This window comes from Triticum aestivum, chromosome 3B, assembly GCF_018294505.1.
Source record: "Triticum aestivum cultivar Chinese Spring chromosome 3B, IWGSC CS RefSeq v2.1, whole genome shotgun sequence".
Taxonomy (NCBI): Eukaryota; Viridiplantae; Streptophyta; class Magnoliopsida; order Poales; family Poaceae; genus Triticum; species Triticum aestivum.
Window position 1 is genome coordinate 30,720,455 of NC_057801.1, and position 72,089 is coordinate 30,792,543.

A 72,089-nucleotide genomic window follows, 5' to 3' on the forward strand; every position below is an offset into this window, starting at 1 on the left:
GTTGTCAGCTTGTCCGGTAGCGGATGAGTAGATTCAAGGCGCAGGGCGCGAAAGCCGGGCAGAGGCTTTTCATCAGCCGGAGAAGTGTCCTGACAGTAGAACCATGTCTGGTTCCAAGATTTGGGGTGACTCGGTAGCTCAGCATAAGGGAAAAGACAGTCTCTCCGTCGTTGGATTGAGATACCGCCAAGCTCAAGGCTGGGCCCGTTGGCACGTTCATTTTGCCGGTTCATATAAAAAAGTTCCCTGAACAAAAGCAGACTTGGCTCCTCTCCCAGGTACACCTCACAGAAGACTTGAAAATTGAAAATATTTGACACGGAATTGGGTCAGATGTCAAAGAAGTTCAAAACCTCTCTGAAGAATTTTGAGCCGGGAGGAGCAAATCCACGGCTCATATGATCAGTAAAAATTATTACTTCCCCTGCTTTGGGGTGAGGTTTTTCTTCAGACGGGTCAGGGGCACGGTATGACATGGCGTCCTTTTTTGGCAGATGCCCAGATTTTACAAACTCAGCTAGTTTACTATTGGTCACTGTGGCTGGAACCCAATTGCAAGTTACGGGGGCCTTGGTAGCCTTAGGAGCCATCACATCAATTGGCCTATGGGAAAACAAGAAGATCCGGTTCAATTTTAACCCGGGAGGAAAATCTTGATTAAAGTGGCGGCTTAATGAGGGGCCTAATGACATAAGGATGACTGTGCAACAATATTTAAGCCGCTACAAGTATCAAAGTACAAATTCAAAAAAAATTCCGGGTCATGAGAAGCGATTAAGGTTCTGTGTCATATATTTAATCCGGACGCCTCGACGGTTGTGTTTCAGGGGGTTCACCAGAAGAGGTGTTCCGGGTGATAAAAACAAGTTTCACAGATAACAGTTATTATTCTGGATCAAGATATTGCTCTGAAAGGGAAATTTTCTAGACCTAAAATAGGGCAGGGAAGTTCATGCGTTCGAAGAGGATTTCTGAATAAGGGAAATGAGATCTATTTTCATGCAAGATCAACACAGACAAGCACCGCAGTAGTTCTACGTGGTTCTGACGATCTAAACAGAGCATTGGAAGGAACTAGCGAGGGTTTGGTGTCAGACCGTGATGAACACCGACGAACTCAGCAACGACCTAATGCAGATATGAGAAAGGGATGCGAAGAACTAATAGATGCAGATGCGCCGCGGAGGGTCGCCGTCGATCTCTGGTCAGAATCAGGTCGATGTAGTGGCCTGAGTCGGTGAAGACGAGAGGTTCGACGATGGCGGCGGCAGAGCTCGGGAGGAGGCGAGAAGAAGAAGATGACTGAGGGGAAAGACCTAGGTCGCTCTACTTATAAGGAAAGACTGACCGAGAGGGCGCGAAAAACGAGGAGATAACATTCATTATCCAGCGGCTCTGGCGCCTCGATTCTCGGGATGATCAATAAAGACAAAGATCCGTTGAAGATGTGACGGCATAAAAAATAAAGCTTTAATGAAGATGATGTCACAGAGATTTAACCCGGAGTTAGATGATGACGTCACGGCATGTTAAAATCCTTTGTGCAAGATAAAAGACTGCAGGGCGGTTCATAAGGTATTTTAAGATTGACATGAACCAGTTCAAATCAATCTGGGGCCTAATGTTGGGGATATAACTATTTGTGTAAACCGCCCAGGAGGGGCCGGGTTACGCAAAGAGGACTCACCAGAGAGAAGCCCAAGACAAAGTATGAAGATGGCGGTTCATAGAGAGCTTAAGGCTCGCAGGCGACTTAAGGCCCGTTGTAGTAACCCGGTGTAGTAATATTACTTGTATCATAAGGTAGACTTAACTAGTCACCGAGCCTGACATTGTTTATGAGCCGGCCGGGACTCTGTAAGCCGCAGGGCGTCGACCCGTGTATATAAGGGGACGACCCGCTGGCGGCTTAGGGCAAGAAACAACTCATCGAGAGCCAGGCATTGCATATCTCGCTCCCTGGTCATCGAAACATCAATACCAACCCAACTAGTCGTAGGCCTTACCTTCACCGTAAGGGGCCAAACTAGTATAAACCCTCTCGTGTCCTTTGTCCCGTTTAACCCCTTCAAGCTTCCTAGTTGCGATGGCTCCACAACTAAGTCCTTCCACGAGGACATCTGACGTGACAATTCCACGACACTCTGGATGAACAGGAACCCGTGGTGTGGAGGGCTGGATGAATAGTAGACGGTGGAGGGGTGGCCGTGGAGGGGTGGTTGAACAGGACCCCGTGGTGTGGAGGGCTGGATGAACAGTAGACGGTGGAGGGGTGCCCGTGGAGGGGTGGTTGAACAGTAGCCAGTGGAGTAGCGCGCGGTGGAGGCTGGATGAACAGGAGCCCATGGAGGCTGGAGGAGGTCGACGGTAGCCCGTGGAGGCTGGAGGAGGTCGACGGTGGAGATGAACAGTATCCCGTGGAGTCCCGTTTTGCGGTACGCCACACCCCTCCCCCCCCCCGTTTCGACCGTAGTGCTCCAACACAAGTCCGTTTCGTCCGTTTTGCGGTACGCCACACCCCTCCCAATGAACAGGACCCCCTTTTCGACCGTAGCGCTCCAACACAAGTCCGTTTCATCCGTTTTGCGATATGCCACACCCCTCCCGATCAATAGGACCCCCGTTTCGACCGTAGGAGGTCCGTTTCCTCCGTTTTGCGATACGCCAGGCCCCTCCCGATCAACAGGACCCCGTTTCGAACGTGGCCGGTCGAACACAAGGCCGTTTCCTCCGTTGTGCGGTACGCCAGGCCTCGTTTCCATCGCCTGTTCCGTCCAAGCCCTCCCGATGAACACAACCACGCATTCTGTTCCGACCCAGCCGGTTGGCTCCCCATGAACACGACGAGGATGATGTTTCTCCGTTCCGACCCAGCCATGTACGTATGCGCGAGTAGGCGTTCGAGACCCTGCCCGTATGTACGTACGTGGCCGTATTTTCTTTCTTGCACCCTCGCCGTTGTACGTACGTGTACATGCTACATGCGCGCCTCTACTAAGACACGTGCGTGCCTCTACATCTACGACACGTGCGCGCCTCTACATCGACCAGTATGTACGTAGATGTTCGCGACCAGAATGACAACGCTACGTACGCTTCGACTAGGTGGGTCCCGACTGTCAGGCACTTCCTTGCGTGCGAAGATGTAACTGGTGGGTCCCAGCAGTCAGGGGGGCGAATCATTTTTTTGCCCGGACGCACTTCCTTGCATGCGAAGATGTAGCTGGTGGGTCCTAGCAGTCAGGGGGGCGAATCTTTTTTTTTGCCCGGACGCACTTCCTTGCGTGCGAAGGTGTCACTAGTGGGTCCCAACGGCCAGGGGGTGAATCGTTTTGTTTCTTTGCCCAGACGCACTTCCTTGCGTGTGAAGATGTAGCTGGTGGGTCCCAGTAGTCAGGGGAAATGTTTTTTTCATGAAATACAGTGGCCCGTCCGGTGGGTCCCAGCTGTCAGGTGGAGGAATCATTATTTTCCTCGTAATAAGGAGGCACTTCCTTGCTGCGGCCATGGACCCAGCTGTCAGCCTCTCCACGTACAGTCCACGTCCGATGGAAGTCATTCCTTGACCACGTTGACCATGCTGCGCCGAGAGCACCAGGGCGGTGGATGACGGTGAGGCCTAGGAAGGGGGCGACGGGGAGCCGGGGAAGACGCGGCAGTGGAAGCCCGCGCGGAGAGGAGTACGAGGGTTCACTGGTTCGGCTGCGGTGTGAGGCTGCCGTCGCTGCAGGGCCTGGCCAGTGGTGGGAATAGTAGGGGGCGGTGAGGCCTCCACGGCAGCATAGCCGGCCACGGGAGGCAGGAGCATGCAGCACGACCGACGCTGCTTTGGGCGGCTGGAGCAAGAAGACCAGAGGTTGAAGAAGCACTACGGCCATTGGATGGACATCGTACGGTCACTAGAGCTAGAATCGTTCATATTGACTAAAGTTGACAAAGGCCCACGTCCCAGTCAACTTAGTAGGCCCGCAAGTCAGTCTCCCACCATGGTGGGTCCCAGCTAGCAAGGGGAGTATTCATTTTTTTGTGCGTAATAAGGAGGCACTTCCGGTGGGTCCGAGCTGACAGCGCGGGGAACGTTTTTTTCGCGAAATACGCTGGCCCATCCGGTGGGTCCCAACAGTCAGGGGGAAACGTTTTTTTCGCGAAATAAGGTGGCCCGTCCGGTGGGTCCCTGCTGTCAGGTGGAGGAATAATTATTTTGCGCATAATAAGGAGGCACTTCCTTGCGGCCGCCTGGACCCAGCTGTCAGCCTCTCCACGTACAGTACTCTTCCGATGGAAGTAGGTCATTGACCACGCCGCGCCGAGAGCACCAGGGCGGTGGTCTGGACGACGGCGAGGCCTAGGAAGGGGACGACACGGAGCCGGGGAAGACGCAGCAGCGGTAGCCCGCGCGGAGAGGAGTACGAGGGTTCACTGGTTCGGCTGCGGCGTGCGGCTGCCGTCGCCGCAGAATAACAGGGGGTGTGGGTGAGTAGAGGGATACCCTGGGCCAGTGCTGGGAGTAGTAGGGGGCGGTGAGGCCTCCGCGGCATCACAGCCGGCCACGAGAGGCAAGAGCATGCGGCACGACCGGCGTTGCTTTGGGCGGCTGGAGCAAGAAGACCAGAGGTTGAAGAAGCACTATGGTCGTTGGATGGACATCGTACGGTCACTCGAGCTAGAATCGTTCATATTGACTAAGTTGACAAAGCCCTCCGTCCCCGTCAACTTAGTTGGCCCACAAGTCATCCTCCCACTATGGTGGGTTCCATCTAGCAGGGTGGGTATTCATTTTTTTGTGCATAATAAGGAGGCACTTCCTTGCGTGCAAAGATATAGCCGGTGGGTCCGACATGTCAGCGGGGGAACATTTTTTCGCGAAATACAGAGGCCCTTCCGGTGGGTCCCAGCTGTCAGGTGGAGGAATCATTATTTTGCGCGTACAGTCCACGGCCGATGGATGTCATTCGTTGACCACGTTGACCAGGCCGCGCCGAGAGCACCATGGCGGTGGACGACGGCGAGGCCTAGGAAGGGAACGACACGGAGCCGGGGAAGACTCGACAATAGTTTCCCCCGCGGTGGGGAGTACGAGGGTTTACTTGTCCGGCTGCCGTCGCCGGAAAATAACAGGAGGTGTGGGTGAGTAGAGGAATGGCCTGGCCAGCAATGAAGTAGGGTGGGGCGGTGCGGCCTGTGCGGCAGCACAGCCGGCCACGGGAGGCGGGAGCAGGCAGTCCCACCGGAGCTGGTTTGGGCGGCTAGAGCAAGAAGATCAGATATTGAAGAAGCAGCACGGCCGTTGGATTAACATCCAATGGTCACTGCTGCTAGAATCGTTTGTGGACTAAGTTGACAAAGCCAAAGTACACGTCAACCTAGTAGACCCACAAGTCAGCCTCCAAATATGTCCAAACAGCATACAACCCAAAATTTCTAGCCGGATTCAAATTAATTTTAAATCTAAATATACCTTAATTTAAATTCAATGAAATTTTACCCGCACAAAAACAATGAAATTTTAAATATCAAAATCCCAAAGAAAACAATATTTGGGAACTAATTGCCTGTTTGCTGTATTTTTTCATTTTACAGCCCATTTATTATTACTTATAGCCCATTTGTTATTACTTATAGCCCATTTTCTGGGCAAAATGCATCCCTCCCCGTCTTGAAAGATTTCCGGCCCAGCAGGGCGTAGAAAAGCAAGTAGGCCTATGTCGGTTATTCTGCAAAAAACAAAATAGCTGGCTAGCCATTTTTCAGAAAAGGAAAAAAACAAACTGGGCTGGTCATGTGCTAAACATATGAAATAAAAGCCTGGGCTAGACAGGCCACGGGTCCCGCACAACCCAGTTGATACCCTTCTCTGTCTCGAAAAAACAAAATTACTGCGCGCGCTGCTGGGTCCCTATTGTCATCCTCACCATGTACAGTCATCTCCTTATTCCTCTCGGTTGTTGACCATGTTGACAACACCAGAGGGCGGCGCCGCGGCGAGCGCGGAGGATGACTGTGAGGCCTCGGACGAGAACGAACAGGAGCCGGGGAAGATCACAGCCACCCGTGGGAGGCGGGAGCAGGCAGTCCCGCCGGCGCTGGTTTGGCTTTGGCGGCTCGAGGAAGAAGAGACTGAAGAAACGCGACAGACGTTGAATGTCAATCGAACGGTCAAGGTTGGCACAATCGTTGTTTGACTAAGCGGACACCAAGTAGCATACTTTTTTATATATAGGAAGAAAAATGCGACGAAAATGCGTTCGTCTGCCGTCCTCCTCGCAGGGAATGTTCGCCACATAAGTGACTAGCACCCTTGGTTTTCAACCGAAAGGTCTTGGGTTCGAGTCCGAGGAACTCTCAATTTTGTCCTCCTTCCTTCCTCGCAAAAAAAAGGGAAAGAAAATCAAAGACTTGGGAAGGCATACAAAACAAGCTAGTGTACCAGTAAAGAGACGTTGCCGAGTTTTAGAAAAAAGAAAGACGTGCTCCTGTAGCTGGTTCGAATCCAAACCTAGACTATGACTATATATGGTGCTATGCTACTCTGCAAGTGATGAAACTGATATATCCAACATTCGCTTCTCCTCTTCTCTACTTACTCTGTCTAGCATCAGAAGCTCTGGCCGCAGCAACCATGTCCGCTGGCTGCTCGTCCACCTGCTCTTCAGCAGGCAACAACCAGATATGCGCCAAGTCGCCACCCGTACCATCGCCTGTGGGTCTCATCACACCCCCACCGGCACTCGCACCGCAGCCGATTGCTCATCGCAACCCGCTGCTGTTGGTGTGGTGCCACTGCTGCAAATCACGCAAAGTCATCCGTCGCGTCTCAACCACAATCCGCAACCGTGGCCGAGTCTTCTACAAATGCCCGAATCATGGGGTAATAATATGTTTAAGTGTTGTTCTGCTGCTTTCAGTTGCTGATTTTTTTAATAGTTTGGTTGATGATCTTCCAATTTGATTCGTGCAGAAAAGGGAAGATTCGTGTGATTTGTATTTCTGGGAAGTTGCTGATGTGGGGGAATGCAACTACGCTTATTATTTGGTTAGCCGAGGAATCCCAATACCAGCAGGTTGGTGTGTTGGACAAGTAACTGAAGGAACGACAGAATAGGAAGATGTAGAGCAGAAGGTTAAAGACGCAGTTCCTCTGATCATGGCCAAGGAAAAGCTTCTGAACGGCCTTGACATCAATGAGGAGATGAAAAAGCTTGTGAAGATAATGGGCAAAATCGATGTGCTCTGTAGGATGATTATCTCTTTATTTGCAGTGTATGTAGCACTCGTGATGTATTCAGTGTCTACGACATGAGCACTTTGCTGAAACTAGTAATGAATGAAACCTGTGTAGCAGGCTGGGCGTAGTGTTGTGAACATCTAATGATTTCTATTAACGGAAATCAGGGGGTATCCCCTTTTGCTCATATAAATAAATAGATAGCAGAGGCCCTGTCGGGTCAGCTTTGTTCTCATTCGAAGATGTCGAGCAAATTGCAGTCCAACAACAAACTATGTCATCAAATTCAAGTTTCACAGCCAAATATGAGTACAACTAAACAACAATGTCATCATGTTTTAGTTGTCATACAATCACCAAACACAAATCAGCATACATAACAAGTGATGTTCTCACAGCAAAATACTAAACAACATGTTCATCAGGTTTCAGTTGTCATAGCAAACACAATTTCACATAGTAGATAAAAAAACGTCTTCTAATAGGCAAATACGACAAAAGCAATGTAATCATCGTCCGCAGCAGCAGTGTCAACATCTTCACCATGTGTATCAGTCTGAATCATAATTCCCCATGGTGTCATCTTCTTCTTCGTCCTCAACGTCCTCGAACGTTGGCTTCTTCTTGATCAACTCTTGTATGTCCACAGCACGACAGGCAATCTTTTCGCCGGCGTCATTGACGTGATGGTTCTCAAAGATATTAGGAACATCTGTGTTATCTTGTACATTAGGAGCAGTGTAAGCATCATCTTGTTGTGCAACTTCATTAAAGGAATTCCTCTGCTCAAACCTTTGCAATACTCTCCAGTCATCGCTACGTGCAAATGTGTCTTCCAAGAAAAATATATGTGTTGCTTGATTTGCCAAAATAAAAGGCACGTTGGTCTGGTACGCCGCCATGACATTGATGGATTTGAAATAATCATCAGCTCTGGGTTTTGCGATCCTGGAAAACAGGTTATACCAACAACATCACAACAGAACCACACACCGATGATCCTCGAAACTGGAGATATACTGCAACTGAACAATGCCTGTTATGTTAGCATACATTTCAGTTGTCTCTTTGTCATACGTATACGTGCTCATGATGGCACTGTTTTGTGTCTTCCTGCCTTCGTCTCATGCAAGGGTGTTGTAGCGCACATCTCCAACAACGCAAGATTCATAATGTCTTACCCGAGTATCAGGACCCATTGCTAGTGAGTAAAGGGCATCATCAACTGCCTGCCCATCCTCCCGCATCTTCTTAACCTATGGTTAGAAAATAGACAAGTTGATCATCTTATGTACTCAATATATTAAAAAAACTGACATTGCACTTCAAAAGCTTACATGGTTCTTGAACCATTTCGCAAATCCTGCCATAACCAGTTTGTCAATGTTTCTTGGATTTTGCGGCAGTAACTCCTCTTTGTACATGCTGCACAACATAGTGATCGCGTCAAACATCTAAATATATAAGAATATGCTGCAAGTTTAGTAGATTATGATGTATAAGCTGCAGTACTGCACTTACTTGATATAAGGTAGTATCTCAGGACAGTTATTCAACACATACCAAACCATTTTGTCCAAATCTTTAGGTTTGTCCTCTTGTCGACTCTTCCCTGTAACTCAAACAGAATAATTGAAAACATTGAGCCCAGGATTGTCTTCACCCACCTCTTTGCTAAGCTGATCAGCTGTTTAAATGTATTTTGAGCAGAATGTCAACGCTTCTGTAGCAATGTAGGCCTCTGCAATGGAACCCTCGGGTCTAGCTCTGTTCCTAACATAGCCCTTGAAAGTGCCTATCCGCCTTTCAATAGGGTACATCCAGCCATACTGTACTGGACCTCTAAGTAGTGCCTCATCAGGTAGATGAACAGCCAAATGCACCATCACATCAAAGAAGGCTGGAGGATATATCTTCTCAAGGTCGCAGAGGATAGTTGGTATCTTGTCTCTAAGACGCTCCAAAGCATCTATCCTGATATTTCTACTGCAGAGTTCCTTGAAGAATTGTCCCAACTCTGCAACTGCTCTGTATAAGTCAGGGCGGCCCAATCCTCTAAGGATAACAGGTAAAACCCTTTGAAGTAGGACATGGCAGTCATGAGTTTTCAACCATTGTACCTTGTTTCCATCTGCACTAACTCTCCTTTCAGGGTTGGAAGCAAATCCATGTGGGAATCTCACACGTGACAGGACCTCGCAGAATTCTTTTCTTTTTACCTTGTCCAAGACGTACACAGCTGGTGCCATATCCCGTGGTTTACCTTCATCTTGCACCTGCAAATCCTTTATGATACCCAGGTGTGTCAAATCAATCCTAGATTTTAAGGTATCTTTTGTCTTGCCTTCAATGTTAAGAAGTGTGCTGATAATGTTGTCACATATATTTTTCTCGATGTGCATCAAATCAAGATTATGCCGCAGATCCAAATCTTTCCAATACTCCAAGTCCCACAAAGTGGACCTATGGGTAAACAATAATCTCTCTTCTACCGTGCCACGCTTCCTTTTCCCGCTACCATTACCAGGATGGTTTCCTGGTGTAATATGCCTGACCTTCTCTAATTCCACTTGCAACTCATCGGCGGTGAGCCTCTTTGGCGCATCAGGTTTTCATGCTTTGCATTGAACACATGTCTTCAGTATTTTCTAGGATGCGGCTTGTCCTTGGCAAGGAAACGACGGTGTCCAATGTAACAGATCTTGCTAAGTATTGCGTATGACAGCGGATTCCTGTCACAGCGAACACATGCATTGTAACCATGTGCCGTTCGCCCTGACATAGTGCCCAAAGCTGGATAATCATGGATGCACCAAATTACAACAGCACGCAGAAAGAAATCAGCTGGTGGGATGCTATATAGGTCTCGAGTGAGAACACCCTTCCATAGCTGTTGAAGTTCCTCTACAAGAGGCTCCATGAACAAATCAAAATCCTTCCCAGGACTTTTTGGACCTGGGATGAGCAAGGCCATCATGTAGTTTGATTCTTTGGTGCAGACATTTGGAGGCATGTTGTAAGGGATAACAAGCAATGGCCACATGCTATATGTGGCGCTCTGGTGGTCAAATGGGTTAAATCCATCTGAAGCTAAGCCAAGTCTAATGTTTCTCGGGTCAGCAGCAAACTCTTTGTGTTTATCATTGAAGCTTTTCCACTCACTACCATGAGATGGATGGCTCATTACATTCTGATCTCTGTACTCCTGGTTCCTAGAATGCCACAGTACATCCTCTCTTGTTTCAGCATCATGAAACAACCTCTGCAATCTTGGTGTAATTGGAAAATGTCTCAGAACATTATGAGGAACCCTCTTCACAGCATCGCCATCTTTCCATCTTGATGATTTGCATTTCGGGCATTCACTTAAGTTGGCATAATCCTTCCGGAACAGAACACAATTATTCTTACAAACATGGATCATATCATATCCAATTCCAACTGCATGAAGGATATTCTTCATTTTTACTGTAGGTGTGTGGCAGCTAAGACGCATCTGGGAAAGATTTGCGGAAAGCAGCCAACATCGCATCGAATGATTTGTTGGTCACCCGCTCAAATGTCTTCACCTGAAGAAAGGTGACCATAGCTGAGAATACTGACAGCTTATTTCCTGGGGTGACAACAACTTTGCATTGTTCCAACATGCGGGCCCACCATTTTTCTTCTGCAGGTGAAAGTTCACGGAATGCACAAGCATTTCGTAGCATTGTTTCAATGTTGGTCAAACTCACTGGCTCCGCCACCACCACCACCTCCTCCTCCTCTTCCACCTGAGCATCAGGCAGATCAATATGGTGATCTGCTGCTTCCACATAGTCAATAACATTGACGTTCACAGCTTCACCATGATGAACCCACCTAGTATATGTGACCGACATCCCATACAAGTGTAGATGATTTTGCACAGTTGACTGGGGTCTTGTAACTGAATTCATACAACTGCTACACGGGCAGAGCACATCTGATTTCGAACCACCGTACTCAGCTTTGATAAAGTTCATGAAGTTTTCAACCCCCTCGACATATGCAGCGGAGAATCTTCGAGAAGAAGTTATTCAAGTCATGTCCATCTGTTAGACATACAAATTAGTTCTTCTACTAGATATTACAGGAAAAACATATATGCTTTTTTATGAAGTCCAGAAAAAAAAATATCTAGGTCGATTTCTAAAGCTATGGCAAGATATTTGGACGAGTAGATCTAAGTAACGAAATATATGTAAAGCTAATTTAGCAAACAGATTTGAGTGCTAAATTATGGCAGGTTGTTTCAGCGGTCAATGAGCCCGAGCACACAGCCATCGAACTATCGAAGGCCATCGCAGCAACAAAGATCGAGTATAAAACGGTGTAGAGCTATTTCACCTAATAGATTGGATACTAGACCATGGCAATCTATGTCACAATAAATATATGGCAGGATATTTTAGCAACTACTCGGCCTTGGCATGCCTTCTCAGCTAAGCAGATTGAGTGCAGAACAGGGCAAGGAAGCTTCTTAAGCAGAGCATATTGACAGTAAACTACTTCGGCAAACAGTGAGATTAACAACATCTATCAACTAACATTCAACGCTACACCGACATGAACAGGGCCTCAGTCTAGAATGCGCGTACCGTGGGAGAAGCTGACCGCCGTGCGTCTCCACACGAACGTCGCCAGCGGTGGCGGCGCTGACCGCCGTGCGCCTCCACAAGAACGTAGCCAGAGGTGGCGGCGCGGGTAGAGGACGGCAGTCTACGAGAGCGTACTGTGGGAGCGAGAGGACCACCGTGCGTCCCCTCAACGAACCGCGGCGCCGACGTATCGGCGCGGCAGGGAGGGCAGCTTTGGCGGAGCGAATGGAGTGGAGGGGGGACGAGGGGGAGGGGGGGTTTGGGGAATATTTGGCCGAAGGGCGGTTGAATCGAATTTGGGGGGAATTTTTGTGTGGGGGGGGGGGGGGGAGGATTTTCGTGCGGTGGGCCGAGGGAGTTTGGCGCATGGTCGGTTTTACCAAGTGCAGTCCCACGTGTCAGTGAAGAGGCAAGCCGAAGCGCGTTCCGTTTGCGTGAGCCGTGTGCAGGACCGAACGTGTGTGGGGTGCAATGCGACCGCGACAGGAGTGCTGTGAGTGTACCGCCTTTTTTCCTTTTAAACTAGGTGCTTCGCCCCCTCAAAAAAAATGTTGCTTCGCGTGATCCATCAATACTACTACTAGTAATCTGGTAATCCCGACTAAAACGGCGCGGCCGGGTCTTTTCCCGCGCGATATGCTGGGAGGTTGGCTTAGTTGGGTTTTTTAGATTTGTCTCGGTTTAAAGACCCGTGAAGTGAAGGTGCGGTCTCCGGCAAGGAAGAGTAGAACACGGGATACAAACCGGCCAGTTGGCACACCATGCCCTGTCGCCTCCCATTCCCTACTCATCCTCGAAGGAGTCCCCGACCTCGGCGGTGCCGGACGTTGGACGGCGGAAAGTAGGACGCGTGGCTGACGGTGCTCCCGTCATCGGCCGCCAGCGTGGACACCGCTTGTGCGGTCACGTCCGCGTCCGGCTACGCCACTATTGCGTCGCGAGAGGCGACTTGAGTGAGGGCGGCGACCTCGAGCTTCATCCCCGAAGACAAGCTCTCCCGCAGAGCGTTCGCACTTGCGGTCATGGCGGGTGTGGTGTCAGGTAGGAGGACGATGCGCTATGGTGTGGAGGTTAGCTGGGCGTTGCCGCTTTAAGTAGCGCATTCCGGTGAGGCCAAGCGTCCGGGTGCGTCATTAAGTCGCAGGAGTTGGTTCCTCGGGCACCGAGCCTCTTAACGACGACATACGAACGGACGACATGAATGCGGGCAGCTGGCGCCGGCTGGGAACGCACCGCGCGACGGCGCGAGGGACGAGGGCTTTGGTGTGCCAGGGTAGTAAGCTACGGTCGTGGCAATGTTGGAGATGCCCTTTGCTCAAATGCGATTCCCGCATGTCATTGAAAAAGCAAGACGACCCGGCATGGTCTCAGGTCCAGAGGATGCAGTTGGCCGCGCTACACCACTCCGCGGACGCGTCGCGGCGCCCCGTGCTTGGATTGTGGCCAAAGTGCACCTTACCAAAATTTTGGTCATGACCCAAAGATTGGTCTTTGTTTGGATGGTTGCCATTTCTTTGGCATGCCAATGAACTCTAGCCAACTCTAGTTCATTTTTCTTGCCAATGTCGGCCAAATCATGGGCAACCAATACCTCAACCAAAATTTTGGCTACCCAATGCTTTGATGTGACAACCTTGGGCACAAACCAAACATACCGTTGGTCGTGCCACAGCACAAACGCCACCCTCGGCACACTGAAACCGACCGTGTCTATCGACAATATGAGCGTGTCGCTCACCGCGGTCGCCGTGTCCAGAGGCGGTGCTGGAGCTGCGCCCCGTTGTTGGCCCCAAAGACCCACATGAACGGTTGTCGGTGGCGAGGAGGTCGTGGGCCAGCTCCTCCATTGGACTAGTCTGCGCTACGTCGTCCCGACGGGTGTGGCCCACATGTCAGTTTCCCTGTTTTCCCGGCCATATTCGAGCGTCAGTGCTCCGCGTTGCACATTAGGCCTTTCACTATGTAGGCCAAGCGAGACAACTTATTGTTTATTTGAGTCGTTCAAGTGCAATCATGTGGCGTTTGCTTATTTCTCATTCCTCTCCAACCCTCTTCTCCATCGATCATGCCGCCCTCCAGTCGAGTCCATCCTCCCGCATGCCTCATTTGAACATTCCGCCGAGTATCATTCGCATGTACCCATCCTAGTCCTCTTTCAATAGATCTCCGAACCCCGAGATGAAATCGAGAGGGAACGAGTGGGGGCACGTGATACCTAAGGCGGATTCAAAATTTTGAACCGGTGATCATAGCATCCGCAAATCATATATAAAGAGTATTCAATGTTCGTTTCGTTTTTGAACGTACAATATACTCCCTCCTATCTTTTCTACCTTACATATAAGTTTTATGTGTAGTCAAAGTATCTCTACTATGATAAAAAAGGTATTAACATTCAACAATGCCCAATCAATATTGTTAGATTCGTGCGTACTCCTAGATTTGTACTCGAGATGGTTTCCAATTTGACTATTGACAAGATTAATAGTACTCCTTTCACATAGGTGAGTAAGTCATCTTAGGCTATGCACCGTGACCAAGGAGGAGGGGAAAACGAGAGACATTAATGCTTATTTGCTAATTAATAGTATTGCATGTAATGAACTAACCACTGCATGTCATGTTTGATAGTCTCAGGTCATTAAAAGCATGCACACCCTCATCTCCTATTGGTTCATATGTCAAGAAACAAGAAACGAGGTAGAAGTTAATGCACCGCGCCTACGTGTTTTGGGATTATTTGGTTTTCGTAAGATGACTTACACACCTAGACGGAGGGAGTGCATGAGATGTATAATGTGAAAATTATATCATTGGAAACTCCTTTCACATACGAAATTGACCATATGCTTTGTGTAAGTTGCATGTCATATATTATTACTCTAACATTTGGTCAAAGTTAGCCTCGAAAAACACATTAGACCCTGTATTCTTTGTGTAAGTTGCATGTCATATATTATTACTCTAACATTTGTGTAAGTTGCATGTCATATATTATTACTCTAACATTTGGTCAATGTAGTATAGTGGAAGTGGATCCTCTGACGTAGGTATCCCTGCCTTACCCTCCCTTTTGGTCACTTACTGGCGGACCCCATGCTTGCTAGGCCCCACATGTCAACTACTCAATGGGTTCGGCCACGTCAGGGGATCCTCATCCGTAGTATACTCCCTCTGTTTTTATTTACTCCGCATAAAACGGAGGGAGTAGTGGTATAATAAATGACGCGGACGGGGGAAGGGGAGGGACGTCGGTTTGCTCTCAACTGCAGTCCCACAAGCGAGCAAAAACGCAAGACGAAGCGCGTTCCATTCGGTGAGCGACATGGAGGGTCCAGCGTGCCGGGCTGCAACGCGAATGCGACAAGAGCGATGTACAGTCAAAACCGATTGACCGGTCGTCATTGGAACCACTATTCACACCAGAACCTTCACTGCTCGGCCTATGCCAGCCACTGCCCTAAAACCACACCAAATCTCCAGCCCATTCCCCCACCTTTCGATCCCCTAGCCCGCATCAAGCGTCCCCTAGTTCGCCGGAAAGCCATGGTGCGCTGCAAGATCACTTACTACAAGATGCTGACGCTGGAGAGCCGCGCAGAAATCGCGGCGGCGGTCGGCGCCACAGACCTCCGTTCCCAAGCTCGCTTTGCGGCGGGCCAATCCCCGAGTTCTCTGGAGCCAAGCTAAGAGGAGGAGGAAGCCGATCCAATGTTCACTGCGGAGGTCGCGGCGCAGAAGGCCCCGATGGGTATGAGACGATGGACGTCGACTTCGTGCCGGCGTCCGAGTCCGCCATGGTGCAGGCAGACCAGCGGTTCAACATGGCGATACTAAAGGAGGACCGGGAGGCAGAGGCTCAGCTCGACGCGGAGCGCGTGCATGCCGATGCCATCGAGGCTCTCCTGCAGGCGGAACCGGATGTCGTGGATGTGAACCGGGCGGTGGAGGCTCAACTTGAGGCGGAGCACGCGGATGCCGCTGCCATCGAGGCCCTCCTGCAGGTGGAACCGGACGTCCTAGACATGAACCGGGCGGCATAGGCTCGACTCGACGCAGAGGGCGCGGATACCGCTCTCATCGACACCCTCCTACGGGCGGAACCGGAAGTCCTGGACTTGAACCAGGCGGCAGAGGCTCGACTCGACGCGGAGCGCGCGGATGCCGCTCTCATCGACGCCCTCCTGCAGGCGAAACCGGAAGTCCTGGACTTGAACCGGGCAGCGGAGGCTCGACTCGACGCGGAGCGCGCGGATGCCGCTGCCATCGAGGCCCTCCTGTAGACGGAACCGGATGTCCTCGACTTGAACTGGGCTGTGCTCTCATCCGTGTAGAGCGCCCGCACGCTCCGCTTGAACGAGTAGCTGGAGGTCGAGGACAACCACAGTGCGGAGACACACGTCGGCAGCGACAGCTGGTTCGCGCCGGCAGCCAAAGACGACGAGGCCGTCTCTTTCCGCGAGCAGTGATAGTTTTTCTTTATGTTGTTGTTTTTATTATTATGGATCTTTTGCTGTGCAAAAACATACTATTTGTTATGCAAGTCGCCTGAGTTTACCATTTCAGGCGGTTGGATGAATATCCTACGTCTCCTAACCCTTCTTTCCTTCTTCCTCACCTCTTCTTCTTCCCCAACAGACCACCGCACGGGCCGTACGGATACTCCGGTTGGATAAACATACTCTATGAACGAAAATTATGTGTCAGCGATAGGATGGCTGAGTTTGGTTTATTCACATGCGACAGCACGTGTCAGTGAGGGTGCGTTCCCTTGGTTGGGTTTGTAGCGTGCAGGAGCAAAGTGTGAGGGTGCGGTGCGACCGCAGCGTGCAGGAGCGACCGTGTGAGGGTGCGGTGCGACCGCGACAGCCGTGCGCAAGTGTACCTCCTTCTCATTTTGAAAACTTTAGGCAACCTTGGCAAAAATGTGTGGCGAAGTTTGGCAATGCAAGGCCTAGACCCAAACAGGATAAGTACGTACTACCTCTGTCCGGGTTTATTGGTCCCCATTGTATTTCGTGCCAAATTTTGACCATAGATTAAACTAAGAAAATGTTCACGCATGTCACCAAACATTATATTTTTCAAAACTATGTTCAAATACGAATCCAATGAGATAATTTTTCTTGACATGCATTAACATTTTGTTAGTTAAATCTTTAGTCAAAATTTGGCACAAACTATAAAAGGGACCTATAAACCAGGTAAACCAGGGCGGAGGTAGTACGTACTAGGAGTACTAGTGTTAAAAAAGAAAGGCGGGGTTTTCCTTCGATACAAATCCTCGTTTCACGTATCAATTAATGCGTATTTTTTTTCTCGAAAGACCAAAGAGCTAACCATCTCACTCCTCATCGCTTGATTAATGCAGCGCCATGCAAACGAACCTTCTCACTTCCGCATGCATGCAGGGGATATTAATGTCCTTGATTGGTAACCCCATCAATTTTGCCTTGATTAGTGTTAGTGGCCCTTTGCAAATTGTAATTTTGATATACTGGCCTTGTGTACAAAAAAATGGAGGTAGTAACTATATTTGAATTCCTTGCCCATTGCGGTGACGTCGACGACTTTTTTTTGTGGTTTGACGAAGTGCGTTCGACGGAGAACACCATTGAGGGAGACCACGGTAAGTCGTTCGCAAGTGTCACCTGCAAACCGAGACAACCGCCTTATTTGCATCCAGGAAGTCCTTTACTACTACCTCCGTCCTGGTTTATAGTTCCCCTTTGTAGTTTGTGTCAAATTTTGACCAAAGATTTAACTAACAAAATGTTAATGCATGTCAAGAAAAATTATCTCATTGGATTCGTATTTGAACATAGTTTTCAAAAATATAATGTTTGGTGACATGCGTAAACATTTTGTTAGTTTAATCTATGGTCAAAATTTGGCACGGAATATAATGGGGACCAATAAACCCGGACGGAGGTAGTAGTACTACTACTAGGAGTACTAGTGCGGTGAGATGGTTTCTCGAAGAAGACGATGGAGAAGCGGAGTCATCGAAGAGTGAAATGAAAGTTGCTTCGTCCATGCTTTGTGATTTGACGCCTCACTGCTTTGTGATTTGTGATAGAAGGGGCAGGGGAGTAGACTCTGTGCTCTATACTGTACTACTCCTACATGCGTCCAAGCATGGGAGAAAGAGGAGAGACGTTGCATTTTTCTATTCCTTCAATCAATCAATCAGGGAGCTTTGGTTCCATCTTTTTGGCTTTGGCAACGCCGTCCACAATAGTTTCCACGATGCCAAAAGCTATTTTCACATTTGGCTACACATTGTGGATGCCCTTAACCGTACCACTTGGTTTGCTCCTGTGTGCTATCTATACAAATCTCAATTATATTGATCTAAAAAATTATAGAATCAAATATTAGTAAAAAGGAGGTGATTTTGCCGCGCGGATGGCGGGGGAGGTTTCTTATTTTCGGAGGACGTTGTCCTGGCGGTTTGCTAACATGCGGTCCCATGTGGCAGTGCTTTACCAAGTTGATCCGCGTCCCACATGAGGCAGAAGCAACACATGGTTAAGTTGAAGAAGATGAGGGAGAATCGACCAAGCTGATCCGCGTCCCACATGAGGCAGAACAACGACAGAAGCAACACGTGGTTAAGTTGAAGAAGATGAGGGAGAAGCAGATTCGGCAACGAGTGAAATGATGGTTGCTTCGTCCCTCCAACTTCTTTTTTAGCATTATTACTTCGTCCCTCCAACTTAACTACGGGAAAGGTGCAGCTTTGTGATTTGACGCCTCATTGCTCATTACTACGCCGGCGCCATGACTGGGGTGCTTCACCCCGGCTGCTCTGCACGGTATTCCGGTATGGCACGTGGACCCGGTAGCTTGATATCCCACATGTCAGCGAAAGGGACTAGAAGATTTATGGAAGCGAGCGCTCCACTCTTACAACGAAGGAGTAGACGACATGAGGGCCCAGTGAATTGTCACTTGTACTGTATAGTACTATAGTTTTGCTGTTTCGCACGATCCATCGATACAAACCCGATTAAACAGGAAAGGGCGGGATTTTTCCTGCGCGGTAGATGATACTGGCCATACATTTCAAAGGCAATTTTAATGTATGCAAACTGAATAATTATAAGTAACAACTAGATCATTGGTGGCGCGTGTTGCTGCGCCCCTCTATATATAAAATGAAATGGTAGGAATATTCATAAATATATTATGACATAAAACATATAGAATTTGCATAAATAACACCATGTATTTGTTAGTAATCAACAGACATCACATACATACTCGCTAAAAGCAAGGTTCATGGATACAAATTGGCTTGGAATAACATACACAACAATGTACACAACAAATACTACTAATCACTACTGCTAGGAAAAATAATAAACATTAGATTGTGTACATGTTGTGTATACTACTGGCCTTTTCATGGGACAGGAGTGCTAACAAGGTAGTTAGTTACTACATAGCACCATACAGACACATGCAGTAGTGGGTATATATAGTAATCAAACATTGGCAAAAGGAATGGACACAAAACCAATAAAATAATCAGATACAACTAATCAGATATTAATATAAACCCACAATTTGATTTTCTTTGCATGTAAGATTATCATATGAGCCTGAATACCACTCTAGTCCATCTGCAACTTTGCAATGAGTAAATGATCTTGTTTCATCCAAAATATCAGCAATAAGTTCAGACTATTTGATTCAACAACTAAAGAATGAACAAAATAAAGACAAGTTATGCATAATAGCAAAAATAAGAACATCATTGAGATGAGACTTGCACAAAGCAATTGTGCAATACAAAATGCGTGCTTTCCAGAAAGCAATTTGACACCATAATGCATTCTACATCGCCGATCAAGTGACAGAACAGAAATTCAGAGCCCTCCTAATTGTGAATTAACATGCAGGAAATTAATTAGAATAACACCTTGCACAATGCTTACACTCAACATCTTATTGTCCAACTCAAGATAGAAAATCAAGTCCAGGATACACAATGTGGAAGCTAATCTTCTTTGACTAAGCAATATTTTTCTAATGTAAAATTGGAAATGAGATGGACAACCTACCGCAGTTGTGAATATTGTTGTTGTGCAATGAGCCAATATGCTGCTTAGGACCCCACCTGTTATCTTTATACCTCTATTCACGACCCAAAAAACATCAAACCTGTTATAGGATTGGTCTAAGAAAACATACATATAAAGAACTTGAGCACCTAGAGGAAAGACAAACAGGAGCAACACTAATGAGATCTGAGGGCACGCAATATGGTGCTACAGAAGGTTGAAGATACCGGAACGGGCAACAAAGTTCAGATCCGGCGTATTTGGGTGGTGAGGTCGAGGGGTCGAGCAGCATGCCAATGTGTCTGAATTGAAAACCCTACCTCCACGCCCCCCATTTCAAATTTAGAAGAAACGCAACCACACCAGTAATAGTAGTAGAAGTGAACTACAAAAATCAAAATCACATCAGTGAATGATATGATACTTAGGGGATCAAGGTCAAGTAATATTAAAATAACCTAGTTCATGTTAAGCTGAAAGATATCACCTGAATATAGATCATATGGCCACATCATCAGAACCTGCATCTTGCAAAGCATCATGATGCAATTATAAAATGATTGAAACTTCTACCAATGGTTACTTCTAGTTATAATGTCTAAATGTTTTCAGCGAGATATGGGTACCTACCACCAATCATGAAATATCAGCTTCCAAAATGTGCATACATCACACCAATTTTCCAATTACATTTTGTACATGCTTTCAATTAGAATTGAACGGGATCTTATTACCGAGATAACGAAATTTAATATTTGAGCTCAGGCCATAAAGGTGCAATACCTGATTGCGGCCAACACCAACATGCTTCTGCCCCCATATAGACTATATCAGCACAATGACTACCAGAAGTAAGGCACACTACAATGGTCATATTAACACTCGATCGTGATGCAAAAAATATATGCCTGGAGAAAACAAATTAGCATTGATGTTGATTTGTCAACTGCAAGGTTAGCATTGCATTAGAATAGTATTGATTATCCACACATTGCTCCAGAGACAAAGTGTCGGCTTCTTGTCTGAACAATTGATGGGACATCTCCATGTGGAACTGTGTCTCATCGGATACCAACATGTTACCATGGTTGGATGAAGCTCCTTAGCACGCTTCACAAACTATACCACGATAGCTTTGCCTTCGAGCATGGCTCCCTTCTTCATCTCTTTCAGATGCGGCTAGATGTTTTCTCTCCTGTCCAGAGAAGGCCGAGGAGGCAGCAGCTCTAGAATTCTTCGAGCCGGGCAGCGCTAGGACTATGGATTTATATTTTATCAGTTGTCAATGTCATTGCAATCTGTCAGTCTAGAGCTCTGTCAAGAACTTGGGACCCTTCCTTTTCAATCAAGTGTGTCATCTCATCCGGATTATACCTGAAAATGGCATGCAAATAAATCAAAGGGGCTGCACAATTAGGCTATGAAAAAAAGAACTACAGTTGTTACGTGGAACCAGGGGGATCGCAAGTGCCAAATGGTGCATCAGTTTTCACTTGAATTACCTGTGTCTCTCTCGAGCATATTGAACCTCGTGGAAAGGCTCCCATTATTCTTCCCTGGGCCTCCACGGCCTGAGCTAGAGCAACAGCGGCAGCGGTCGCACGATGCTGATCTTCCGCTGCCGCTGGACTATAAAAACAATATAATTAGCATGTACTGCCAGCGGATCTCGAAATTATTGTGGCACTGCTGCTGGGTCTGGCTGTAAAAAAACAATCTAAGCATGGATTGGATTCACCACTGCTGCTGCACCTCCTAGCGTGGCGACAAGACCATGCTATCTACCGCGGCTCCACGAGGATCCGGCGCTGCCTGACTGGCGGTGGTGGTGTGCCCTTGTTCTGCGAGCGAGAGGCTTGTGTCGAGCGCGGCAAGGTGCGGCGCCGCCGGCATCACCATAGGAAGAGGCGTGACAGGGGAGGGAGGAATAGCGAAGCGCTCGTAGGAGAGGGCCTTCTCTAGCTTGGGCCGAGCAGGTAAACTGGCCCAACTAACCACATGGCTCCAAAATAACTACGGGAGTAGCTGCCCGTGCGACGTTAGACCAGCTCGCGTAAACATAGCGTTAACTTCAGATCGGACGCTCAAGAACGTTTAACACACAAAAGCAATGGCGATCCAACGAATTAAAAATGCTGATGGCCTGAGAGGGCTGGGATGATGCTCAGTTTTAATATATCTAAATATGATATCTAGTAAAACTAAAAACACATATGATTTACTGTGTTAGAGTGTAGTAGTAGTGTTGTATTGCATAGTTGTTAGATGTAACATGCGAGAACGTGTAGAGATGTAGTTTTGGAGGGCCTACCAAGAGAAAAGCGTAGTACGGTCACCGAACTTCATAATAAGCTGATTACGGTCACTATATACGTTTTGCGGTGATTATCCGGTCACTTGCTCATAGTTCAGCATCAGATTGCACTCTGTTGACCGGCCAAATAGTCTGCGTGGCGCCATGTTGACTAGTTAAATTAACCACGTTCCTTGTGGGTCCCCACCTGTCAGTTCGCATAGGGAAAAGGTCAGATAAACACAAATTTACGTAGGCGCGACAAGGCTCCAACCCGTGCGTGGGAATCACCTGGTTGTGTATGTGTCTTCAGGGCCTAATGTGTGCGCATGCACGTGTAGGTTGAGCACTTGAGCGTGAGAGTGTGTGTTGCTCGTGTGGTGTACTGGTGTGTGCATGCATGCGTGCGTGTGTGCGTGTGAGTGTTGCGTGCGTGTGTGGCTGCGTGTGTACGTGTGAGTGTTGCGTGCGTGCGTGGATGCATGTGTTTGTGTGAGTGTTGCGTGGATGGAGTTCGTGTGCATGCGTGCGTGTGTGTATAATCACCACACCAGCTTCTGTGTGTTAAAACAGACGGCTCAGCATACCAATACAAGGCCACCTTGTCCGCTGTGCCCGCGGTCATGACTTCGCACCACCGTCAAATTTTTTTTGTCCTTTGTTTTCATTCTTACTAGCAAGATGCCCGTGCGTTGCACGTAACATCAAGATGCATTTGTATGACTTGTTTATCTTGTGAGAGAAAAGGATGAACGAGGGAAGGCCTTATTTGCAAATGGGGAGAGGTGTGTGGGTACCTTTTTGCAAAACTGCCATAGTTTCTTTCCTATCCGTCAGATATAAATCGCACGGCCTATATTGCAAGATGGCAGGCACACCATCATCATCAACTCTGTTTTTTATAAGAGTGTATTTTAAGTATTTTATAATAGTGTAGATGTAGAGTAGATACAAGTCGACAGGTGGGCACGATGTTAGTGAGATAATGTGATGCAACACTAGATTAGGTGCCACGTGGAGCGTTCAACTGGTCAACTAGTCATGTCATGAGCAAATACAAAGTTTTACGGTGAGCCCGTGATTGTATAATAACCACTAAACGTAAACGGTGACCGTAATGAGTGGATTATGAAGTCCAATGTATGTATCGTGCTTTCACTTCAAATACAATGATCGTCATTGCATATATCACGAGAGAAAGATGAAACACGCGTGAATTTTCTGGGGGCTTATTTTTAGAGGACATGGAGATAGTTTTGTGTGCATACATGAAAGGGCCGTACAAGGGGGGGTATGTGATGGAGAGAGAGATGCTCTTCGTTTCTCTTTATTATGACTAACTTTGTATATAGTATAAAAATATACAAATTCACAGTGCGGAATAAATATCATTGTGGGCACAATGCAATGCAAATTAGCGTTCGTACTCCTCCATATAACTTTGTAATGTTGTATATATGTAGAAACTCTAAAATATTTTTTTGGCCACACTTTATTCAAGAGGAATGTTGTATGCGAAATAAACGTGAAGAGAGGGCTTTTTAGATCAATGGGGTACGTGATGTAACATGTGTGAATGTGTAGTTGATGCATTTGGCGGGGCCTAGAAAGGTATGTGTGTGTATTACATATTCGAGAGAGGCATGGATAGAGGGGCCGACGGGGGGGTGGGGGGTGGGGTGGGAGAGATAGCACGAGAAATGAGGGTGGTCTAGAGAGAGAGAGACAAATATGACGTTACAATAAGAGATTTCATTCCCTTGAGTGTGTATATGCAAGGGGGGAGGGAATAGAGGCACCAGGAAAATTTTTCTGTGTGTGTGGTGTTTGTGTTGGTATGTGTGGGTGTGAGAAGATAATGAGACGTGGGGGCAGAGGGTGTGTCACCGCGTGAGGTCCGGTGGGTCGAGGTGAGGCCCTTTGTTCGGTTCCGTCCTGCGCCACATTGGTCGGCCCATGACACATTTAGGAAGACCCATGGATGACTAGTCGTACAAGACAAAGATAGCAGAATTGTGAAGGACTCTGTGTCCACTGACAAAGCCAGCTAGGATTTGTAACCCTAGGTTCTCGGACTAAGGTAACCCCTCTATCTCTGATATTACTATTCATCCAACCTAACTTTAAGGGGCATCCTACAGAATGCTCTGCTAGAATCATACTCGTCGATTAGGAAGAGAGGTGTGAGATAATGCGTGAGAGACAGGCGTAAAGATAATGTGCGTACATGAGACACGTAGGCTGGTCCATGTATATAGAAAGGGTCGATGAGGATTGTGCGTGTGTATGTTTGCGAGAGGAAGAGTGCTTGTGATAAAGGTTAGTGAAAACAGTTGTAAATGGTTAGGAGAGGGAGGGAGGGTTATATCTAGAAAATGTGTGCGAGAAAGACACCTCGGGAGAGAGTGTGTGAGCATGTGTGAGAGACCACCGATGGAGAGTGAAACTAAATGTAAAAGACTGCTCTACACATTGATTAAAGATATAAATTGTATCCAAATATTAGGATGGGATCATGATATTTACAATTCATGTAAGGAGCGGTCATTGATCCATCAGACATCTAGATTCTATCGAATTTGAGCATGTCTATATCATTATTCGACACAATTGATCCACATAGTTAGTATTTTGAACTCCAGACAATGCATCGCTTTAGCAATCGAATATAAACGTAAGTATAGTTCATGTTGTGTGTGTAAAGCACATTATACATACGAAAGTTACACAATGGACATTTATAAATAGCTACCTATGAACTAGTATACATTTGAATTCAACCTAAGGTGGTTTAAAAAATCGAATTCAACATGAAGTCCATTCAATTATTTGAATTTGATATCATGGCATTTGTAAACCATACCTAAACTATGGGGTACCAATCTTTGCTCTGAGTTTGTACATAATAGCATATGTAGTCGTGTACAAAATAGATTCAAATTTAGCTCCTCCATTCCAAAATAATCATAGTTATAGGATTTTCAAGTGTCAAAATTCAAAAGGAAGCGGATAATTTAATGAGGTTTTCAAACATACAAGGTCAAATATAACATTGTCTATTTAGGTCAATCCTCATAGTTCAAGAGTACTCTAAACGTGAATGCTCGTGTTTCAAAATTTCAAACAAAGCGCCAAAAGAGCATCTACTCGCTCGAAACCGCGTGAGACCAATGTTTGGCAGTACAAGGAAATTACTTTTCTAATAACTCCGACCTGTGAAACCTACCGGCCCGACGTCCAAAGGTCTAAACCAGGGTAGGTTTGTAGCTTCATCTAGACGCCATGCAACCGCCTCCGAAAAACATTCATACACAATGGCCGCCTAAGCACACATGCGCGCGGCCGAAATCGCTCCCGCCCACTATTTGGGACACTTGGGATTACCATCCTACCGCCGACCCGCAGTAGGTCCAAAATTTAAGAGGGGGGTAAAGTTTGTACTTTCCCCAAATTTCAAACAAGCCCGTCCCATCTTCTGTTCAAAAAAGCCAAAAACAAGCGCGTCCCAGACCAAAACATGGTTCCCCCCACCCGTCCGATTCCCCATTTGTACTCCGTGGGCTGCCAAAACTACCTCTCCACCAGCCGCGAAACCCCGGCGTCCTCCGTCCGCCACCCCATCCCACCCATCAACCGCCTCCCTGCTCCATCACGCTGGAGCCGATACCCCGATGTCGTCGTCCACCGCAACCTCAACCGCAATGCCCTCCACGGCTAGTAGTTGAAGCCGAGGCCGAGTCGTCCGTACCCGAGCCAGTTCAACCACGCCGTCCTGCGCCTCATAGCTGCCGCTCCAACTTCGCCACCCTCCGCCGCACCGGAGCTATTCCTGCTACGCCGTCCTTCGCCGCCTCGGATCTGCTTCCCCTCCGCCGACATACAGCCACGGCAACACAGTCAACAGTTTGGCCATGGGTTCGTCCAAGCCTGCACCCTCCAGAACATCGGTTTCCCCGGTAAAAACAAGAAGATCGGCACGACATGTGGTGGTGACCACACCGGCAACCGAAGAAGGTACTCCTATTCCCTTATTCGTGCAAATCTTACGTCTCTGCTTGCACGGTATTCATCCCACATAAGACACTAGTTTACCGCTTCTTCTTGATACTAGATGTTCCTAGTAACTCGTGATGCACAAGGTTTCTCCTCATATACCATTTCACCTTAGCTAGAGGTCCGTCACCCCCCTGAATTTTAATTTCTGGCCAGTTGATTCCCAATTAACGGAAGCATTCCCCGGCGTAACAGGCGCTAGTACGACTATTACGCCGGGGAAGCAGCGCCTTGGTGTTTATCTTAGGGGCGTCTGTGGCCTAGAGCTACTAGCGCCCGATCTGGAGGTCGGCCGGGATTAAAGGGATGGCTTGGGGGCCCTGCCAAGCACGGCGGTGGTGTGAGGTCGATGGGAGGGCGGGGCGGCGGAGGCACAGGTCTGGGCCGGTGGTCGCTGGCGGTTCGTGAAAGATCGTCAACAGTGACTGGCGGGAGGTAGACAAAGGCCATCTGCCCGTTCTTTATAGATCGGACAGTTCATTAAAAAAATCGACTGTCCTATTTATTTCCAGTCGACTGTTATCTTAGATATGACCACATGTGGTGGTGTGCTGGAGGAGTACCTGCATTTCCTGTGCTCATATATCACAAAATCATACGGAGTAGAATCTAATTTTGTTTGCCATGCAATGTTGTAGAGCTATCATATGTCTCCTGTCATTTATTTTTAAGCCACCTGCTATCTGCTACTTTTACAGTGCACTAGTTCTGCACACACTTCACCCATACTCTCACTATTGTGTTTTTATGCAAGGGTATTTCAGACTCTCCTGCCGAAAGAGAAGCAGCAAAGAAAAGAGAGAAGTCGCTCCAGCTTGGTATACGGGTAGGCAAGACACGTTACAACACTATAAAGGGTGCAGTGTCAGCAGATGGAGACGGTAAACGTAGCTCTGTAGTTGATGACCTCGCTCGCAATGAACCACCATCCCAGGTGCTTGCTTTAACTTCGCGGTGTCATATGTGGTTGCATGTTGGTGTCTATCTTGTATTCGAAAGGCCGAAGTCGGTCTTTATTAAGATAAGGAAAGATATTTTTTACATGAACCACCATCCCGTGAGCACCAGAAGACAAATAGCTAGTCAGGGCACTGGCCGAGCCAGTGACAAGCCCAGCAAAGACAGGCATCACCTGGAAGCCAACTAAAAAGCCGCGATGGTGGCGAAGCATCCCGCCTCCCACCACGCTCTCAGGTCCTAGATGATCATGTTCACCACTCCAACCGGATGTCTAGCTTGTATTGCTTCCAATTTGGTTAAATTGCATCTGCTTAGCTTACACATTATACCTTTGAATATGACATGCCTTTCTGTTTTTGGTACATACTAGTACATCTGTGTATTAACCATGTTCTTACATCAAACTAATGTTCTTGTGGATCCCTCATCAATCACTTATGATGAGGCAGGCAGGCAAGGGGACTACTCCTCATTTAAAGAATGCAGCGTTAGCCTCCCGACATGATTCTCAAGAAACAGAAATGCTAGATGAAGATAGTGAACGTAGCTCTGTAGTTGATTATAGCATTTCCCCTACACTAGCATTGCAGGTGCTTGCTCTAACTTGGTAGTGTGATATGTGGTTGCATGTTGCATATGGTGTCTAGATTGTAATTCTTCCAATCTGGTTAAACTGCATGTGCTAGTCTGCTTAGCTTATACTCCTATAAATGTGACATTATACCTGTTAATGTGACATGCCTTCCTATATTTAGTACATAGTACATCTGTCTATTAAGCAGGTCCTTACATAAAACTATTGTTTTTTGTATCCCGCATCAATCAATATGACGAGACACCTTTAGTATATGCAGTGCGATATTAGTTGCATCTTTCATATGATTTATAGCATGCGCTGCTTCTAATTTGTTGAAATTCCATTTATGATGGGACGCTTTTAACTTGGCAGTCATATTGGTTGCATCTTTCATGTGGTGTCTAGCTTGCATTGCTTCTTATTTGCTAGAATGGTTTCTGCTTAGTTTACACAAACAGTTGTGAACATGCCATGTCGTCCTATTTTTCGTACATATTCCATCCTGGTATCATGTGTTTGCCTTACATCAAAGTAGTGATTGTCAGTATCATGCATGAATGAGTTCTGAAGAGAGAATTTTATTGCTTTTTCTTGTCGGTTTTACTTGAAAATTCAAAATCAATAAAGCGGAAGGAAGTTAGCAAGGCAGTGGATAAAGGTGCTCCTTCCAAACGGAGGGCCTCTACAGTTTCTACTCCTCCACACCCCCAAGATGATTTCCAAGACAACACATGCATAGACACTCAACAAAGCTGTGTTTATGACGAGCACGTCTCCCCTAGTGCAGCATCACTGGTGCTCCCTCTAACTTGGCACTGTTATATGTGGTTGCATGTTATGTGTGATGTATAGCTTGTATTGCTTCTAAATTTGTTGAATTCCATCTTCTTACTTTACACATTATACTTTGAATAAGACACGTGTTCCTGTTTCTAGAACATACAATATCTGTCTATCACACCATGTTCTTACATCAAATTACTACTGTTGTGTAACCTGCAACAATCACTTATCATAAGACACGTTTGACTTCGGAGTGTGATATAGGTTACATCTCACATTCTTTTCTAGCTTGTACTACTAATTTGTTGAAATGGCACTTATGACGAGACAATTTTAACTTGGTAGAGTGATATTATTTGCATCTTTCATATGGTGTCTAGCTTTCATTGCTTCTAATTTGGTGAAATGCCTTCTCCTTAGTTTACACATCATAAGCTATGAATATGCAATGCTATGAATATGCAATGGCACTAATGACGAGAGACCTCTAACATGGTAGTGTGATGTTGTTTGCATCTTGCATATGATTTATTTCTTGTACTGCTTCACATTTTTTTAAACGCCATTTATGTTGAGACACTGCTAACTTGGCAGAGTGATATTTGTAGCATCTTTCATATGGTGTCTACCTTCCATTGCATTGCTTCTAATTTGGTGAAATGTCTTCTTCTTAGTTTACACATCATAGTTCTGGTTATCTCTTTCGTCCTGTTTTTCATACATATTACATCCTCCTATCATGTGGTTGTCTAACATCAATGTTTTATTCGTCTGCATCACGCATCAATTTGTTCTGAAGAACTAAATTTTATTCGTGTTTCTTGTCGGCTTGACTTAACATGGCACAGAGAAAGAGGAAGAAACAGAGAATGGCAGGGAATGAGAAGCGGATGAATCCTGCAGATTCTGCTGGTACTGATGGTGCAATAGAAGGTGAAAGTCCAGCGGAAAATTCTACAAACACGGCATCCCATGCTACACGAACTGCAAAAAAAGCCAAACAGAAATAAATAGTTGCCACCAAACAAGCAGAGACAGCCCTAGTTCTTGCAACACCTACCACAGTACTACCAGCTGCACGACATACTCGTGGGTCAACTGAGCTAGCAGCATGTTCCCAAGCTCCCTTGCCACCTGACACTACTTCCCAAGCACTCTTGACACAAGACGAGTTGGCAATATCAGATGAACCTTGTGAGCTTCAACGGCAAGAAGGTAGTTGTTGGAGTCAAGTTACAGTTGCATGCTTCTTTATATGTAGTCTCACAGTTTGATGTACACTAACACTTCCTATTTTTGTTGTTGGACTAGCACCTAGGCGCAAGAGGAAACAAACATCAGGGATAATGCTCGATAGGTTAATTAAATCTAGAGGAGGAAGAATGAAGATCCGTTTTGAGCTAGGTTTAAAAAGGCCACGTGATGCTACAGAGTCAGCCAAGTTAGTATGAGAGGCAGTGGTTGCCGTTAGGTGTCATGTACGTATCCTCCCAACATGGATTTAGTACAGGAATGACAAAGACGAAACCCAGTTCAACACCTTCCTCGACCATTTATTTGTAAGTATGGTTATGTATGGAAACTAGTAATATCGTCTTGCTCTGTCCCATACTTTCTAGGTTGCTGATAATGTGACTCCCATAATTTTCAACAGATGAGGTTCAAGTTGGATAGCCAAGATGATGCAACCAGACAAGCTTGCACCCATGTTTTCAAGTCTGCTCTGTGACAGTATCGGTATAACTTGAGGAAAACTCACTTTGAAGGCAAGGCTAACAGTGAACTTTCCCAAACATCTCCAGTGGAAAATATATCGGATGAAGACTGGAGGGGCCTTGTTAAACACTGGTCTGATCCGAAGTATCAGGTACATTATATATATGTGATCAGATCACATGTTGAAGCCCTATTGACGCATGTGCCACACAAATCTAACTTCTTTTAGGTGAACTGTTCAAACAACAAGGCCAACCGTACGAAAGTGAAATTCCAACAGACGACAAGATCTCGTAGCTATATTGCACACTGCGAGGCTCTTGTAATTAGCTGTTGTTTCACTCTTTTTGCTGTACCATATTATCAGATCTATATTGACTTGTTCGAAATGCAGAGGAAAGCCCGCTCAAAAAGTACCTGAACCAAATGCTGTGGAAATCTTCAAGGACTGTCACCAGCAAGAAGAAGGGCATGACTACACCAGTCAAAGCCGATGTTGTAAGTCCTTAATCCTCATGCCTTTTAACTACTACTTACTCTGACTTGTGCCTTGAACTCCATGGTTTTCAGCCAATGTCTATTACTCTTTTCAATTTTATACACAATTGTCTTAGCGTATCATTGCACCTTACAAAGTTTAAAAGGGAGGAGTGATGTTCCTTTGATCTTGACCCGTAATCTAGTTCCGTGTTGGACTTGCCCACACAACTACAATTGCATGTTTGTCTATTCTCAGTTGTTTTGTGATATGAATGATGTCATACTATGCTTACCGTATTATAAAGTTCGTCTCTTTATCCTTAGCCCTCAATACAATGTGAAGAAATAGACAATACATTAGCGATGGTACATGGTCATATGTTTGGAACCTGGTTTTATTATGTACTTTGCAATAAAATACAACTAATATTTTACATGGGTTCACCAGAATAAGTTCTGTATATAGACCAAAGCTATTTTGTTTGGTTTTGCTGCCTCCTTAATATCTTCTGTTCTGGTATTACTAATGTAAAACCTCAACTTTTCAGCGAGCTATGGAAAAAATGGTGGAACCGCCACCTTCTGAAGGTGGCGAGGCAACTATAACCGCAATGTCAGCTCTTGCTGCAGTGGGTCAGTACCTGTCCACTAACAGTGCCAAAAGCACGTTCCTGCGTAATACTGGGTTGGTTGTTAAGGCAACATCGTCCAAACTGCCTCATGATCAAGATATGCAAGCTCAAAGCAATGTTGTATCTGCGCTCCAGACACAAGTCCATTCCCTAACAGAGGCCCTTTGTGAAACAAGGAGAAACATTGCTCAATGTCGTCAAGATATGCATGGTTTTGAAACTAGACTATCAGACATTTACTATGTTGTTCAGGAGCCTAGGGGAAATGAAGGCGGGGGTTATGGTGTTCCATCGGACAATACAGCATGAAAACGTAACAGTCAGGTCAAATGAACCGAGTTCTGAACTTCTGGTGGTGCATTTATCTGCTAGACTGTTAAGTTTTATGCCAACCTTCCTTTTGTTATATAGTTGTAATTTGTTTTGGTGCGATACAAAATTTATTCTTAACGTGCAACCACTGGCTGAAGAAAACAGCAAGCCATTTTTGTATAGTGTAGGGTGTTCCCTATATTTGCACTGGTGGCGATCTTTGATGCCAAGTGGATGTAATCTGTGCAATCGCCTTAATAGCCCAGTGTTAGTTTGGGCCTTATTTATTTCCTAGTCTTCTTTTTCCCTGGTTTGCTAGTGGCCACAACTACCCATGGGCCATATACGGGCCGTAGGATCCATGGGTCTCCTACGGGCCGTCGATAAATGGGCCTGTAATCGGTGGGCCTCGGGCCGTCGATAAATGGGCCTCGGGCCGTCGGATAAATGGGTCTACATGGGTCGTAATCAGGCGTAATTGGTATCGGCCCAGCACGGTAACGGGCCGTTAACAGGCTGTAGGACTGCAAAAGCTTAATTCTCTCACAGGCATAACGGGTCGTTAATGGGCCAGAATATAGGACGGGCTGGCCAGAAACGGGCCGACTCTTGCCATGGGCCGAATTTGTCCCATTAGGGTAACAGGCCAGTAACGGGCCGACTCTTGCCATGGGCTGAATTTGGCCCATTAGGGTAACAGGCCAGTAACGGGCCGACTCTTGCCATGGGCCGAATTTGGCCCATTTGGGGAACATGCCAGTAACGGGCCGACTCTTGCCATGGGCCGAATTTGGCCCATTAGGGAAACATGCCAGTAACGGGCCGACTCTTGCCATGGGTCGAATTTGGCCCATTAGGGGAACATGCCAGTAACGGGCCGAAAGTAATCGAGGGACGAAAAGGAGCCCAAGAACGTATGGGCCGTCAATAGACTGAAAGCTAACACGTACGGGCTGGAAATGGCCCATGTAAATCACGGGCCGTTAATGGGTACAAAAAAAATTACTGTTCATTATGGGCTAGAGTCACCGTGGGCCTGTAAAGGGCCAAAAGATATGAAGGCCTCATATGGGCCAAAAGACGTCGTGGGCCATACATGGGCCGAAAGTGAAATGGGCTGGTGTTATATTCGACGGGCCGCATGACGTTGTTGGGCCGATTTCCTTTAGTGCCTAACGGACCGTAAAATAGGCTATTTGCGAAGAGACCGTTAACAGGCTTTTCATGCGCCAGCCCATTAACTGTTGACCAAGTCAAACGGGCCGGCTTTGTAAGCTAAATGGGCCAGTGGTGGGTCGTGGCACGTGTCGACATATCATAGGTGCCTATCTGACCCACTGACGAGCTGACACGTGTTTCATCCGGCCAATAAGAATTTTACACGTGGAAACTTCCCATTGGTCGGGGCTGTTAACGGGTTATCCGATCCAAAACCCGACCCGATAGCTTAACGGCGTTCCGTTACGGTGGATGCCACGTGTTGGTCACCCTTGACGAAAGCACTTCTGTGACGCGCGATTTATCGTCATGGAAGTGGACACTTCCGTGATGATAATTTTGGTAATGTCATGGAACACTTCTACGACAGCACATGTATGACTATCTTGATTCTGTCATAAATTTTTCATGGATGTACATGCATGACAAAAAATGCGACCTATTGTGACAAACCCGTATCACGGAAGTGTTTTTTTTTGTAGTGGGGGGGGGGGGGATGCCCAGAACCCCTTCCAATGACCCGATTCCTTCCCGGTACGTCCCGAAATACTTACGGTGTCCAAATACCATTGTCCTATATATCAATCTTTACCTCTAGACCATTTAGAGACTCCTCGTCATGTCCATGATCTCATCCGGGACTCCGAACAACATTCGGTCACCAAACATATAACTCATATAACACTATACCGTCAACGAACGTTAAGCGTGCGGACCCTATGAGTTTGAGAACTATGTAGACATGACCGAGACACTTCTCCGGTCAATAACCAATAGCGGAACCTGGATTCCCATATTGGCTCCTACATATTCTACGAAATCTTTATCGGTCGAACCGTTATGACAACATACACAATTCCCTTTGTCCGTCGGTATGTTACTTGCCCGAGATTTGATCGTCGGTATTTCTATGCCTAGTTCAATCTCATTACCAGCAAGTCTCTTTACTCGTTCCGTCATACATCATCCCGTGACTAACTCATTAGTCATTTTCTTGCAAGGCTTATTATGATGTGTATTAACGAGAGGGCTCAAAGATACCTCTCCGATACTTAGAGTGACAAATCCTAATCTTGATTCACGCCAACCCAACAAAATACCTTCGGAGATACCTATAGAGCATCTTTATAATCACCCAGTTATGTTGTGACGTTTGATAGCACATAAGGCACTCCTCCGGTATCCAGGAGTTGCATGATCTCATAGTCAAAGGAATATGTATTTGACATACATGAAAGCAGTAGAAATAAACTGTACAATCAAATGCTAAGCTAAGGGATGGGTCTTATCCATCAAATCATTCTCATAATAATGTGACCCTGTTTTCAAATGACAACTCATGTCCATGGTTAGGAAACCTTAATCATCCTTGATTAATGAGCTAGTCTAGTAGAGGCTTACTAGGGACACAATATTTGTTTATGTATTCACACATGTATTTAGGTTTCCAGTCAATACAATTCTAGCATGAATAATAAACCTTTATCATGAATAAGGAAATATAAAATAATAACAACTTTATTATTGTCTATAGGCATATTTCCATCACTAAGCTGCGAGCTCCGCTTGCGAGCACCATGGCTCCCACCACCAGGGTCGTCGCGCTAACATCCCAGATCTCCTCTCCGCCATCGCCATCGCACCCGGGCGCCAACAACCGGTGAAGCGGCAGCAGGCATCACCCAGAGCCCCATAGACAGCTCCTTGGTGAGGACATGGCCCAATCAGTTCATACAAGGTAGGGGAAGTGGACGACGGCCGCCAAGTTCAGCCATCCCAACAAACGGAGACCCGGACCTCCGCCATGACCAACCTGGTTTCTCCAGCTTTCAGCAACGGGACGACAGGACACCCCCTACCATCCTCTCTGGTTTGCCCCACCACCATCGGGTCACCGAAGATGGCCAAAGGATCAGCCACTGCCACCAACCGACGAAGCTCGCCTCCAGCCGCCGGATCGAGCCACCGAACAAACGAAGGAGAAGATCACGGTCGTCCCCTGCCGGGCCGCTGCCACACCCTACCACTATAGAGTGGCCGCCCGCAACCCGCGCCACCGCAAAGCAGAGAAAGTCGCTTCTACTCGTCCACCTGGACGTGCACCATCCACAGTCGGCGGCCATGGTAGAGCAGGTAGCCCGTCACCTAGGCCGCACTCAACCCCCTCCACATGACCAGCAACCCGCGCAAGATCAACCTGATCTTGTCTGGGTCGTCCCTGTGTGTTGATATGTCTCCAACGTATCTATAATTTATGAAGTATTCATGTCATGTTTATAATATTTTACATGGTTTTGGTATATTTGATTAAAACTAATCCGGACTGACGCTGTTTTTAGCAGAATTATCGTGGTTTTGTTTTTGTGCAGAAATAAAAGTTCTAGGAATGCGCTGAAAATCAACGGAGACTATTTTTGGAAAATATAAAAATACTGGAACAAAAAGCTATCGGAGGGAAGTCCTGAGGCCACCACGAGGGTGGAGGGCGCGCCCCCTATCTCGTGGACTCCCCGTGGCCCCCCTTGATGTGAAACCGACGCCAACCCTTCCTATAAATCCTAAAAACCCCAGAGCAGAAGAGAGATCGGAAGTTCCCCCGCCTGAAGCCTCTGTAGCCACGAGAAATCAATCTAGGCCCTCTCTGGCACCCTGCCGGAGGGGCCATCATCATTAGAGTCTATGGAGGAGGATCTCGGAGGGGTCATCATCGTCATGAGGCCATGGAGGAAGAAGCACAAGGGGGAGAACCTCTCCTCCTCTCTCTCGTTGGCGCCGGAGTGCAATCGGGAGGGGAATCATCGTCGCGGTGATCGTCTTCATCAGCATCACCACCACCATCATCATCATCCTCATCTCTTTTCAGTGGTCCACTCTCCCGCACCCCACTGTAATCACCTACTTGAACATGGTGCTTTATGCCACATATTATGATCCAATGATGTGTTGCCATCATATGATGTTTTGAGTAGATTTCCTTTGTCTTTGAGTTGATTGATGATCTAGATTGGTTTGAGTTACATGTTTTATTATTGGTGTTGTCCTATGATGCCCTCCGTGTCGCGCAAGAGCGAGGGATTCCCGATGTAGGGTGTTACAATACGTTCATGATTCGCTTATAGTGGATTGCTTGAGTGACAGAAGCATAAACCCGAGTAAGGGGGTTGTTGTGCATGGGATAAAGGGGACTTGATATGTTAATGGTATGATTGGGTTTTACCTTAATGATCTTTAGTAGTTGCGGATGCTTGCTAGAGTTCCAATCAAAAGTGCATATGATTCAAGTAGAGAAAATATGTTAGTTTATGCCTCTCCCTCATATGAAATTGCAATGATGACTACCGATGAATTGCCTAGGACAATTCCACACACCGACCCATCATTATTCCACACTCGCTATTTATAATACTTAAGTAATATATTCTAATTTTATGATAACATCACCTACTTTTATATTTTAGCTCTCCGATACCATGCTAAGTTATCCTCTTCATACCCACAACATAGTTTTATTTCTCGTTTCTAGTTGGAAGCAAACGTTTGGTGTAGGTAGATTCGTATTAGTGGTAGATAGGATTTGAGAGAATATTAATCTTACCTTTAGCTCTTTATGGGTTCGACACTCCATATTTATCATTTCCACCTTTGAAAATTGCTATGGTGATTCCTTACACTTAGGGATTATCATGTGTCATCGCCTGATGAGGTCGCCACAAGCCGTCAGGGGCCCAAATCGCCGCCGCATGGCCGCCGCCAGGTAGAGCCGCCACCACCCAACACGGCGGACGTCGTGCCACCAGGCCCGCGGTATTCCAATGCCTCCTCGCGCCGCCGCCGCGCCGTCCCACGCCAGCCGCCAACCGCGAAGAAAGGGAGTAGGGATATTCCAATGCCTCCTCGCGCCGCCGCCGCGCCGTCCCACGCCAGCCGCCAACCGCGAAGAAAGGGAGTAGATCCCTACTGCCACCAACGCTGGTCGGGCTTTGTCGCGACGGTGGCGAGGGAAAGAGGTCGGGGGAGACAAGTGGGTGCACACTAGGGATTCGGGGGAGACGAGTGGGTGCACACTAGGGATTCCCCGAGGACGTTTGCGGGAGGCGGGGGGGGGGGGGGGGGGGGGTTGGGTGTCTTAAGAAAAATTCACTGGATAGTAGATTTTCAAAAGTCTTAAGTTTGAACTTCACTAGATGATATGTCACATTTGAGTTAATATGTGTGATGATATGGATGTGTGTAAAAAAATGTATTTTTCAAAGCAAAAGGATCAAAGAAAACTGTATTTCTCAAGAAAGAAGAAAGAAAACCGAAGGTGAGATAGAAGTCACACAATCAACATTCAGGGTATTGATCAGTGTAGACCCACGATGAATGAAAGCTGAATGTGAGACAGAAGAGGACATTCAGTGTATCGATCATTCTTTAAGCAGATGGCGACCTAGTTCCCGCTTGCCATGTTTCTCCTGATCCTGTCCATTCGAAACACAAGCAAAAACAAGTCAAATTTTGTGTATGCAAAGTCTGCACTGCACACTCAAAATCAGAACAATTTATTTCTCATTTATTCATCGCCAAATCTGTTTGACGATTACACAAGTACAGACACAACAGGGAGAAGAAACGCAATACAAGTACAGATGCCTCGCCACACTCGATCAGCAAGAACAAGACACAACTATAGCATACTTTTAGGTGGCAGAGCTCGCACACACATGAACCAGACAGGCTCTGACCCGAATACTCAGCCGGAGATCTCGATGGCCTTCACCTCGGGCTTCTTGACCTCGGCCTTGGGCACGGTGACGGTGAGCACGCCGTTCTCCAGCCCGGCCTTCACCTCCTCCACCTTGGCGTCCTCGGGGAGGCGGAAGCGCCGCACGAACTTGCCGCTGCTGCGCTCCACGCGGTGCCACTTGTCGTTCCTGTCCTCCTTCTCCTTTGTGCGCTCGCCACTGACGACGAGCACGTTGCCGTCCTCCACCTCCACCTTGACCTCCTCCTTCTTCACGCCGGGGAGGTCGGCCTTGAAGACGTGTGCCTCAGGCGTCTCCTTCCAGTCCATCCGGGCGTTCGCGAACGCAGCTGTCTCATTGTTGCCGCCTGAGATCGCCGGGACGATGGAGCGGAAGGTGTCGAAGGGGTCGGCCCAGAGGTCGGCGAAGGGGTCGAACACATTGCTCCGCCTCACGATCGACATTGTCGATGTTGCTTTGGGTTGTAGCTCGGGGGAAAATCTGTATCGGACCGCAGGTAGGATGCTGTCTGCTTTTGCTTGACGCTGATTTGAGTTGGGATGGAGGGCGATGGGACTCAGGCCAGCTACTTATAGCCTCGTAGGTGCTGCTCTTGAAGCATCTCAAGCACTCTGCAATCGACGAGCGTTTGCTTACGTTTCGCTTTTCAGCTGGCTCCACGAGCTTCTCCTTGTTTCTATTTTCGGCCCATGAAGGTGCTACCGTATTCTAGACTACTCTCCTTCTTTGTGGTTGGTGGGCCTTCTCCATTATTTTTCTTTGTACAGCTGCAGCACCTCGGCGAGTACTCTGGAACGTGATGGGGCGTTTTCTAGGATACGACATGGAGAACTCGAGATGCCTCAGGAGCGCACCAAGCAAGCGACTCGCACGGTCGCACAATCAACTACTCACAGGAGCTGAGACCAACCGAGAAGAACGCCAATCAACTACTCCATCCGTCTCATAATATAAGAACATTTTTAAAGCTATGTTAGCTTGAAAAACATTTTTATATTATGAAACAGAGGGAGTACAATCCAATTACTTGACTTTTTGAGGAACCTGATATAAGACAGAGTCAAATCTTTTGTCCAGGTTTAACTTAAGCAATAGTAGTATGTACATACCGCTTGATTAAAAGCGACGACAGCTAAAAATGTCATCCTCGATGGAGAGTTGTTCCTAGCAGAAAAGTTGGTCTCAAAACACTTGAATCGTGTAACCATGCACGTCAATTCTAAATACCGTGTGGTTTTGGTGTCTTGAAGTTGTTTTGATCAAAGTAGTGTTGATGTGTAGTGTAGGCCTCATCGCGGTCGCGTGGCTCTCGCATCTCCATTTTTCCTTTGGAAATCTCCATATAATGCTAGAGAAAAGATCCAAATACAATAGTGATTTAAATTTAGTGTCCAACTACAATTCTTAAAAATGTTCACAAAATTTGGTTGGAGTCATAACTCTTGCCAGAAATATCAACATTTAATAAGAACATTTTGGAAACATTGAGTGTGTGGATTTGGGTTTTTGCCCTTTTATTAAAGTTTGAGGCTATTAATTTCCTTCAAAAAAATTCTTGAATTTAAACATGATGCATGCATGCTTCTAGTGCAACTATTACAACTAACTACACTATAATATTCTAGGGCGGTGACAGCACGTGTACCACTCCTCTTCTCAAGTTTCAATAGCACGTAGAAGAGAATCATTTAGGTTAATTAGATAAATGCCACTTCAATTATGGCAATTCATAAAGATGCCACTGTAATTTCCAAATTTTGGAAAATGCCACTGCAATTTTTGCAAACTTTGAAAAATGCCACTCCAGACTTCGAAAAATGCCACTAAAATGGCATGAAATTGCATTTTTTAAAGTTTGGAAATTGCAGTGGTATTTCTCGGAATCGCCAGATTTGGAGTGGCATTTATAAAATTAACCCTCATAAAAATGTTCTGAACTCCCTTCCGAGAACAACTAATCAACGAGTACTCCTTGGGGAGCCCCTCAAGGGGCACTTTTGGTGGGCTGGAAGCGTCACTTGGAGCGCTCTCAGCCACCGGCACGTGTCACATGCTGGCCGCTCCCTCTAGATTTTTTTTGTGTGTGTTTTTGGCTCTTAGATGATTTTTTTTGTTTTCTCGGCTCTTCGTCCCCGGTTTTTCTTAGGTTTTGGACAAAAATTTCAAAAAAAAACTATTTCACGTGAGAAACGTGTTTTTCCTGCGAGAGACACAAATTTACTTTTCGTGGAAGCAACACGTTTTCTTTTCTATCACGAGAGGCACATATTTACTTCACGTGGAGGCACAGATTTACTTTCACGGGAGGCTCAGTTGTGCTTCTAGGAAAAAGAAAAAATGTGTTTTTTTTCTTTCATGAGAGGCTCAGAATCCTTTTTTCGCGAGAGGCACATATTTTCTTCCGTCTCGAAAAAGGAAAAAAAATATTTTTTTTCACGAGAGGCACAAATTTGCATCTCGTGAAGACATATATGTGCTTCTCGTGTAGACTCAAAGCGTAAATTATTTGTATCATTTACATTCCTAGCTGCCAATCTCCACCTGGGCTAGATCGGTTGCCCTGACCTTCTGCCGTGTAGCCATTGTTACCTCGCACTATGTATCTCTTGAGAGCTCCTCATTGGTGCCTTATATGCCAGTTTTGCCATGCGACGCTCACGTGCTTCCGAGGTAAGGGCGAATCGAAACCGAAAGCTACTAATAAAATAGCATAATCTGAACACATAGCTGAACACATAGTTTAAGTAGAAACTGTCAGAGCTCCCGGTCTTGAAACGGACAGCTTTTGTTCAGCTCTGGGGGCCACCCTACACACTAATAAAATCGTCAGCTTCCTTCCCCACTCATCGCCCTCACTTTAACACAAAAAATCCAATTCGATTCAAAGATCGGAATCATACCTCCAACGAGGTTGTTCGGGCTGGCCCCTTTAGCAAAACCAATCGCTTAGCTTGATCGCTGACAAAAAAAATCGCACTCGTTCAACTCTCCTTGCTCGGGCATTAGGTGACCATTGAACCTTTCACCACTCGCAGTTGACCATAGACTTTCCAAAATTTTGAAAAAGTTCACAGGTTTTGAAAAAAAATCACGAATTTGAAAAAGTTCACAGACTTAAAAAACATATTTTAAAAAATTTCATCAATTTTGAAAAAAGTTCACAACTTTGAAAATCTTAATGGATTTGATAAAAAATCTCGGATTTAAAAAGAGTTCATTGTCTGTATAAAAAGTAAACTGATTTAACAAAGTTCATTGGTTTCAAAAGAAATGACGGGTTTGAGAAAAAAGTTGCAAAAAATTGAAAAAAGCTCACGGGTTTGAAAAAATGTTCACTATAAACTAGAAAGTTAGAAATAAAAAATAAAAAAACGCACATTTGAAAAAATATGTGAAATTTTTTAAACAAATTCACGCCTTTTAAAAGTTAATATCAGGAAAATGAAAAGAGAGAGAGAGAGAGAGAGAGAGAGAGAGAGAGAGAGAGAGGGAGGGAGAAAGCAGAAAATAAAAAGCTAGTAAAAACAAGCCAAACAAAACTGAAAGAAAAAAAGAACCAGAGTCCTCTTTTTAGTGTTACATTTTACCCGGAACAAAGAAGAAAAAAGAGAATGTTGGCACAGAAGGTGAGGTGTCCTAGTTGGTTATCGCATTTTTTTGAATCTCACGAACACCCATTTTTTGAAGGTTAAAGTAAAAACTGGGCCAACCCCGCAAGACAGATGGGGCTTGTGCATGGGTTTGTTTAATACTCCCTCCGTTCCTTGATATAAGGTGTATAGATTTTTGAGAAAAAATTCGAAATATAAGGTGTATTGCGCTGCACCACTCGTTTGGATAATTTTTTGAGAGATTTGTTTACATTTCCTTATATCACGCAAGCTCCTCTATTTTCTCATGTCAATTAGTCATGTATAATGTCGCCCAAAACTTGTGAAATTTTCCCTCCATGTGTGTTCTTCAATTTCCGTGTCAAAAACTATACATCCTATATTTAGGAATGGAGGGAGTAGCATGTAACCGGCGCTGAGGGTGCTACATGGTGCATCTCTTTTTTTTAGCAAAAAACGGTGCATCTCTTGTACTAGGCATTAGGGAAGCTCTTTCCTGCATCGCTTCTACATGAGCCAACACTTGGTGCGACCCACTAACATGTATTCTTTTTAACTAAAAGTTGCTTTATTATTTATGTATATAATTGTTATGCTGAAAAATAGAATTCACATAGTTCAAAAAAATCGGTATGCCGAAAAATTCAGGAGGAATTGTATATTAAAATAAAATGTTCTTCAATTTTAGCAAAGATGTTCATATTTCTTAAAAGGTTGTGGTTGAACATTAGGTGTATGTCTATCTTTGAAATATGTTCATGTGTTTCTTTCGCAAAAAAATCTTCATGTGTTTGAAAATTAAGAGATGATTATTGGTTCAAAAAACATGATACATCTGATGATATTGATTTACTATTGTGAATGCTGATAATTTTCCTTAGACTTCAAAGATAGAGATAGTTTATGAAACTTTGTCCACAAAATTGTGCACAAATTTTCAAATTTGAGAATAATTTTAATGCACAATTTATGATTAACTATATCCACGAATAGTTTTCAAGTTCGTTAATAGTTTTTGAATTAATGAACAAATTCATGGATATTTTTTCCAATCCCAGATTTTATTTTCAAATCCACGAATATTTTTGCATCTGAGCTCATTTTTGAATCCACAGAATGGTTCCAAAGGTTCCGGCGCATGCATGCACATACCCTCTAATGGCTCACCTTCGAATGATATGTGTCGCTTTTAGCGGTACGTATCATAGAGCTTGCTCGCTACGCAAGATAAATAAGAAGTCCATCTAGAAACCGCGGAACCATGGTTCAAGACGACAAAAGCATTCATTCTATGTGGAAACGATTTTGGAAACTTTCCACGTCGATTAAGGAAAGCTTCCATATGTTTTTTCTACTGTTTGTTTTTGTTCTTTTCTCTTTCTTTATTTTTCCACCTGTTTTTCTTTCGCTTTTTTGTGTTTGTTTTTGATTTCATTTTTTTGGTTTCCTTCTCTTTTTTTCTCTGTCCTTTTCACCTGTTTTTTTTCTTTCTTTATATGTTAGTTCAAATTTTCATTTTCATTGGTTTTTCGGTTTTATTTCTCTCTTCTATATTCCGGATTTACATCAGCATTTTTCTAAATACTTGACAATTATTAATTCAAAGACATTTTTCCAAAAAAATGAATTTGCGATTGTTTTTTGAAGTCTTGACCATTTTTGAATATGCAAATATTTTAAGCACGTTTTTTGCATTCTTGAACAATTTTTCAATCCATGATTTTCTTCGAATTGGTGAACCTGATTTCATTTTGTGAACATTTTGAAAATTCACTAATATATTTTAATTCCTGAACAGTTTTCAGAATTTATGAACCTTTTAAAACTGAATATTTTTTAAGCAAACAATTTTTAAATTTATGAACATTTTGCTGAATGCATGAACAATTATTGAATCCGTAAGAATTTTATAAATCCATCAAAAATTAAGATATTGAAAGTATTTTCACTCGTGATTTATTTTTTGAATTCATAAACAGTTTTTGAATATGTGAAGAATTTCTTAAATCAATGAAAAGAATTTGAGTTCATGAAATTTTGTGCAGTTGCGTGCAATTTTTGAAACCCTAACAATTTATTGATTCCACTAACATTTGTCGAATTCGTGAACATTTTTTAAATATATGAATATATTTTAAATCTGCATACATTTTTGCAATCCGTGAACATAATTTCAATCTAAAGACAACTTTTGAATATAGCAATTTTGAAAAATTGACGAATATTTATTCTAATCTACAAGCATTTTTTGAATCCGTAAACGAATATTGAATACCGTGACTTTTTTAAATATAGCGATCTTTTTGTCTTGTGTCCATTTTTTCAGATTCATGAACAATTTTTATATGCCTAAACCTTTGCTAACAATTTTAGTAATGTCCAAACATTCTGTGCGTAGTTATAAAAGACAAAAGAGCCCCTTAAAAAAGGCAAAAAAAAAAGAGTAGAAATGATAGTAGATAGGGGAGCTAGCGATCCGTGCTAGGGGAGCTAGCGATATCAAGCCCATAGGTTGAAAACAAATTCATCACAATTAAAAAAGGCCACAAGTTTTAAAAAAGTTCACAGATGGAGAATAAAGTTCATGGATCTGAAAAAGTTCATGGATTTCATGAAACTGAAAAAAAGTTCAGGGATTTGAATAAAGTTCATTAATTCAGAAAAAAATTCACCAACTTTGAAAATTGTTCATTAATTTGAAAAAAAAAGTTCAACAAATTTTGAAATTTTTTTGACCAACTTTCAAAAAAGTTCATCAATTTTGAAAAACAAATATTTGATTTTGGGGAAAAAAACTTCATCAAATTTAGGAAAAATTTGACCAATTTTGATAAAAAAATTCATCGATCTTGGAAAAAAAGGTTCGTTGATGTTGGAAAAATCATCGGTTTTGGTTTAAAAAGTTGAAATGTTTGAAAATTTTCATTGATTTTTAAGAAAAAGTTCATCGAGTTTAAAAAATATATTCATTGATTCCAAAAAAGTTCATTGATTTCAAAAAAAGTTCACAAATTAAAAAACAATTCACAAATTAAGAAAATGTTCACGAATTTTGGAGAAGAAAAAGAAAAGACGAAGAAAACATGTCAAAAAGAACCAAAACAGGTCCACGTTGATTAGTATTGTATTTGAAGAATAAAGATTAGTCTTAGTATTGTATTTGAACTAAGTACAACTGAAAGGTGTGTAGTTGGTATTTGCACTTGAGTACATGAAGGCGAAGTATACAAAAGAAGTACAACCGGAGTCCTTCAAAGATATATTTCCGAAGAGGAGGGAAGGCAGCTCTTGGCAGAGATACATGCCGGTCTCGGCGGTCATCATGCTGCAGCCTACGCCCTTGAAGCAAGGCATTCCGAACAGGTTTTTTCTGGCCTACGGCTCGAGCTGACGCTCAAGACCTTGTCCAACGTTGCGTGGGCTGTCAACTCTTCGCCAATCAGAGCCACATGCCTCCCATCGCATTAAGAACAATCCCCATTACATGGTCCTTTGCGGTCTGGGGGCTTGCCATGGTCGGACCCCTTAAAGGGGGAATCCACAAAAAGAAATACTTACTCGTCATGGTGGGTAAATTCACTAAATGGATAGAAGCCAAACCAGTCAAAATAGCTGAGGCTGGACCAGTGATCGATTTTATATCAGGCGTAGTCCACCGTTATGGTATCCCGCACAACATCATCACTTATAATGGCTCTAACTTCACAGCTGATGAGGTGAAAACCTGGTGAGCTAAGTTGGGCATTAAACTCGACTATGCATCTGTACACCACCCCCAAACGAACGGCCAAGTCGAACGGGCGAATGGTCTGATCCTGAGTGGTATTAAATCCAGACTAGTGCGCTCTTTACGAGAATTAGATAAGCACTGGGTTGAGGAACTCGATTCCATGCTCTAGGGGCTCCAGACCACGCCCAATCGAACGACCGGATACACAGCCTTTTTTATGGTGTACGGCGCAGAGGTCGCATTACCCTGTGATATTATTCATGACTCACCTAGAGTGCGCATGTACGAAGAGAAAGAAGCCAAACTTGATCGGCAGGACGACCTGGATGGACTTGAAGAGGAGCGCGATGTAGCCAAGGCCCGTTCCGCATTCTATCAACAACAGGCCAGACGTTACCAAAGCAGAGAAGTGCGGGCTAAAACATACAACGTTGGAGAACTTGTTCTACGCCTACCGGAGAAGAAAAAGGATAAGCTCAAACCCAAATGGGAGCGCCCCTTCATTATTGATGAAGTCCTTAATGGAGGATCCTATCGCCTTCACAATGTGGAGGATAATCTCCTTGAGCCGAACCCATGTTTAATTCGGCCTCCTTCGGTCTAAGTTTAAAACTAGGTTTTTTCTGTTTTCTCTTTCTTTTTAACCTTTTTACCTTTCTCTCCTTATACCGTGTGTTCGGATAAACCGCATGTTGGGAGTACGCATCTTTAAATGTGTACATCCCATCATACATGGGGGCTTCTTTTGAAAGAAACATTTTATTACAAAGCTCATAAGCTTCTTGTGTCCATACTATCTGTTGTTTCTACCATTTTATGCACCTCTATGACTTAAGTTTTTGCCAAGCTGGGTTGCCTCGCTCCTGTGCTTGTACCCTACGTTCCCGATTGTTCGGCTAGGGTGTAAAGGGAGTGCCTCTGCGATTGCTACAACCGGGTTATCCGACGCTGTACCTCACACGGGTGAAGCTGAAAGTTAGCGTTCTTAAGAGAATAATTGGGCGGCATATATTCAACATGATGTTTTCAGAATAACGCATAAAAGTGGCTATCTGTACTTCAGATACAAGCCCAACCTGAGAAAAGGAACCCCTAACAGAACTATTTTTCTTGAAAGATGTTTCTTATGTTAAAAAGTAATATAACATAACTCCGCCGAACACAGTTTGTCTGTTTGAGCAATATGACCAGATTGCCTGGTTTTCGACAATACCAATTGTTTACTAGTCAAAACATAGTATGCAGAAACACTCCAACTTTTTGGTTCGGAGGTGGAAGCCGAAGGTCTGCGATGACAAAACTTTCATACAATTCGGCAGGAGATAAGTTCGGTCATAAAGTACATGGGTACATCAAATCGAACGCTCATTCCCTTTCTATGCCATCTAGTAGGCTATCTAATTTACAATCCTGTTGTGAAAATTTTGCCGCTGTCATCACTTGGTCGTATACCAAGCTTACGGAAATTTCCTTCCCGTCGGGTCCCTGCGGTCCAACTCTGGCCATATGGTTTGGGTCGAGACCAATATAGCGTGTCTTCACCATGGCCCATGCCTCTCGAGCGCCTTCACGGCAGGCTGATATCTTCCACAGCTCGAACCCACGCCTGGCACCCTTGAATAGATCAGCCAACCCCTCCATACTTTCTGGAGGACGTCGGAAGGCCATAAGGCTTTGGCCATATTCTTCATCGCCTGCCGAGCACGCTCGTGCAGCTTGGCCAGCTCCTTTAGAATATCGCTTTGAAGAACTGGCATTTCCTCCTCGAGGCGGCCGGTCAACATACCTACATCAACCGAACTATCATATTCCGCATTATATGATTCTATCAATAATCCGGACGGTTCACAAGACATACCAAATATGTCGCCCTTCAATTTTTGGTTTTCTTGTTGTGCCTCTAAGAGTTGAGCCTTCAAGCTCTTTATCTCCTCGGTCTGTTTCTTTACTTCTTCCTCCAGTTTTTTTATCGTTGCCATAGTACATTGGGGCACTCTTTATTTCTTCAAGCTCGCGAGTCAGTGCGATGTTCTTCTCCTTGAGAACCTGTGGTCATCAAACAATCCTTAAATCCATTTTGTTCACCCGCTTTAAGTCTTGGGGGCTACTACTACTATCTATCCATTAAGTTCCTGAAATTTTTTACCTGCATATCACTACTAGGGAAAACCTTATACACAGAACTTTAGCAGTAACGCATGTCAAGAAAGCATGCTGGTGCTAAGTAGCAGTAGCGCATTGTCGTAAACAGCGATGCAGATACAGTTGTAGCAGTAGCGCGCCTAAAGGTAAAAGTGCTACTACTAAAATTCCCATGGCTTAGCCGATAGGCTACTCATAGTAGTAGCGATCTACTCCAAACTGCGCTACCGCGCGTTTATGCTAAAAGGCGCTAGTGCTAAAGGAAATAAAATTAAATGGAAACCAAACAGAAAAGTAAATGAAAATGAAAGAAATAGAAAAAGGTGAAAGGAAAAAATAAAATGTAAAAAAATAAATGAAAAAGGGAAAAAAGAGAGAAAGGAATAGCAGTAGCACGTATAGAGGAATGCGTTGTAGCTAACTTAGTAGTAGCGCACTTCCTAGAACGCGCTACTGCTACTTCTGACTTAACCACTCGACTCGTTCTTCCCCACGGCCACTTCCCCCAAATCCAACTCGTCCACTGTCGCCGCCGCCGCGCGCTCTCCCGTTGCTCTCCGCACACCCTCGACGTCGCCCCAGACCCCGGATTCGACGCAGCCCCCGACCCCGACCTCGACGCCGCCCCCGACCCCGACCTCGACGCTGCCCTCCGCCGCGCGCCCGAGCCCTGACCCCGACCTCGACGCCGCCTGCCCCTCCCTCGCCGCAGGCACCCGAGGTGAGCACGCCTGCTCCTCCCTCTCCCCTACCTCTGCCTAGGGTTCTTCAAATTTTAGTTGCATCAAATTAGTTAGGGTTCATCTATGGGTGGAAACGAATCGGATGCGGATGTTCATCTATGGATGTTTTCTTAGATGATGAATAAACACTATTGTAATGCATAATAATTTCTAAGATTAATCATAAAACGAGTAAAATTTAACCACTTATTTCACTTTTAAGTTGGATAATTGGAATATCCTCTACCACTTTCCACCCCTAGGTTCATCAAATTAGATGGTAATTAGGGCAGCAGTTCCTAGGTACTAATTAGTTAGTAAGAACTATGTACTAATTAGGTACTACTTTATTTTTATTTATAGTAAGTTTATTTTTAGTAAGAACTAGTTGAATTAATAGAACTAGTTGAACATGTTACATTTGTTGTTATTTTTATAGTTGAAGCAATTTTTCCTGCATCGACATCGACGATGCCTATCCCGCATCCTCGTCGTCGACTCGGTGGAGGATGCCTGCTTGACCAGATGGGCCATGTCTGGGACTGGGCTCCGCCAGGCTGGTACTGGGAGGCGCTACCAACCGGGGCGCGCAGCTTGGTGAGGAGTCAGCCCGTCGTTGACCCAAACCTTCTTTGGTGGCGGTCGCGTGGGCCAGTGACGTTGAGAGGCTTGAGGACCCCGCGGAGGTGATACGTCACCGTCTCAGCGAGGAGGACGCGCACGTCCGTCGCTACTTGTTTGCGCTGGAGCACATGTTCTCCAATACCTAATAGGTTCTCCAGGGATCTCACTGGAGCTATGATCCTATGATGGTTCCTTCTCTTTGGGTGTCCACCGCCCGCGCTGATACCCGTCGTTCGCTAGGATTTAGTTGTATTTGTGATGTTATATGTATGATACTATTCGGGATGTATTAGTGATAATATTCGACGATGTACGGACGCAAGAGATGATTTACTTTTGCTTATTGAATGCATGCTAATTTGAATACTTATTTATTTTATGATTTGGTTTTGCTTGCCCAAGTGGCCGGTCATGTTTGCAAGTTACACCTTCGAGTGGCCTATGTTTTGCTGAAGTGTTGATTCATTTCTGTTCCGGCAAATTTCAGGCGCTCGATATGTCCTATTTTAGCAAAGGTCATGCCGGATTTTTCCGTGAATTTTGGCATCACTTTTGCCAGAATATGTAGGAAATATCGAGTGCCCCAGATTTGTGTGTTGAGTATCCTGGTAATTGTCTTCAATCGATTTTCAATTAATGTTTCAACTATGAACATAGGAAATGTCTGACGACGAAAATGATTTTGGTATTTGCAAATACTACGAAGACGATCACGGCCTGTGCGACAGAATCTTCCTAGATGATGATAGGTGCTTCAGCATCAAGTTGGACGAGAAATTCCAAGTGGATACAGTAAGTCACTACGACAAGTCTTTTTCCTTAATTAAGCATGACATCTGCTTCATTTGCTTCAACTTATAATTTTTTTACTATTCTACTAGTGTATCCCCTGCCATGCAAGAGTTTTTGTCTTGGATAAGATAGGTTTCAGTCCTATGAAAACTACTATGGAGGTAAAGAGAGTTTACTTAAAGACCGTGCATGGTTGTATTTTCCACGCAAAATTATACAACACAGACACCTACATCTATTTTGGATGCAAAACTTGGCAAGCACTATGCAAGACTTATGCATTTGAGCCTGATATGGTTATCACCTTTGATATTCGTCCGGAAGATGATATTGAAGGTAATATCGACATCTGGGTCGATGTGCAGACGCCTCCAGTTATACCATTATGTGAGTTCTCAACCATATTTATGTCTTTGATATTGTTTATTCAAAAATAGTTGACAACTAATTTCTATTGACAGCTTATTTCCATTCAAGCAAACATGTCCAGCGCTTGGTAGACAGGACCTACTACTGTCCCGGGGCTGAACTAAACTACAAGGAGATAAGTCATTATGTTTCATGGCTTGATGATCCTATACTGTCAAGAAAAATTATTTTTCTGTACTTGAAAATCTTAGTACTCAAAACGTGCGACCAATAGTGTTCGTATTGAATTTAGGAAAGATGGTAAGATTTTTACTATTTATCCTCAGTGCATCTTTTGCATACATTATTTTCTAAGCTAAACTTCATTGCTAAGTATGCTACTGTATGATGTTCTTCAACAGGGACTCCCGATGAATGTTGTGCCTCATTGGATCGAGACTAAAGGTCGCATGAGAATTGTTAGCTTACGACCAAGATATCCTACAATGCACTTTAGTGCATTCAGGATTTCTAATAGCGAGGAATGCTTAATAGTGAAAGACTGAAGAAAATTGTGAACGATCACAGAAAAGTACTAGGGGGCAACAATCAGAAGCGCAACCCACGATTAGGAGACAGGTTCATCTGCGTGCTCCAACTTGATGAAGCAGGAGTTCTACACATGTTTTATGTTATTTTACCCGAGAGAGAGCAGCAGGAGTGATTAGCTAGCTAGAAATGAGTTTGAAGATGATGATGCGCTACACTATGACTATGATGATTAAATAGCTAGTGTTGGTAGTAAGGACTATGATGATTATTATTATCTAGTGTTGGTGGTGATTAGTTGGTACCACAACTAGTGTTGGTGGTGATTTGCTAGCTAGAATGAGTTAAAAGAGTTGATGATGTGCTACACTATGACTATGATGATTAAATAACTACTATTGGTGGTAATGACTATGATGATGATTAAATAGCTTGTGCTGGCGGATTAGATTCAAGTGGAGGCAACATGTGGTGCATATCGAAAGTACTACTAGTCCAAACTAGATCAAGTTTGAATTAGTAGTATACTTTTGACATGCACCACATATTGCCTCCACTTGAACCTAATCCACCTTCATTTGACACACTATTATGGACATAATGATATAAACCTGGTATTGTACCAAAATTTTTGTATAACGGCGTATAAATATACTCAAATAAATAAATAAAAAGAATACTAGTAGTGATGGATAGTAAACACGCTGCTACTAGCTAGATTAGCAGCAGCGCGAGAAAGAACAAACGATGCGGCTATGTGCTTACCAGTAGCGCGTGTAGCAAGCGCTACTGCTAAGTACTAGCTATAGCGCCTTATTAGTAGCGCGGTGACCCGCGCTACTAGTGGGCATGAAACCCGCGCAACTACTAGGGTTTTCCCTACTAGTGTATCCTTTGAGAACAGGCGAGCGACCCCGGTGAGTCCATCCCGTACAGCTCGGACATATGCACCTACAGTTCTTAAGGCGTTAAACTCCAGCTCCGTTAGGGCAGGGGCGCGTAAGGCTTGCTTTAAGTGACGATGGTTCATCGCACTCTCGACTTCGGAGTTGGTCACAGACATCTCATCCGGCTCTCCATGAGATGAGCGAGTCTATGCCGCATCAGCATGTGCTCCCGTCCCAATTGGTATCTCTGGCGCCAGGTTAGCCACAACTTGGCTGACTGGGACCTTACCCACGGTGCACCGTATACCCCTCCTGCGATGATAGAGGGAGTATTCGAATGACGGTCCGACTTCACGACCCAATATTAACAAAGAAGTATATACCTTTTCAATGGTGGGGCAGGTTCAGTAGTGCTGCCAGCCTCCTTTCGTTTTGCACGACCCTTCTGCGAAGATGCTGACCTTTTCCGGGTCGCCCAGCCTTGGGTGCGGCTCGCTGAGCGCCGATCCTGTGAAACATGGCCCAATGTGGAGGATAAGGAGACAAGTGGGAGTATCCCTCATCTTTGAGAATACAATTTCCGAACACTTACCTTCACAAAGGGATAGAGGTCGGGATAGTCAGCCATAATGGCCACCTCCGAGCCGTCAAGGCTCGCCTGATAGTACACTCCATCCTCAAACTCTACAAATATGTCCGGATCCTCATGAAATATGGGGTCTTCATTGCGATCACGGTCCTCTGGCTGAGGGCTGGGGCAGTTAATGTTCTTGACAATCTGCCTCCATGACTGTTCAAAACATAAATAACCAGGATATCTGTTCAAGGAATCCCTATGGGTAAAAGAGCATTGGGCAGTTAAAAAACTTACCCATTCAATAGGAGTGTACATGGAGTAGGCTTCTCGGCAATTTACACGCATGAGGTCTTCTTCTTCTCCTTTATAAAGGTCGGTCAGAGCTGTTGCTAATGCGGCTTGGCCATCCAGACCCTTTCTCCTGTAGCGGGATGTGTCGTCCTCCCCGTTGTAGTTCCATAAGGGAGTTATTCGGGATTGAAGTGGCTGGATGCATCTCTTTATCGTGATAGCTGCTACGTCTTGAGCTTGTGTTGGTTTTCATTGAAGAGGAAAGGGTGCTGCAGCAATAGTAGCATAAGTATTTCCCTCAGTTTTTGAGAACCAAGGTATCAATCTAGTAGGAGACTCCTCACAAGTCCCATGCACCTACACAAACAAACAAGAAATCGCAACCAACGCAATAAAGGGGTTGTCAATCCCTTCACGGCCACTTGCGAAAGTGAGATCTGATGGAGATAATATGATAAGATAAATATATTTTTGGTATTTTATAATATAGATTGGAAAAGTAAAGATGCAAGTAGAAGTAAACAGGAAACATACATGATAAGAGATAGACCCGGGGTCCATAGGTTTCACTAGTGGCTTCTCTCAAGATAGCATAAGTATTATGGTGGGTGAACAAATTACTGTCGAGAAATTGATAGAAAAGTGAATAATTATGAGATTATCTAGGCATGATCATGTATATAGGCATCACGTCTGTGACAAGTAGACCGTCACCTGCCTGCATCTACTACTATTACTCCACACATCGACCGCTATCCAGCATGCATCTAGAGTATTAAGTTCATAAAGAACGGAGTAACGCATTAAGAAAGATGACATGATGTAGAGGGATTAACTCATGCAATATGATTAAACCCCACCTTTTTATCCTCGATGGCAACAATACAATATGTGCCTTGCTGCCCCTGCTGTCACTAGGAAAGGACACCGCCATATTGAACCCAAAGCTAAGCACTTCTCCCATTGCAAGAAAGATCAATCTAGTAGGCCAAACCAAAGTGATAATTTGAAGAGACTTGCAAAGATAACTTAATCATACATAAAAGAATTCAGAGGAGATTCAAATATTTTTCATAGATAAACTTGATCATAAACCCACAATTCATCGGAGCTCGACAAACACATCGCAAAAAGAGTTACATCGAATAGATCTCCAAGAAGATCAAGGAGAACATGGTATTGAGATCAAAAGAGAGAGAAGAAGCCATCTAGCCAATAACTATGGACCCAAAGGTCTGTGGTCAACTACTCACAACTCATCGGAGAGGCTATGGTGTTGATGTAGAAGCCCTCCATGGTTGATTCCCCCTCCGGCGTTACGTCGGCGAAGGCTCCAAGATGGGATCTCGCGGATACAGAAGGTTACGGTGGTGGAAATAGTTTTTCATGGTCACCTCTGATGTTTTCGGGGTACGTAAGTATATATAGGAGGAAGAAGTACGTCGGTGGACGCCTGAGGGGACCATGAGACAGGGGGCACGCCCAGCAGGGGGGGGCGCCCTCCACCCTCGTGCCTTCCTAGATTGCTTCTTGACTTGCACTCCAAGTTCTCTGGATTGCGTTTGTGCCAAAAAGATCGCTCCCGAAGGTTTCATTCCGTTTGGACTCCGTTTGATATTCCTTTTCTTCGAAATACTGAAATATGCAAAAAAGACAGCAATACGGGCTGGGCCTCCGGTTAGTAGGTTAGTCCTAAAAATGATATAAAATTCGAAAGTAAAGCCCATAAACATCCAAAACAGGTAATATAATAGCATGGAACAATCAAAAATTATAGATACGTTGGAGACGTATCAAGCATCCCCAAGCTTAATTCCTGCTCGTCCTCGAGTAGGTAAATGATAAAAATAGAATTTTTATGTGGAATGCTACCTAGCATAATTCTCAAAGTAATTTTCTTTATTGTGGCATGATTGTTCAGATCCAAATGATTCAAGATAAAAGCTTATAAAACATAAAAATAGTAATACTCAAAGCATACTAACAAATAATCATGTCCTATCAAAATAGCATAGCCAAAGAAATCTTATCCCTACAAAATCATATAGTTAGGCCATGCTTCATTTTCATTACACAAAATACTCCCATCATGCACAACCCCGATGATGAGCCAAGCAATTTGTTCATACTTTTTAGTGCGCTTCAGCTTTTTTAAACTCTTACGCAATACATGAGCGTAAGCCATGGACATAGCACTATGGTGGTATATGGTGGTGGTTGTGAGGACAAAAAAGGGAGAAGATAGTCTCACATCAACTAGGCGTATCAACGGGATATGGAGATGCCCATCAATAGATATCAACGTGAGTGAGTAGGGATTGCCATGAAACGGATGCACTAGAGCTATAAATGTATGAAAGCTCAACAAAAGAAACTAAGTGGGTGTGCATCCAACTTGCTTGCTCACAAAGACCTAGGGCATTTTGAGGAAGCCCATCATTGGAATATACAAGCCAAGTTCTATAATGAAAAATTACCACTAGTATATGAAGGTGACAACTCAAGAGACTCTCTATCATGAAGATCATGGTGATATTTTGAAGCACAAGTGTGGAAAAGAGATAGTAGCATTGTCCCTTCTCTCTTTTCTCTCTTTTCATTTTTTTCTTTTCTTTTCTTTTCTATTTTTTTATTTTTTCTTCTTCTTTTTCTATTTGGTGGGCTTCTTTGGCCTCTTGTTTATGGTCTTATTTAGCCTCTTTTATTTTTATAAAGTCTGAAGTCTCATCCTGACTTGTGGGGGAATCATAGTCTTCATCATCATTTCCTCACTTGGGACAATGCTCTAATAATGAAGATCATCACACTTTTATTAATTTACAACTCGAGAATTTACAACTCAACACTTAGAACAAAATATGACTCTATATGAATGCCTCCAGCGGTGTACCGGGATATGCAATGAATCAAGAGTGACATGTACGAAAATTATGAGGGTGGCCTTGCCACAAATACGATGTTAACTACATGATCATGCAAAGATAAATATGACAATGATGGAGCGTGTCATAATAACGGAACGGTGGAAAGTTGCATGGCAATATATCTCGGAATGGCTATGGAAATGCCATAATAGGTAGGTATGGTGGCTGTTTTGAGGAAGGTAAATAATGGGTGCATGATACTTTCGAAATTTGCGCGGCATAATAGAGGCTAGCAAAGTGGAAGGGTGAGTGTGCATATATTCATGGACTTACATTAGTCATAAAGAACTCATATACTTATTGCAAAAGTCTACTTAGCCCTCAAAGCAAAGTACTACTACGCATTCCCCTAGAGGGATAGATTGGTAGGAAAAGAGCATCGCTCGTCCCCGACTGCCACTCATAAGGAAGAGAATCGAAAGAGTACCTTATGCAACAAATTTTTCACACAACGTTTACCATACGTGCATGCTACGGGACTTGCTAACTTCAACACAAGTATTTCTCAATTTCATAATTACCCACTAGCATTACTCTAACATTACTACCTTTATATCTCAAAACAATTATCAAGCATCAAATTGATCCTAGTGTTTAATGCACTTTCTATGATAGTTTTTATTATACCTAACTTGGATGCTCATCATTCTAGGACCAAATTTATAACCATAGCAAATACCATGCTGTTATAAAAGACTCTCAAAATAATATAAGTGAAGCGAGAGATCAACAGTTTCTTCAAAATTAAGCCACCGCCGTGCTCTTAAAGATATAAGTGAAGCACTAGAGCAAAAACTATCTAGCTCAAAAGGTATAAGTGAAGCACATAGAGTATTCTAATAAATTCTAATCAAGTGGGCTTCTCCCAAAAGGTGTGTACAGAAAGGATGATTATGGTAAACTAAAAAGTAAAGACTAATATCATACAAGACGCTCCAAGCAAAACACATATCATGTGGCGAATAAACATATAGCTCCAAGTAAAGTTACCGATAAACGAAGACGAAAGAGGGGATGCCTTCCGGGGCATCCCCAAGCTTAGGCTTTTGTATATTCTTGAATATCTTGGGGTGCCATGGGCATCCCCAAGCTTAGGATCTTTCCACTCCTTATTCCATAGTCCATCAAATCTTTACCCAAAACTTGAAAACTTCACAACACAAAACTCAACAGGAAATCTCATAAGCTTCGTTAGTGAAAGAAAGAAAAACCACCACATAAGGTACTGTAATTAAATCATTCTTTATTTATATTGGTGTTAAACCTACTGTATTCCAAGTTTTATATGGTTCATACCCTTACTTACTAGCCATATATGCATCAAAATAAGCAAACAACACACGAAAGGCAGAATCTGTCAAAAACAGAACAGTCTGTAGCAATCTGTAACTTTCAAATACTTATGGAACTCTAAAACTCCTACCAAAATAGGACATCCTGGGCAATTTGTCTATTGATATACAGCAAAAAGAATAAACGCAAAATCACGTTTCTGTGATTTATTGAATTTTTTCTCGTGAGCGCAAAGTTTCTGTTTTTCAGCAGAATCAAATTAACTATTACCATAGGTTATCCTATAGGTTCTACTTGGCACAAACACTAAATAAAACATGAAAACACATCTAGACAGAAGCTAGATGAAATATTTATTGAATAACAGCAAGGAAAAAATTGGGTTGTCTCCCAACAAGCGCTTTTCTTTAAAGCCTTTTTAACTATGCTCACATGAAAGACAAGAATTGAAGCATAAAGAGAGCATCATGAAACACGTGACAAACACATCTAAGTCTAACATACTTCCTATGCATAGGCATATTATAATCAAACAAAATTGCAAGGCAAGCAAAAACTAGCATATGCAAGGAAGAAGAAAGAGACTATAGCAATCTCAACATGAAGAGAGGTAATTTAGTAATATGAAAATTTCTACAACCATATTTTCCTCTCTCATAATAATTACATGTAGGATCATAAGCAAATTCAACAAAATAGCTATCACATAACATATTCTCAACACGATCCACATGCATGCAAAGTTGACACTCTTCCAAAATAGTGGGATCAAAATTAACTAAAGTCATGACCTCTCGAAACCCACTTTTATAAAAAATACCGTAAGATTGAACATACTCCAAATATGTGGGATCTAAAGTTGACACTCTTCCAAACCCACTTTCAAAAATATTGCAAACACTATTATCAATCTCATATTCATCATGGGGCTTAAATAAATTTTCAAGATTATAAGAAGAATCACCCCAATCATGATCATTGCAAGAAGTAGTAGACATAGCAAAACTAGCATCCCCAAGCTTAGGGTTTTGCATATTATTAGCACAATTGACATCAAGAGATTTTATAGTAAAATCATTGCAATCATGCTTTTTATTCAAGGAGCTACCAAGTATGGGCGCAATAGCAATGATCTCAGGTTTAACATAAGGAACTATAGCAAATTCATCTTCATAAATATTGGCATCATGGCCACAAGAAGAGCAAGCATCATGTTCATCAAGGGATATTTCAATCAAATCATCAGAATCATAATTATCTATAGGTTCATGCATATCATTATTTTCTACCAAAGCAACGGTCATCTCTCAATAAATTCCTTAACATAGGCATTATGAGCACAATTTTCATAGCAATATTTAAGTATGTCAGAATTTTCAGATTTGTAGAGAGTAATATCATACTTTTAAATCAAAGAAGCAACTTCATGAGCACCCTTAAAAACGAAAAATTCTTCAATTAGTTCGATATCATACTAACTATAAAAACCCTTTGCATAAGAAGATTAAATTTCATTATCATTAAACTCACATAGGTAGGGAAGGTGTTTTTTAGGGTTCTTAGAGCAACAAGTAAAATCATAAATTTCACAAAGATTCTAAGCATAGCAAAGCAAACTATTTATGTGATACCATAAGAGCTTCCCCTTTTCATACAAACGATGATGCACAAAATGAGCATGCTCATCTAAAGATTTCCCATCAACTAGGCTAGTTGGGGTTTCAGCACGAGCGCATAAGGATCAAAGATGATCCAAGTAGAACACTTTAAGTGGATCCATATCAATAGATTTTTAGCAAGCAAAGATGCAAGAACATAGAAGGCACATGGAGACACAAGCAAACATAAGATCGAATGGAAGAAGGGCGAATAAAACGGCAAGGGTGAAGTGGGGGAGAGGAAAATGAGAGGCAAATGGAAAATAATGTAATGCGAGGGAGATGAGTTTGTGATGGGTACTTGGTATGTCTTGACTTGAGCGAAGACCTCCCTGGCAACGGTGCCAGAAATCCTTCTTGCTACGTCTTGAGCTTGCGTTGGTTTTCCTTGAAGAGGAAAGGGTGATGCAGCAATAGTAGCGTAAGTATTTCCCTCGGTTTTTGAGAACCAAGGTATCAATCCAGTAGGAGACTCCTCACAAGTCCCACACGCCTACACAAACAAACAAGAACTCGCAACCAACGCAATAAAGGGGTTATCAATCCCTTCACGGCCACTTGCGAAAGTGAGATCAGATAGAGATAATATGATAAGATAAATATATTTTTGGTATTTTATAATATAGATTGGAAAAGTAAAGATGCAAGTAAAAGTAAATAGCAAACTTATATGATAAGAGATAGACCCGGGAGCCATAGGTTTCACTAGTGGCTTCTCTAAGATAGCATAAGTATTACGGTGGGTGAACAAATTATGGTCGAGCTATTGATAGAAAAGCGAATAATTATGAGATTATCTAGGCATGATCATGTATATAGGCATCACGTCTGTGACAAGTAGACCGACTCCTGCCTGCATCTACTACTATTAATCCACACATCGACCGCTATCCAGCATGCATCTAGAGTATTAAGTTCATAAAGAACGGAGTAACGCATTAAGAAAGATGACATGATGTAGAGGGATAAACTCATGCAATATGATATAAACCCAATCTTTTTATCCTCCATGGCAACAATACAACTACAAAAAAATACACTTCAGTGATGATACGTGTTTGTCATAGTATGTCGTGTTTTTTGTCATGCATGTACATCCATGACGATTTTATGACAGAATCAAGATAGTCATACATGTGCTGTCGTAGAAGTGTTCCATGACATTACCAAAATTATCATCACGGAAGTGTCCACTTCCATGACGATAAATCGCGCATCACAGAAGTGCTTTCGTCAAGGGTGACCGACACGTGGCATCAACCGTAACGGAACGCCGTTAAGCTATCGGGTCGGGTTTTGGATCCGTTAACCCGTTAACAGCCCCGACCAATGGGGATTTTCCACGTGTAAAATCATCATTGGCTAGAGGAAACACGTGTCGGCTCACTGTTGGGACAGATGTCATCCACTCATTGGACCGAAGGCGCCTATGATACGACGACACGTGGCACGGCCCAACAGAGGCCCATTCTTGTGAAAAGGCCGGCCCGTTTGACTTGGTCAAAAGTTGGCAGGCCGGCCCATGGAAAGCCTGTTAACGGCCTGTTCGCATATAGCCCATTTACAGCCCGCTAACCCAGGGCCCGTTACGCCCTATCCAAATTAGGCCCAGTAGCGTCATCTGGGCCGTCCAATATGATTCCAACCGGTTTTAACTTCCGGCCCATGTGTGGCCCATGACTTCTTTCGGCCCATATGAGGCCCTTTGTAACTCTTGGCCCATTAACGGCCCATGGTGAAACTGGCCCGTAATGAACAGTGTATCACTTTATACCTATTAACGGCCCGTTATTCCATTGGGCCATTTCCAGCCCAAGTTATCTTTCGGCCTTCTCAGGGGCCATTGATTCTTGGGCTCATTTGCAGCATTCGGTTACATACGGCCAGTTACTGTCATTTTCTGCTTGTGGGCCAAATTCAGCCCGTCGTTACAGTCGGCCCGTTTGCGGACCGTTAATACGTTGGGCCATTTTCATGTAAAAAACAACCCGTTGGGCTGTTTTCATATAGTTATCAAATACAACCTATTAACGGCCCATTATGGTCCACGAATAGTACGGCCCATGATTGGCGAAATGATGATACGCCCAGTAGAAGGCCCATGGATCCTACGGCCCGTATGAGGCCCATGGATAGTACGGCCCGTAGAAGGCCCATGGACCGTACGGGCCATAGAAGGCCCATGGACCCTATGGCCCATATAGAAGGTCGATGGATCCTACGGCCCGTATAGAAGGCCAATGGATCATACGGCCGGAAGAAGGCCCATGGATCATACGTCCTGCAGGAGGCCCATGGTTACAACAGTCCGTGTGTTGCCATGATTATTTTGGCCTACTTACCAAAAATAGGCTATTGTGGCCACTAGAAAAACACAGAAAAAGAACTGCAGTGACTACAAGCAAACAACTAAACAAGACAATAAGGAAATAAATAAGCAAGCAATTAACGCTAGCCTATTACCGCTATTACACATATTACACCCACTGGGCATCAAAGTTCGCCACCAGTGCAAATATAGGGAACAAAGCAACACATTACATACACTGGCCGACAAAATTGGCCACCAGTGCAAATAAACGCGGCAGCAAAACAAGAGCATAACTGAAACAACTTCAGAAGAGCTCAAGAAACGTTATCCTGGGTATCCACCATGCTGGCAATAAGCTTAGCAAGCTGATTAGCTTTGTCCTGTTTGGCGCTAAAATCCTCCAACGCTTGCTGTTGCACTAGAAAGTATGCATCTGAATGCTCCAGGGACTTCCGAAGTCCTTCCGCTTCTTGTCGCAGCACAACTAATCGATGTCTTTCAGCTTGTAGTTGAGACTCAAGAAACCGAACTGATTCAGACAGTGAGTTTGAATAGCTTGTGCAAGCGGTAGTGGCCAGTAACTCGAACACTAAACCAAGACAGGACTTTGGGGTTGTCTTGATGTCTTCAAGATAGTCTTGCTTAGCTGTTTTATCAGCTTTGTTGGAGACCAACAAGGATGTGTCACTATCCTGAACCTTATCTGCATTACTTCCTTTACCATTGCTTAATAAGGCACTCTTCCCCAATATTCTGTCAGCATTCTAAAAGAAGAAACAAGCAGACACATAACAAGTTTAGCATGTACTAGTATATAAAACTCATTTCAGTGAACTAGTTCATTAGTAAGGTGGACAGGATTAAACTACCAAGTCTTCTATTGCCAAGTACTAGTACATAATAAAAGTATCAAACAAACATATATCTATGTCCTATGGTCACTTCATTGTCTTGCCAAATCAAAATAGAGACACGGTTAAAACCATATCAGTTCAAGACAAAGCAACAGTGAAAGAATACAAAACATGGGAAACTACACGGCACAACAAGATTTTAGATGGGTACCACGGGTCTACATGTACAACAACACTATTTGGCTCTGTTGTGATGCTAGTAATGTGCATGATATGAAAGTCAACTGTATACACAATTGAAATTGAAATCAAAAGAGCTATTAATAAGAGCAAGCCTGTTAAAGACACATGCGTGAACATACCTGCTGTGCCATTGGAGTTTCGATTGGATCCTTCAATTTAAAAATAAGTTTGTATGAGTAAATACAGTGATATAAGAGCAAAGCAATCATAGTTAAAAAAGGCGCGCCTAAGCGAGCACTTAAGCGCGCCTAGGCTCTAGGCGTTGGTAAAACGCATTGCGCATAACTACGCTTAATCTGTGCATAACTGCGCATAAGCATGCGCTTTGGTCAGTAAAGCGCAAGGCGGCGGCAAAACACACAATTAACGCCTAGCGCTTTTTTGAACTATGATAGCAATGGAATATTAAATTAGAACAATTGTTCTTAAGGTTTAGGCACTTGTTCTACATGAACAGAGTATAGTAAGATGCAAGAATATAATACTTAAAAATAGAAAATGAGATCATAGACCTTACCACATTCTTGGTTCGGGACCAGTACAGAACAAGGCATTCCCAGTCATCGTCCAGTAAATGTGTCTCAGGAGAACGTAAGGGAATTTGATGAGTTTCTTTGCCGGTGAAGTACGTTTTCTTCAGGTAATTCCGATACTGCCACCAAGCATTCTTGAAGATAGCAGAGGTATTAGCACAGGTTACCTCATCTGAGTTTCCAAATCGGTCCTTCTCTATAGAGAAAAATGGGAAAATTTGTTGTATTATAACCATCATGGAGGCAGGATGTATGGGACGAAGCAAAGTAATTGCCATGAATAACATTACTTACACATAACTCCTGGACAAACACCTACAACTAGCATTTTCCTTCATCTTCAGTATAATATTTCCAAGATGGGAAGATACGCACATACGATTTAACAACATCAAATGCGATAGATGTTAAACTACGACTAGCTGGTTGTGCTTCCTCCACAGGAATAGGCGTACTAACTGGTGGAGTTGGGGTTCGCCGTGATAGTGCTGGCCCTTTGGGCACTGGAGCTGCCTTACTAACTACTCTTGTTTGGGAGCTCTGTGGTGGAGATGGTGTTGTGTCAACAGGAACTGGGTTACTATCGGCTGGGGTTACGGTTAGATTTGGTGAAGCTGGTTCTCTATCCATCGCAGTAGGGGTACAATCTGCGAGAGTTTGGGTTATATGTGGTAGGGCTGGTTCTTGTGCATGTACAACCGGGGTGCTATCTCCACCAAGAGGTAGCACTGTTTTATTTCAACACCGTGTTTTTAGTCCACTAGATACTGGCATCACCCGCTCCAATTCAAATGGCTGATAAACAGGAAACATAGTTGAATGTACAGACATTGTATGAGAGGCAGATGCAATAGATAGTGTGGAAAAAAGAGGGCATGAAATAGTTGACATGTATATTTTTTAACTAAAACGGATAGCATGACATAATTTCACATATATGATGTCTATCTAAACTGGATAGCATAGCATAACATAATTCAAAGATATAATGAATAACTAAACAGGATCGCATGGCATAATTCACCTACATGTTATCTAAGTAAACAGGATCGCATCATTTAATTCACATATGTGATTTATATGCTAAACAGAGGGCACTCGATATGATGTCTGAACTAAGAACATGGTGTTGAATATTGTGTATACGATGTCTAAACTATTCAATGCAAGACACCGTATGCATGATATGAACAGTATAACCGTGCCAAGTTAGAGCATACACCTCAGTGGGGGAATAGGACTAGTCATCTATCTCTGAATCCTTCTCTGAGGAGCTATCGGGACCCAACAAGAGATCTGCTTCGACAGGTAGCACTGTCTGCTCTGCAGGCCTTGTTTTCACTCCAAAATTTTTTTCATCTCCCACCCAAATGGCTGATTCAAAGGAAGAGTAGTTTAATGTACAAACATTGTCGACAAATGGAAATATAATGAAGAAAAGGATGGGCAAGATATCATTCAAATATATGATGCCTGGTTAAACAGGATGGCATTGCACATTTCGCATATATTATGGCTGGCTAAAAGACATGAGACTGCATAATTCCCATATATGATATAGAAACTAAACAGGTGGCATTACAGAACATGTCTAAACTAAGCAGATGACATATATGATGTCAAAAGTAGGCACTGCAAGGCAACATATGCATGATATGACTAACATCATCATGACAAGGTAGAGCAAACACCTTGGGGGGTAAATAGGAGTGGTCAGCGGCGTCTGAATCCGCCTCAGAACAGATATCTTCCTATGGATTACAATCTGGAGAGGGGTGGGGAGGGTTTGCCATTGAATCCACCATGGAGCAATGTCTACATGACATTGTATTGCTGCGCAAAACTCTTCTCTTTTTCTCTACATGTTCAGCATGACTGTGTACAATATCTGACATGCATACGAAAAATATGGTGAGATTATGTAAGGAGAGCATGCAGAAATTTAGAGTGATGGTAACAACCAGTGGATGGATCCAAAAATAATGATAGCAGGCTAATGATTGCTTTAAATTAATAAAAAGACAGATGATGATTGCTTTACTATTTGTTTCCCACCCAAGATGAACAACATAGGCATACCCTAGGTGAACCAGATATTAGACAGACATACTATTCATTGCTGCCTCGATATGTGCCCACAACTAATTTAGAACTCACGTTTGAATATTAATTTGGACCTAACTTGGGAGTCCAAGAGCTGAACAGGATGATAAAGTAGCAGGTAAGTTTAAGCAATGCATAACATAAGCAGAAACAAAAGAGTGTGACCTCTCTTGTGGACCTGTGTACTCCTCAGGTTCATCTGCTGAGTCGATGATGGTGATGCCGTTGCGGTGGGTGTCGGCGGCAGGGAAGGAGATCTGAGGTGGCGAAAGACGGTCAGGAGTCGTGATGTCTGGTTTGGTGGATGCTTCTGTCGATGGAGCAGCTCAGGTGAGGTGGACGACATCACATGCAGGAGCAGGACAAACAAAAAAAGTTCCCTTCTACACGTACCTGTAACTGAAATAATTCTGTAAGGGCTCATTTGGCTTGCATGATTCTTAAAACGCAGGGATAGGAAAAACATCGGAATAGGATAGGAAAATGCACATGGTAAATAGAGCATTTGTAAACACAGGATTTCTGTCAACTTGGGTGTTTGGTTTACATGAATTGGAAGAGCAGAGGAATGCAAAGAAACATGGCCAAATAAAGTGAAACCATATGAAAGCGTGTACAGTTAGAATGTTATTCTGGAACTAATGCACTTGGTCTTGTTTTCACGCATAGGATTTTTAAAAGTAGGTCCAGGTGGATGTTTTGCTTCATTCCTTTCAACAAAATGCATGAATAATTGAATAGTAGAGTGCCATTGGAAAATTCCCTATTGCTATGTTTTTCCGTTGAACCAAAATAGCCCTAATGGATCGACGTGAATGTATAGTAATAAGTGATGCAACAAGTGTACAACCTCTTTGCCGTAGCCATGTCGACCTCTGCATCATTGGGTTGGTCGCTGAAGCAGTTGAGGCAGAGGTGGCTGTCGGAGGTGTGGAGGAAGATCTAAGGAATCTATAGACGGCGTCCAGGGCACTGCTATGTTGTGATGGATCGTTCTATCATTGGAGCAGCTCCGGTGAGCCGTAAGACATCAAGGCTGAAGCAGGACAAGACAGACATCGTCAATCTCAAGTGGGATTCTAATAGCATCTCCAATAGATGATGTAAAATGGATGTAAAATTAACATCACCAAAAACCACATGACTACAACAGATGAGGTAAAAACTGTTGACTCTAGACTTAACTGTCGAAACTGAAATTTACTATAGAATCTGAATGCTACTGTAGAAACTGAACGTAATGGTAGCAGAGAGGCACTTGACATGTAGTTTAGGGAGGGCCTGCAGTTCATCTTCAACCTGCACCCCCCTGAGCCGCCAGCCACCACTGGCCAAACCACCGGCTCCAGCACCGCCTCGCTGCCCCAAAACAACTCGCCACTGCCGCCCCAGCCAGCCCTCTAGGTCCCCACCCCCACCCTGAACCCTAAGATAGATAGTGGGGTACCTCTCCGGCGAGCCCCCGTCCCCGCTGCGGGTGGTTCTTCCTTAACTCCGGTGAGGTCCCCCAACCCCTGAAAATCGACTAACCCAAAAGTCGGTTCAGTCGACTGAAGTGTGGCTTAATCGGAGCAGAGCAGCAGCACGAGTGAGGGGGGAGAGCAGCTGGGCGAGCGAGCGATCGAGCGAGAGCCGGAGCAGCAGCAACAGCGCGAGCGAGAGCCGGAGTAGCAGCAGCATATCCGGTTGGTATGTTTGCCGCCGCCGAAGGGGCCTCACACTGGGGGAGAGCCGCCGTGGAGATGTCGCCCGTGGCGCCGGCTTCAAGGTAGCCGCTCCATGGGGGTGCAAGATGGAGCACCGCCGGCGCCGGGAGGTCGAGTTAAGGAGAAGGTGCGATGCGATGAGTGTACAACCTCTTTGGTGGCGCCGAGTAGGCCTCGGCTTCGTCCGAGGAGTCGGTGAGGATACTGCAGTTCCGATGCAGCAGGTTAAGGCGGCGCTGTGGGGATGGAGCAGCCGCGATAGACGCGGCGATCGTCGGAGCAGCTCCTTGGAGGTGGAGGACGGGGCGGTAGAAATGGCGGGACGGCGAGATGGACGACGGATCCTCATCCGGGGAGGTGGACGAGGGACGTCGAGTTGTTGTAGTGGACGACGTCGTCGGGGAAGAGGCTCCGGCTGGGCAGCGGTGACGTGGAGGACGGAGGAGGGTGGGGTTTCACAGCTGGAGCGGAGAGGTTATGGCGGCCTGGGATTTCGCAAGGCGAAAAGGGGGCGATGGGAGGGGGTGAAGCATGACTTAGGGACACGCTTGTCTGAAATGTAGGGTGTGTTACAAAAGTACCCCCCCCCCCCACCGATTTGAACTAGTTGCCCTTTTGGCTCAGGGTTAGAAGGGGGATTTCGCGTGTCGGGATTTGGCAGCTGGAGGGAGTATTCGCGCGCGTTGTAATTTCGGGATAGCAAGGCGCGGGTTGTGAAGGCGCCAGTTTTGAGAGCACGATATCTGAATTTTCGGGATATAACAAGACGCGGGTTGAATTTTAGGGACAAGCCTAACATGTAGTAATATTGTACTTGTACGTACCAAATCAATTCGCACTTCCCTCAACCAAAAAGAAAACAAAAAAAATAAAACTATTCACACCACACAAAGAGAGAGTCTTGCCCCGTTTTACTATACAAATGCTATTCAAAGCTACTCCCTCCTTCCATCTATATAGGGCCTAATGCGTTTTTCTATGCTAACTTTGACCAAATATTAGAGCAATGATATATGACATGCAACTTACACAAAGCAACCCGTTAAATTCGTCTGTGAAAGGTTCTTTCAATGATATAATTTTCACATTGTGCATGTCATGTACTATTAATCTTGTCAATAGTCAAAGGCGGTCTTAAAAATCTCATTACGCCCTATATAGATGGAAGGAGGGAGTATGAATCCATGTTATGTCCAATTAAATTTTTTCGCTTGCTGTATAATGCATGTAACCTACTCATACCAACATTTTAGTGCATTCCAAATGTCTATACTACTGCTGCAATTCAAACTAAATTTGAATTCGTTTCTCTATTTCAATAAGAATCTACAATCATGATTGTTGGCAACTTCAACCATCATTCGTGTATTACCTTAATAACACACCACATGATTACTATAGAGATAGATATGAACTATGTGTACTACATGAACTCAAATTCTATTTTTTGAATACACTTGATGTTGATTCCAAATAATAGTACATTTGATCTACTAACTATATATTCATAATCTAAACCATGTTCCATACATACACCGTGTTTATCACACAAAGTATAGTGCCCCGCCCCCTACATTATGACAAGTATTTAGACCTGAGTTGCAAAAGCCACACATTAGCCCAAATTATAGTCAATGTTCTACATTATGATATCTTCTTCAAGTATCTGTATCCACTTTTTTATAATGAATTATGATCTTTGTTCGTCTTTTACACCTTCACGATCCTCTTCTATTTGTAGCTAGCTAGCGCTAACTTTCTATTGTGCATGCACACGCCCGCCCCCCTCACACACCCTTAGCGTCCCCTCCATCGCGCACATTCATTATTTCTCTTTAGTCATCCACCAGCGGTGTGTGTAGGCCCCCGGATCCTTCTTTCTGGCACACACCAGTCGATATACCACTCAAGCCAAGTGTTCCTACAACAAACACATATATACTTCCCCTCTTCTTTTCTCACCGTCCATGCCCCCATATGTCAAATATGATTCCACACAGGTGCACACTCCCGCCCCTCTTTTCATTTATCACATGCTCGCACACTCCTCCCCCCTCGACATGGTAGGCCTCTCGCACAACCTCCTAGCCACACCCTCTCCCCCTGTCTGCCTCTTCGGACCTTATTTGCTTCTAATACATGCAGGCATGTATATGAACTGATTTCCCTACATATAGCCAGGTCGACTATAATTCGTTTTCACCAAGCACCGATACACTTACCTTGCTAGTTATGTCTCTCCTTTTCTCGGACACACGAAGGTTGATCTTCCTATGTAGTTACGCATGCTTACCACAACCATATTTTCTCCCCACATCATCCTTGAATACCTCCCGACCCGTCTCTCACACACACGTGCATAGACAGACAGACATCCCCTGCCCTCTCTTATTGATATTGCACTCATACCCTCCGTTTGTCTAGCAAGCCTCTCCCACCATTTGTGAGATGCCACTCCACCACCAACCCTCCAACGCTCTACCTTTGTATTTTTCCCAACCTTATTCCTCTGCTACACATATCCATGGATGTCGATCGATCTCCCTCAATACATAGCTAGGTCTCTCTCCTTCCCCTCACATATACTAGTCGATCGGTCTCTACCCCCCCCCCCCCACACACAAACCGATAGTTGAACGTTGTAGGTAGGTATCCATGCCACAGAGAAGAACTGCACCTCTGCCCTCTCAAATTCCAGTAGGCCAGCCACCCTGTATCTTTGACGTGGGTAAACACAAATTCGATGGCACTCTTTATCGATCGCGCAACCACACACTTCATCCCTGTTTTCAATTCTATCGATATCTCACGTCCATGACTCTGTTTCACACACATTGCATATGCTACGGTTTTCTGATTGAGATATCATCAACACATTGCCTCTGTTTTGCACAAACCATCTCTCTCACACCCACCCACGTACGTACCTGCACCTAAAGAAGAAGTGCACGCAGGACGCACGTACTCACGTCTCGTTCCCGGCCACACCCGCGCGGGTACATGGTGGAGTTCGTTTCTGTACAAAAAGGCAGCCCACGTGATAATTTGATGTGTGTAGCGGTTGTTTACTCGAAGGAGGGTCGGGTACCACGCCTAGAATATAAAACGATTGCCGTGGGGAAAATGGAAAAATGGGTTTGTCTCTCGTCACACCATCTCACACAAGGCCGCCGTGGCCTCTCTCTCTCAGCGTTGGTCAGTGATCCGGCCGCATCCCGCCCACCGGCAGAAAGGGAGGATGTGCATCCTCTCTCCATTCGACGGTGTTGAGTCAGCTCGTCCCGATCTGTGGTACCCGTCGTTCTCTCTGACCAAGCTCCGGTGCGGTAGGGCCTTCGCCACTTGCTCGCTGCCGCAGTATGGGCAGATCCCGGCCGCCGGTGCCCTCCTAGTAACATCCCGACGACCCTCAGGTACAACTTCCTCGGGCCTTGCTCCACTGCCCATCTTCCCACGTTGCCGCATGTGGATCTTCTTTAGTTGTTTGCTTAAATCCTATCTCGGCCGGCGTACTTTCCATCTTGCAATCTCGTCCTCAAACCATTTTTGATAAACCACCATGTGCTATCTTTCCCTTTTTACATGGAACATGCTTATTTTTTGTTGGCGTACACTACTAGGGAAAACCTTATACACAGAATCTTACCAGTAGCGCTTGTTAAAATGAGGCGCTACTGCTACTTAGCAGTAGCGCGTCTACCAAAACCGCGCTACTGTTAACCCCTTAGCAGTAGCGCGGCAGGAACTGAATGTGCTACTACTATAATTGCCACACCATTCCCGACGTGCTAGGTATAGTAGTAGCGCCCTTCTAGAAACGGTGCTACTACTACCGGTTTTAGCAGCAGCGCGTTTTCCCCTCGCGCGCTGCTGTTATATCTATTCTCACCTAACCCCCCGCGTGGCCTGATTCCCTCCTCTTCCTCCCCCAATTCACCACACTCTCTCTTCTCCCCCTCGCCGCCTCCGCCTAGCGGCCGTCTCGCTGCCGTCTCCCCCGACCCCGCCTCGTGGCCTTCTCCCCCGACCCCGCCTCGCCGCCGTCTCACCCGGCCCCGCCTCGACGCCGTCTCCCTCGATCCGCCTCACCGCCGTCTCCCCCTACCCCGCCTCGCCGCCGTCTCCCCCGACCCCGCTTCGCCGCCGTCTCCCCCGACCCCATCTCTCTCCCTGCCCTCTGTAAGCACTCTCCCCTTCCGAGCCCTCTTGTTAATTTGCTTAGTATAACCCTAGCTATTTAGTGCTAGTTAGTATGAACCCTAGGCTATTTTTAGTGTTAGTTAGTTAATTTAGTGTTAGTTAGTTAGTTAGTATGAACCCTTAGCAGTAGTTCCTAGGTACTACTTAGTTAGTAAGAACTAGGTACTAATTAGCTCGGTACTAGTTTATTTTTATTTATAGTAAGTTTATTTTCAGTAAGAACTAATTGAATTAATAGAACATGTTAGTAAGAACTTGTTGCTATTTTTTAGTTAAAGCAATTTTTCCCGCATCGACGTGGACGATGCCTATCTCGCATCCTCGTCGTCGAGTCGGTGGAGGACGACACCTGCTTGACCAGATGGGCCATGTCCGGGACTGCGCTCCGCCGGGGTGGTACTGGGAGGCGCTACCTACCGGGGGGCGCAGGTTGGTGAGGAGCCAGCCTGTCGTTGAACCGAACCTTCTTTGGTGGCGGTCGCGTGGGCCTGTGACAGTCCAGAGGCTCGAGGACCCCGCAGAGGTGGTGCGTCACCGTGTCAGTGAGGAGGACGCGCATGTCCGTCGCTACTTGTTTGCGTTGGAGCACAGGTTCTCCAATACCTGGCACGTTCTCCAGGGATCTCACTGGAGCTATGATCCCGTGATGGTTCCTTCTCTGTGGTTATCCACCGCCCGCGCCGATACCTGTTGTGTGCTAGGGTTTTAGTTGTATTAGTGATGTTATATGTATGACACTATTCGGGATGTATTAGTGATAATATTCGACGATGTACGAACACGCATGAGATGATTTACTTTTGCTATTCAATGCATGCTAATTTGAGTCCTATAAGATATTTTGAAATGTATATCTTGTGTTGCTCAAATATGATATGTGCTTGCCCAAGTGACCGGTCATGTTTGCAGGTTACACCTCCGAGTGGCCTATGTTTTGCCGGAGTGTTGATTCATTTCCGTTCCGGCAAATTTCAGGCGATCGATATGTCCTATTTTAGCAAAGGTCATGCCGGATTTTTCCGTGAATTTTGGCATGACTTGTGCCAGAATATGTAGGAAATATCGAGTGCCTCGGATTTGTGTGTTGAGTATCCTGGTACTTGTCTTTGATCGATTTTGAATTAATGTTTTAATGATGAACATAGGAAATGTCTAACGATGAAAAGGATTTCGGTATTTGCAAATACTGCGAAGACGAGCCCGGCCTGTGCGACGGAATCTTCCTAGATGATGATAGGCGCTTCAGCATCAAGCTTGACGAGAACTTCGAAGTGGATACAGTAAGTCACAACGACAAGTCTTTTTTCGTAATTAAGCATGACATATGCTTCATTTGCTTCAACTTATAATTTGTTTTTACTATTCTACTAGCATATCCCCTGCCATGTAAGAGTTTTTGTATTGGATAAGATAGGTTGCAGTCGTACTATGGAGGTAAAGAAATTTTACTTGAAGACCGAGCATGGTTATATTTTCCACACAAATTTATACAATTCAGATGACTACACCTATTTTGGATGCAAAATATGGCGAGCACTATGCAAGAATTATGCATTTGAGCCTGATATGGTTATCACCTTTGATATTCGTCCGGAGATGATATTGAAGGTAATACCGACATCTGGGTCGATGTGCAGACGCCTCCAGTTATACCAAAATGTGAGTTTCTCAACCATATTTATGTCTTCGATATTGTTTATTCAAAAATAGTTGACAATTAATTTCTATTGATAGCTTATTTCGGTGCAAGCAAACATGTCCAGCGCTTGGTAGACAGGACCGTATACTGTGCCGGGACTGAACTCAACTGCGAGGAGCTCAGTCATTATGTTTCATGGCTTGCGGATCTTGATACTGTCAAGAAAAATTTTCTTCCTGGATTTAGAAATGTTAGTACTGAAAACGTGCGACCAATAGTGTTCGTACTGAACTACGGTCACATCTATTTAGGAAGGATGGTAAGATTTTTAATATTTTTCCTCAGTGCATCTTTTCCATACATTATTTTTGAAGCTAAACTTCATTGCTAAGTATGTTACCATACGATGTTCTTCAACAGGGAGTCCCGATGAAGGTTGTGCCTTATGGGATCGAGACTAAAGGTACCATGAGTATTATTAGCTTACGGCCAAGATATCCTACAGATTACTGTAGTGCATTCAAGATTAGCGACGGATGCTTAATAGTGCAAGACTGGACCAAATATGTGATGGGGGAGCGCAGAGAAGTACTAGGGGGCAACAAACAGAAGCGCATCCCGCGATTAGGAGACAGGTTCATCTGCATGCTCCAACTTGATCAAGAAG

The 72,089-nt window shown here is 44.6% G+C and overlaps 1 protein-coding gene across 1 annotated transcript; it reads right to left on the reverse strand.

The window, feature by feature from the left end:
* Positions 1–37,458: 37,458 nt before the first annotated feature.
* On the reverse strand, positions 37,459–38,238 carry LOC543205 (16.9 kDa class I heat shock protein 1-like). The gene has a single exon (XM_044487997.1). It carries the CDS (start codon positions 38,126–38,128, stop codon positions 37,673–37,675), a length of 456 nt encoding a protein of 151 aa, XP_044343932.1. The 5' UTR covers positions 38,129–38,238; the 3' UTR covers positions 37,459–37,672.
* Positions 38,239–72,089: the final 33,851 nt, after the last annotated feature.

Bases quoted from the DNA above. Each gene is read 5' to 3' on its own strand.
- LOC543205 (XM_044487997.1), bottom strand. From the start codon at position 38,128: ATGTCGATCGTGAGGCGGAGCAATGTGTTCGACCCCTTCGCCGACCTC.